At 35.9% G+C, this 72089-nt stretch overlaps 3 protein-coding genes across 5 annotated transcripts; 2 read left to right on the top strand and 1 right to left on the bottom strand.

The window, feature by feature from the left end:
* Nucleotides 1–15000: 15000 nt before the first annotated feature.
* On the top strand, nt 15001–23052 carry LOC149241599 (ran-binding protein 1 homolog c-like). 3 transcript variants are annotated; one of them, XM_089374008.1, is made up of 3 exons: nt 15001–15349; nt 21202–21361; nt 21474–23052. In XM_089374008.1, the coding sequence occupies exons 1-3, from the start codon at nt 15217–15219 to the stop codon at nt 21505–21507; spliced, it is 327 nt and encodes a 108-aa protein (XP_089230134.1). In that variant the 5' UTR covers nt 15001–15216; the 3' UTR covers nt 21508–23052. The 3 variants fall into 3 exon arrangements, with proteins under 3 accessions (XP_089230134.1, XP_089230135.1, XP_089230133.1); XM_089374009.1 differs by having other exon boundaries at nt 21202–23052; XM_089374007.1 differs by lacking the exons at nt 21202–21361; nt 21474–23052 and adding an exon at nt 20830–21151 and having other exon boundaries at nt 15002–15349.
* On the bottom strand, nt 16557–19094 carry LOC149241600 (uncharacterized). Its single transcript, XM_089374006.1, has 2 exons — nt 18772–19094; nt 16557–17249 (listed from the first exon to the last, which is right to left on the bottom strand). Exons 1-2 carry the CDS (start codon nt 19043–19045, stop codon nt 17020–17022), a joined length of 504 nt encoding a protein of 167 aa, XP_089230132.1. The 5' UTR covers nt 19046–19094; the 3' UTR covers nt 16557–17019.
* A 1734-nt stretch (nt 23053–24786) lies between the features above and the next one.
* Nucleotides 24787–26350, top strand: LOC149241601 (uncharacterized). The gene is made up of 3 exons (XM_089374010.1): nt 24787–25680; nt 25774–25866; nt 26038–26350. The coding sequence occupies exons 1-3, from the start codon at nt 25552–25554 to the stop codon at nt 26233–26235; spliced, it is 420 nt and encodes a 139-aa protein (XP_089230136.1). The 5' UTR covers nt 24787–25551; the 3' UTR covers nt 26236–26350.
* Nucleotides 26351–72089: the final 45739 nt, after the last annotated feature.

The raw sequence follows: 72089 nt of genomic DNA on the forward strand, positions 1-72089 counted from the left end.
TCCAGTTGCACTAAATTTCCTACCAATTACTACTCCCCATTGGGACTTAGACCATCTCCCTTTGGCAGACAAATACTTTCAAATCAAAGACACCTCTGTCCATGAATCCCCACTGAAGTTATACTATAGGTACAAAGACCAGTACTTAAACCATGCAGACAAAATAGGTCTTTGGGAATCAGGTTTTCCCAAGTACCAATTCCCTAGAGTTCATATCTTCCCTGAAATTGTCCACTATTTCCATATGAACTACAGTCCCAGCCAAAGAGCAGTGATGACTCCTGACCATACTGTATTATTCACCATCACTGATGAATCCATCAATGAAATACTGCAGTTGCAACGAGGGAAAAACCTACCCCCCTACAATCACCTCCATCAAACTTGCTCAGTTATTCCAGACCTTCATTAGGGAAGAGCAATATATTCCAAAGGACCCTCCCACCTACATGTGGACCATATTCTCTAAACTTGGCCGAGACATCATAGAAATGATATATAGTGTGTTAGGCCAAACTACTAGTGAGTTTGTTGATGAAATTATTTTAACCTTCATGTCCATTTACACTCCTGGACAACCCCCTGCTATCATGTTTGATTATCCCAAGTTCATTCCAGATAAAATGCATGATCAATTCATGAGAATGGATAATGAAAGACTATTCAAATACTCATCGGTTTTATATCATCTTTTCCTATACTATCAAGCTGATAAAATCCCATTTACACTTCAAAAGCTTGATTCCAGAGGCAACCCTAGATCAGTAGTCTTCTAGACCCCATTAATCCACCAGTATGACTCTCCATATACTTATACAAATTTCATAGATCTTTTTATGCACCCATTGGAAACTATGTTGTTAGGAAGTACTAGAAACATAGAAGGAATAGGGAGAGCTTATGGACTTAGTCCTTAAGATGAATGATCAATTAAAGGAAATAGAGAAAGAGCTAGACAAATTGATTAAGACTAAATAGAGTGAGTTGGCCACCACTCCATAGACTGTCATTCCTACAGTCTCTACAGTAGTGCCCTCCACGTTTGCTACTTCCTTAGCACCAACAGTTCCACCAACTATAACTATGCCAGTCACAGATATATCTACAAGCACAGGTACATCTACACAGAAGACAATTGAATTAGTAAAAGCCATGGAGGAAATGACCATCTAGGCTACAGAGCTTAAAAAGCTTAGAGAAAATGTGTAAAGTTTGGAAACTGATTGCAATCTTGCACAAATACAACATAAAGAAGAAGCTCAAAAGAGTCAAAGAATAGGTGAAATGATAAAAATCCTTAAAAAGGACTTGACATTTCAACAACCACTAGGAGATATAAAGGAAATGCTCTAGGCCAACATCATTGACTCTGCCAATGATGTTTGGCCATCATTTCAAGTAATTTTTTAGCAAAGTGAATTGGTGAAAGTGGCCACCGAAGCAATTCACAAGACAAGACAAGAGCTGGGAGACAAGCCTGAAGAGGCCAACCAACTAATAACACTCTTGAACAGCAAGAACTGGTCTCAGCTGGATGAACTGGGCATAGAATATAGGATAGGGACCATCATAGAAATCAATAAAATTCTTACTAAAAGGAACCTTATGCTCGATCTTGTGAAGAAATGCCAAAGCATCCAAGCTGATATTGATAGATTCATGTCAAAGTTTAGTATTTTGACAAAAAAAAGTCCTCTCCAATCCTATGGTAATCCATGAAAATCTTATGACCCAAGAGGACTACATTGAAAGACTAAACAAGTTGGCCTGCAACCAAGCTAGTACTTCAGGGGTAAAAGCTCTGCCCACAGGAAAGGTATTGTATGATAATCTGGAAAATCTATTTTTCCTAGAGCATGAGGTAAAGCACCTGTTTGTCAACAAGCCAAATTTTTCCAAGTACACCAAAGCTGATGAGATATATAGAAAGATGCTAAAGATGAAATTACCTGAAGGTGAATGGTGGATAAAATTAACAGATTTACTATAAAGTTACTGTAGTAAATCCATATGGCAGCTAGGTAAAACAGGTGAAATAGGGTCAAAGTGTAGCAGGTAAAGAGTATCAGTAGGTTGAAGACATAAAGTGATTCCAGCACATAGATATCAAGCAACTGAAAGAGCCAAATTTGAATTACAACAACTAGCACAATCACAATAAAAGGGGCAGCAAGAAGCAGTTTTCCATCTGTCTCTATCTTCATGCTTGAAGATATTTTTGATTTCCTAGAATAATTCTCATACTATTATAAGATATTTTGTAACATTTTTGTATAAATACTTCACATTTCGAAGTAATTAGGGTGGATTAAAAGACATTTCATATCAAGTTAAGGAGCTATTGTAATCAAGACTGGAATGGCTTGATGCGTCATGAAATAAACCTAAAGACATTTCAGAGGATTCTTTTGCACAGTGGAAACCAAATAAGTATTATCTCTTCATGTTTATTACTATTTTCTCTTCATGTTATAAATATTCACATGTTTTCTCTATGAAATTTGAATAATAAACAAGGAATGATATTTCAGAATTAGCTTTAATGCTCTCTATCTTGACTGTTTACTTTCTCACTGTTTTCTACTAAACTATATTAGTCTGGGAATTCTTAATTGCTCCCTTACTTTTGTAGTTTCCCCCCTTTGGTCCATAGTAAAGGATTCTTAGTTTTCCTTTGCTACTGATCTCCTTCTGTTCTTCATCTTAATCCTAGCTTAAGGATTCCTCATTGCCCTTTTACCCTAGTTATGACTACCTCATCCATTTGAACCTGCAAATTTGCTTTTTGTTGTGCTCGCCTACCCTGTGAACTCCTCCTTTAGTAATTGATCTACTCCAGTTAAGCCACTCTTTGATTGACTCCATAGCCCAATGGCCTTAATACTTTCCCTGCCCATCTGTTCCCTTAAGTCCACCACCCAGTCAAAATGAAAACATCATGAGCACTAGGAACTAGCCTGAAATCCCACCCAAAACAAAGTTAAATTATAAAGAGAGAGCCCTCTCTGGACTTAGGTTGACTATAACCCGAGTCTAAAAGATTAGGTTTGTGGTTGCCTCAGATTATTCCTTCTTCTTATAACTCCTAGGGAAGACTTTTGAGTGATAATATAATGGCGGCCATACTAGCGAATCAAACCCTCAGCCTTAATAAACCTTTGAGAAATTCAAATTTTTATTTTCAAGCCTCTTAAAGGGTTTATTAGAAGTTATTTCAAAAATTTCATAAAAAATAAAATAATTAGAAAAATCTCGAAATCTGGCTTCAATGAGAACTCACTATACAAGGGGCAACCCTGATCCAAATCCTCCCCCTGTGTTTGACAATCCCAACCTTATTTTTGAATAATCAAAATACAAGAATTTCAGTAAGCCCAGGACCTTTAATCAAATCCAATTCCTGCCCTAATGAGTTGTTGTTTGTAGATTACCTCCCTTTTGACGAGTAGTTTAACCTTTCCCTATTTAGAACATGTCTGAGAGTGCACTTGATGGCACAGTTATAGATCCATAATTTACAGTGGAACTTAAAGTCCAAAGGGAAAACTTGTTAATTGATCAATACCTTCTTCCCCTCAATCATCCCTTACTACTGATAGGATCCCTGAAATTTCTGAAACAACTTCAACTTCTTTTAGTTCACCATCATTTGCTCACATTTCTGAAGTTCATTCATCCTCTCCATTCATACCTTCGCTTCCCCATCAGCCTATCACTACCCATCAAACATCCTTTGTTACCCCAAATCCCCCTGTTACCCCAACTCTTGTTCTCAGTCTTTCCCAACTCAAAGCTACGGAAAACAAACATGCCCCTCTTGTGATGCTTGCCCCTCAAGGTGTCATGCCACTAGACTACTAGAGTAAAATCATCCTATTTGATGGCATTGGATCTTACAAAGAACATCAACACACAATAAAAATGACAGATTATTTTGAACTACATGAAATTGACATAGGAGATGTCCAAATGAGAATTTTTTCCCAAACTTTAGCTGGAGAAGTAAGAAAATGGTTTATATCTCTGCCTAATAATAGTATAGAGAGTTTAGAAGTTTTTTACCAGCAATTTTTCAATAGGTGGGAGAAGAAAAAGAAACCACTTCAAATTATTCTGAATATGAAAACCTCAAGTGGGGACCAAACAAAACTATTCAGGACTGCTGTACTAGATTTAGCAATGTATATAACACAATACCACTTGACCTTAGACCTCCACCTATTTTAGCTGCGATAAAGTTTCCAAATGGATTTCCAACTGAGAGAAAGGAATCCCAAAACCCTAGAAGATATTCAAAGTGTAGCAGTTAGTGTAGAAGCTAATTTACTATCCAAAAGAGCTAGGGTTAGAGAAGAAAGAAGAACACCCTTGAAAGATGAAACTACACCCTTTAATAAAAAAAAGGATGCTTTAGCCAAAGCAATAGAAAAATTGATGGATAGGATAGAAATTATTTAAAGGAAACCTCACTGGGATAACTAGCAGACACCTCCAGTGGGGAATCCAAACTTTAGGAAGAACTAGAACCAAAATACTAGTAAAAATGGGCCTGATAAGAACATTAGACCTCCTTTCCAAGAGAATTATGTTGAAACTTCCATCTAGGAGACCCTGAGCAAGACACCCAAATTAACTTAATGGGGTTAGATGATGAGGAAACTGTCTTTCTGACTAAAGATGACCAAGAATTATACATGCTTCAACAGTTACAGACCTAAACTGGAGAATCATTCGACTATAAGCTATAGGTTTTAACCCCGTACAGAAATTACCTGCATACGAATTCTAAAACGCATAAAATAAATAATGCGAGAGCATAACACATAAAACACATATACACAGAGATTTTCCCTTGGATCCCAAAACCAGGACTACCAACTTGATTTTTCATTATATTCCTTTCAATGTTACAATACATATTTATACATGCCGAAGCATCCAATACCATGGACTGAAAACCATCGCGTCCAAAACCATGGACCAAAAACCATAGGTAGGTTCGCCCAAGCTAATATAGGGTCCAAAAATATAACACAACCCAACATTCTCCCACTTGTTGTTTTCTTTCCATAGGGGGTCATAAGAGAGCTTGGTTATTTTTTCAGCCCTGAAATGCCCATTACTTCTCTACACCAGGAGAACTTCTCAGAGCTCATAGATTTTGTCAATGCATCTGCAGTATTCTTCAAAGCGTCCACCTTTACCAGCAACACCTTTTTTTCCTCTATCATATCCCTCATAATGTGATACTGAACATCAATGTGCTTTGTCTTTGAATGATAATGTTATATACCTAGGGGGGATAACATGGGGTACAAAGGGAGGTATCCAAGGGAACAATGTAATAATGAGATGGGCCATAGTAATAAATAAGGTGGTTAACCCATATCATGTAAGGGACCACAAGTAGTTAGTAATAATGTAATGGGCCCATGGTATTAGATAGATGGTATTGAGGGAACCATGGTAATGACCCATGGTATTGTATGTATGAGGCCTATAAAGAGGCTAGAGACTCCACATTGAGGGATGTGAAGGATTATTGTATGAACAGGCATATGGCCTGTGGAGTGTTCTCCTTCCTTAAGGAGTGAATATATGGTGTTTTCCTACCTTAAGGGTTTGATCAATAAAGTGAATCATTTCTATCTATATTCAGATCTTGTTATTTCTTGGGTTTATTTTCATTGTCTTATATTTTCATATCAGATCTATAACTAGTGGTATCAGAGCACTTTCCTGGGCAAAAAAAGTGGAGAATTTTTCTTATGTTTTGCAAGAAATTTTTGGGGCGGAGTGTTTGCAGATTAGATCTGTATGTTTTGGTGCAAGATCTGCAAAATCTAATTGCAGATCTGGATTCTATGTGAAAAAATACCCTATTTCAAAAAAAAATCGGTTGAATCAGAGTCTAGATGAAGGAGATATCGCTGATTTAAAAATCAGTGGGGTTGCAGACAATTTTTCGGGGTAGCAAGTTTGCGGCACAGATCTAGACGTTCTAGTGCAAGATCTGCAAAATATAATTGTAGATCTGAATTCTTTGTGAAAAGATACTCGATTTAAAAAAAAAAAAATCGGTCGAATCGGAGTCCGGATGAAGGAGATATCGGTGATCTAAAAATCAGTGGTGTTGCAGACAATTTTTCAGAGTAGTGAGTTTGAGGCATAGATATGGACGTCCTCGTGAAAGATCTACAAAATCCAATTGTAGATCTGAATTTTTTGGGAAAAATTACCCAATTTCAAAAAAAAATCAGTTGAATCGGAGTCCGGATGAGGGAGATATCGCCGATTTAAAATCAGCTCTTTTTTGCAAAAAAATTGGTGACGACGGGAGAGTTGTAGTGCAGATCTGAAATTCCAGTGCCTAGATCAGGATTTCTATCACATGGGTAGATGCAGAATGGTTGTTCCATTCCCAAAAACAGATCATAATAAGGATTCTGAGAAATATTGACGAAATTGTGGCCATTTCAAATTTTCGCCAAGTAAGTGAATTTTTCTCAAACCCTCTTCATGGAAAATTTTACTGGAAAAGATGATAGCCCCACTATTGAAGAATACATAAAAAAAACTAAGTCAGTATGGGCAAAAAATTGGAAGGATTCAGTGTGGCTTAATTTCAGAGATGAGGCTTACAAATGGTATTTCTCACTTGATGACAAGTAGTTGTCCAAACTTTCAGATGCAGAATTTGAAAGTGTCCTTTTAAACAAATGGTCTTGGACTAGAAAAAAGGAGAATGAGACATGTAAAGGGTTATTTTCTACGGGTGTCTCCTTATTGTAGGTTCATGGATTGATTCAGAAGGAGAAAATCGTTGTATCTATAAATCCTAGTTGCAAGCACAATTTTATGAATGTTAATTTGGTAAAAAAATTGCAAGCTCCAGCAAAACACATTGGAAACACACAAGTGGATGATGAGAATGTTCAAGTGTATAAGGATTTAAAGATTTCTATGGATAAGTATCTGTGGCATGGTGATTTTTATACTTCAGAGATGGATAATATCACTACAACAAAACCAGCAATTAGCGTCCCTTTTTACTTCTTTTTTTGCATCTAGAGCCCATTTTTGGTGCTATTTGCATCCATTTATCAAATATGGTGCAAAACTTGACACAAAATTTGCATCAAGTTTTGCACCAAATCTTACACCAAGTTTAGCACCAGGTATTGCAATAGGTTTTGCAACACGTTTTGCACCAAATTTTATGCCAAGTTTTGTGTCATCCTTTACACCAGGTTTTGTTCCAGGTTTTGCATCAAGTTTGGCACCTAATTTTGTTTGAAATACTTTTGCATCCTCATTTGCATCCACTTTTTTCACCTACACTTGCATCAACTTTTGCATCGACTTTCGCATCCTTTTTTGCATCCTTTTTTAAATCATTTTTTGCATCCATTTTTTCATCCATTTGTGCATCCCTTTTGCACCAAGTTTTACATCGTGTTTTGTGTCTAGTTTTGCATAAAATTTTGCATCTACTTTTGTTGCATCCACTTTGCCCTCTTGTTTGGCATCCATATTTACATCCTCTTTTGCATCTATTATTGTACCCACTATTGCATCTAATATTTTTGTGCCACAATTAGCGCCTAGTTTGGCACCTCCTTTTGCACCCACTTTTGATTATAATTTTGCATCCACGTTTGCATCCTCATTTGCGTCTAGGTTTTCATCAACTACTACATCTATTTTTGCATCCCTTTTTGTATCCAATTTTGGACCGGGATTTGCATCGGGTTTTGTGTCTCGTTTTGCATCTACTTTTGCATCGACTTCTATTGCATCCACTTTTGCACACAATTTTGCATCCACTTTTGCACCCATTTTAAATTTCACTTTTTGCATCCCTTTTTACATCTTCATTTGCATCATACTTTGATTCTTTTTTTGCATCTATCATTACATCCACTTTTGTTATGCGACAATTTGCACCATGTTTTGCACTCACTGTTGTATCCACGTTTGCTTCCAATTTTGCATCCATGTTCACATCCTCTTTTGCATCAAATATTGCATCTATTTTTGCATCCACTTTTATGTCAGGTTTATGCATTGGGTTTTGCATCTCGTTTTGTATCTACTTTTGCATCTACTTACATTATATCCATTTTTTGCATCCAATTTTGTTTTGCCTGTTGCATCAATGTTTGCTTCCACTTTTACATCCATTTTTGCATCTTATTTTGCATATTTTTTGTCTATTGTTACATCCACTTTTGTTGCACCATATCTTGCGCCTACCATTGCAACCACATTTGCTTCCACGTTTGCATCCCCTATTGCATCCACTTTTGTTTCATCCATTTTTGCATATACTTTTGTTTCTGTTGTTGCATCCACATTTGTTTCACCACAATTTGTGCCAAGTTTTACACCTACCATTGGACCCATGTTTGCTTCTAATTTTGCCTTCATGTTTGCATCCAAGTTTGCATTGACAACTGCATCTACTTTTGCATCCACTTTTGTGTCAGGTTTTTCATGTTGTTGTGCATCTACTTATGTTGTATCCACTTTTCATCCAATTTTATTTCTATTGTTGCCCCCATTTCTATGTTCGCTTTTGCATCCCTTTTCCAACACTCATCATATTTTCTGCATTGATGATATTCCTTATGGCATTGACAATTATGAACAATTGATAACAATGTCAATAATATTGACAATGATGAGAATGAAGATGATGGCGATGACATGAATTGTGATTATGATGATAAAGACGATAGTGGTTACAATGACAATGATGATGATGGCAATGATTATGATGATGACGATGCTAATGACATTGGCGGATCTTCCCAATTTTAGATGTTGTCATTGTCATAATCATAAGCATTATCTTTGGTGTCATGATCATCATTTTCATCTAGGTCATCATCAAAAACAATAATGGCATGAATGATGATGATGCATGATTACAACAATGTCGATAGAAATTACATTAATGATGATGACGGGGATGATAAAAATGACAATGACGATGATAATGGTGGTGATGATGATGATCATCGATCATCTGTCAAAAATAGAGTTGTTATTTCTCTTACGTATATCAATGTGTCCTAAACAACCCTTTTCTAGCACTGATCACATTTTTTGGGTTGATGACATTTCTTACAACATCTACAATTATGAACAATTGCAAACAATGTCCATAATGATGATGATGATGGCATGAATGGTGATTATGATGATAATGTAATGATGGCAATAACAATGACAAGGATGATGGTGATGATGATGACAATGATTATGATAATGAGAATGACCTTACAATCTTATGGATTCGTGAACAATTACTAGTTTCAATACCATCTTCTGGATACGTATTACTATCATACTTTTTAAATTTTCTATCTCTCTTGAGGTATCTTACTATAATGGTGTTGTCAACACTAGAAAGATATCTTGTTGTAATGGTGGTTCTAATGTTAGCACTAGCAAATTTTAGTAGGGAGGATGCTACTACAAGAGGAATTCCTTCTAAGTGACTATGGCATTCAAAATGAGGCTTTATGGGCTGCTTGTTAACACATGTTCTCATGCTCATATAAAATTAATGTGAAAAGTTGCTTTAATTGGTTCCCATGCATAATTGATATTGATAATGGGGTGGTATAAAATTGTAATGGGCATATCCGTTAGTTAGTTATGATGGGTCAACAACATTGAAACCATCCAAGTGACATTTCACCTTGGAACAATCGTCGCTCGTGCGAAAACACGAAGTTTATGTAAATGAAAGTTGTGATTGTAGTGGAATTAAAACCATCGAGAAATATCAAAGAAGACATTGCCTACCAGTTTTGAAAGACAACCAAGGCATTCAACAACTATTTGCGTTAGGATGTAGTGAGGGAATCGAAGGAAATTTGGCAGCCCTAAGTTGCCATTACTATTGCCAATCACACATTCAATAGTAACCATAAAAGGTAGCCACATATAAACAGAACCTCGAGGTGTTGACAGTCAGAATCTATTGTAATAGCTTTGACGTATATATAGTTTTGTGTTTAGATGAGAATGAAGTGGGCTTCATCCAGGGTTCGGCTCAATCCTCGTCCATTCCATGCAGTGGTGTTTAATTCGCCAAGCAAGAGAATATTACGTGAGTGTTCAGAGTTAAATCAACAGAAATCAAGGACGTGTGATTGTCAAATTATTGCTCCTCCCTTATGATTGAGCGCTTGATGCGATGGTCATTATCCTTGGGTGATACTTTTATTCCCCATTTTCTATTGAAAAAGTAGCGTTTTTCTGTTCGATTATGATAGGATTGGATGAACACCGGTTTGGGTGGATGTAGACCCATGTTTTTTTGTGGTGATCTTCAAATGTCTTGAGGATAAGAAAAAAATCCTTGACCAAGGTCCATGGTTTTGGGGATGAGTTGGTCTTCTAGTGAAGCCATGGTTTCCCAACTTCAATCCTCTCACTATGTTGCCGATGACTACTCTAGTATGGGTAAGATTCCAAGTTTTCCCATTCACTTTACCCATCTAGATCTCTTAGAAAAAGTGGGCAATTTTATTGGAAGATTCGTCAAAGTAGACAGGGAAAGACTTTTGAAAGGCATTTTCACCTATGTTTGCATATGTGTTTAGGTAGATCCCAATGAAGTTTTGCGAGATAAAATTGAGCTCAAGTGGATGGGAATTGTGTATTCCCAACCCCTGGACTATGAAAATACAACTTTTCGATATAGGAATTACCAACAAGATAGACACCTTCAAACTGTCTGTCCCTTTCCAATAGGGGCTTCCTCCTTACAGTCATCTAAGAACTCTAGCTGCAGTTGGAGGGATCTTAAGGAAAGAGAGGGATCCAAAATGTAACACCCCTCCCTTGTGTGTCAAACTTTGCAAACCTAAGCTGAGAAAAGTTAGGTATGATGCGTAATATAAAAAGTAAATACATTATTAATAAATTAATCACTTGGAAAAGCGAGACACCAAGAGATGAGATTCTTGCCAAATCACATTGGTGAATGGGAAAGGATAATTCTTTCATGGTAAAGCTTCTCGATTTAATTCTAGATAAGTTGGATGGATTGGAGATAAATATCCATTGAGAAAAACATAAAAGTTGTGCGGGAGAGAAAGGCAATCTTCTATGAGGAAAATCCTCATGGGAGAGAAAGGTGAGCTTTTATGAGATAAGCCTACGCAAATGGATAAAAAGATCCATAAAAGCGAGACACCGCTAATGGAAACCATATCCTTCCATATGCTAAGGTCAATGGTGAAGTGGGTCTAATCTCTTGCTATGGAACTTCATGCATGGGCAAGGAATCAATATCTACCTACTATGCCAAGGGGACTATTAGAAGGGTACTAAATAGGACTAAAGACTATTGGCTATTGGAATGGCTAAGTTATACTAGATCTAGATCTTTATCTCGGTAGAGAAGAGAGTAAAGAAGTGAAACGTAGAGATGCGAGTATCATATGTCTAGACGAGTATAATATGTATAGAGCTCGAAGAGAATGAAATTCTCTGAGAGCTAGCCATGGCTCAAAGAGCCTCTTTTTAGTTGTTGAATTTAATGTCGATTGCTTTCTCCTTTCCCTTATTTCCTCTCTCTTATTCTTTTTTCTTTTCTCCTTTCTCTTATTCCCCTGTCCTTTCCCCCCTCTCCCTACCCGTACCCCACCCTCGCGCGGACGGCCCTCAAGCGTGCCTTCCCCTATCCTCGCCCTATGATCGCTTACCGCTTATATTTTTTCTTGAACTCGTACCTTTGATGGCTCCTCCGGAGAGCATTTCGTTCTCCTGCGGTGCCACCCCTTACCTCTTTCAGAGTAAGATAGACTTCTTTCTTCAAACAAGTAACAGTTGTTCGAAAAAAAAGAACAACCAACAACACCCAAAGTACTCATACTGACTTTCTCTCCTACCGAACCGAAGCAAAGCGTAGGTAACCGACTTTCTTTCTCTCGATACGGCAACCGAAGCGAAGCGTAGGTAACCGACTTTCTTTCTCTCCTACCGAAGGTAACTACCAAAGGTAGGCATTCATCTACGGAAGGGAGGACGACAGGTAACTGACTTTCTTTCTCTCGATATGACAACACAACTACCAAAGGTAGGCATTCTTTCTGGCATCTTTCCAACTCTTGCTCTTACCTCTCTTTCCAAAGGAAGGAAGGGGGGTGTGGGGGGAAGGAAGGATCAGCTTCCTTCCCACCGCCGATGAAGGAAGGGGGTTGTAAGGAAAATATTATTAGTGCCAAATGAAAATTTATGTTAGGGATGCTTTCACATAGTTAGTTTTGTAATTATTATAAACATCACATACATAACAACCACAAATAAAAAAAGTATGTAATATATAAGAACAAAACTAATGAAGTTGTTAGTACTAAAATGAGGCATATACTATCACATGTAATCTTAGATATACTTAGTGTGAAACACCATGACATCAATGTCTGAGCAATTTGTAAATGTGCAACAAGGGCTCAATAGGGGGCTAATATTTATTTGATAGTCACGTTCTTGGCTTTGTTGCTTCATTTGAAGGAAGGAGGACACTATTGAATTATTTCAATTACATGGTTCACACCTTCCAAGTATTAGTTAACTTGCCTAAAAAGGTTCCTAACACAAGTGATCAATGCAAATATCACCCATAGGCTACTTTTGTTCACAAAACTTAACTCTCCCACTTTATTTTTGTAAAGACCCACTAATTCAAGTGTAGCCATGGTAGTTGATGCACAACCTCATGTGCACCAAAAAACATCCCATAACCAACCTCCTCGAACCAAGCTTACCCTTCCACTCCTAACACCAAAATGTGCAACACTTATCATAGGGTCCAAGGGGTATTGTCCTTGGTGGCCTCTCATCACTATTGATAACTAGGGTTGAAATGTCACACCCCATGCTTGTGAAACATCTACATCATTTGGCACATTGAATTCCATCCATGCGCACCAAGTTCTAATATGCATGCATGCTTATCCTATATCTGCTTATATTTAGGAATGCCAACCATGACATAACCATTACAATATCTTTCTTCTTATTCTTCTTCTTCTTATTACTATAGAAAAAAAGGACCCTTTTGTTATTCACGAGGAAGAAAAAAAGCACAAACATTGACAAAAAGATTGTAACTTCTGTCATTACAATGGGTTGCCAGAAGACAAGGCATCACGACCCAGAAGAAGAGAAAAAGAAGTTGTTGTAAAACCAGGGTTTTACAATTTTTTTTTCTTCTGCAAATTATAAGACTGACTAGAAATGACAATAGCATGCAACCAAAAATTGTAGAAAGTGTATTATACAACCACGAAGAGGGCCCTACTATGAGAAAAATGAAGACAGTGACTAGAAATGACATTAGCCTGTAACAAAAAATTCCCGAAAGTGTATTATACAACCATGAAGAGGCCCCTGTCAAGAGAAAAAGAAAGACATTGTATTTGAGGCTAATTGAAAGTTGAATGTAGACTCACTTGAAATTTATAGTAAGCTAGTTGATAACTAATTGAAAATTTGACTTAAAGCTGATCCATATTAGTATATGGGCATCGAATGAGAACTTTGAACTGGGTTGCCAACTAATTCATCATAATATATGTAACCTGTCTCCAGACAAATAATTCTTTTTTAGAGAGAATCTACAGTTGTATTTAGCTCCCTATGGATGTGATGGAAATTGATTTCCTAGAAGTGGTTCTTTAACTCCACAATTTTGCTTTTCCAGGAGGATAAACTTATAACTTCCAACTATGCTTTACTGTCATTTTCTTTTGGCTCCATTACAATATTTGTATGTCAACAACATGGCACACTACAACCAAGAAGATGAACAATTACATCATTAAGAGTTACAAAACCATCTTGCCATCGAATAACCAACATTAATTAAACAACCATTTAACAACATAATAGCAATTACACTATATATATATATATATATATATATATATATATATATATATATATATAACTTCTATTGAAATGTGGTATTTATACGTGTAATGTGATCTATCTATCTATATATATATATATATATATATATATATATATATATATATATATATATATAGATAGATAGATCACATTACACGTATAAATACCACATTTCAATAGAAGTTAGATGAATTGCGCTAGTCCCAAAGTTTTGCTTTGACTTGATTTAAACTCTTCTTCACTTTGTGATTTTTGTGTTATCCACTAGCATAGACCCATCTTAAATATAGATATAATATGAGCGGAGAGGGATCCAATTTCTTCATTGGCAATTATTTTTTATGAGCAAACATTATTTAAATGTTTTGTATTTTTTTTTTTTTTTTAAATTTATTTTGGCCGACACTAGCAAAATTTCAACTTTGATGATGGACAAACATCGCTGTAACCATACTAGGCTGTAGAGTGAGCTTGGCATATTCATAACATCAAGGATTGTGTAAAGCTCAGTGGAAGATGCCCCTTAGAATAGTTTTGATGCCCCCAAAATGACTTCCATTCTCAACCCCTCCCCATGACATTTGAACTTAAGACCTTGTAACAACTAAACCCCATACAAACCAACTACCCTACAACTTATCATGGATCAACCATAACAATACTTATTATAATAATTTAAAACCAATATTTCTAATTACTTTTCCATATTTATCTCATTTACAAACCCCTCAACCCCATCCCATTATTATTACAATAAACACAATAATATATCACCGAAGAAAGAGTTCAAAATTGCAAAAATAAAAAACACACAACAACCTCTCGTCCCAACATGACCACATGAATGAAGTAGGCCTCTCATGTTGGAGATGATTTAGGGTTATTCCATGGCCTTCTCTCCCTTTGAAACCCCCCAACCATCCCTGTAATAATTTATTATATTATCTTTAACGATGCTACTTTTACTCTCAATCTTTAACAGCTACCGGCCTTCCTTCCTCAAAACCCTTATATAGAGTGTTTTCTCTCCATCGACCTCAAAAACCCTTATATAGAGTGTTTTCTCTCCGTCGACCTCTTTGCCCTTTGCCTTCGAAGAATTTTTGCACAGTTAAATCCTTTGTCCAAAATCCTCGGGGTTTCGCATTCGTGTCTGATATTGGGCGAGTTTCTGGCATATTTTGGATCCATCGATTTCATTCGAGCCCTCCCTCTGTGCACTATATGGTATTGGGATGGCTGGAACTCAGGAGGATCCTGTTCTTACACGGGCAGTAGATGACGATTCAAGAGAGAACGAGGATGATGCCGGAAAGGAAGAGGACACTGGAGCTCAGGTTGCACCCATTGTTAAGCTTGAGGAGGTTACTGTCACCACGGGCGAAGAAGAGGAGGATGTCCTTCTTGACATGTAAATTTCTTAATCCATGGCTATTTCATGATTTTGTTTTCTCAGTTGAAAGTTGTTTTCATGGCCTCTTCGGTGGCCCTTTTCCTGTGCACATAAATGGGACCTTGACTATAAGGAAGATGCATTTGGGCAGTTATTTACTTCTAATTTTTCTCCTTTTTAGTAAGATCTGTTTTTATCGGGTTCTCGATGTTTTGTTCGCCTGTTGATGATGATCGGATTTGTCATTTCAATGGGGTGCTGAAGAAACTCTATGGTAGATGCATTTAGCGGGCTATGGTTTGTTTTATCGGGTAATTAGGGTTTTGCTTTTCTGTGTATTTTGTGAGTTTCTTGTTGTTTTGATGTCCCATTGATATTTTGATCAGCATTTTTTGATCTCATTATGGTCTGTAATAATTGTTTTCCTATGTTGATAGGCTGCCGATGAAGATTTTTTCGGGGATGCATTTGATGGTTTATTTGTTATCATTGGGGGTTTTGTATTTTGACGAGTCTTTTTATATTTTGTTGAACTATAGGCCATCCTTTTTTCAATGTCTTTATAGTTATTTCTTCCACGCCTCTCTTGCCTTCTAACTGCTCGTTCATTTGTTCCCATCGTTCCCTGTTGTAGATTTGCAACAATGGTTACTTCCTGTCCTATTTCTTCATCGCTTGGAACTAAAATATGCCTTATTTGGGTATCTTCTGCTGAAGATTGGAAGGCTCTCCTGAAGTTTGCATAAGATGTGGGCCTTGCCAGTCCAATAGACCGAGTTGAGTGACCTTGCCAACTGACACCATTGTTCCTAGCCCCTCTGTTAGCTTGACTGATATAGGAGTTTGAGTTTTCTTTCTTTTGTCGATGCTTCGAGGCTGCTTCTTTCTCATTCTTTTCCTTAATCTTCCCAGCAACTTCTTTAGGGAAGAGAAGCTGAACTGTGTTCCAAAGTACAGTGTTGATCTGACAATTCTGAAAGTCACCCCTGCAATGACAACCAATATTTTAGACACACTAAAAATACGTCATGATTTGAAAATCTAAACCCTTGTGGGCTTCAATTGGCAGGGGAGTGGTTTGTGGTAAACTTCCCTATATAAATATCAACCAAACTCAAGATTTGCAATTGCTATATAAAAGTCTCAAAGTCTTTATGGCTGACAATATAAAATTTGCTCAAGCTTCAATTTTTCCTGGACTGACCTCAATTGCTGGCGGCATTTAGGGCACCGTGGACCACATTTCTCGATTGCATCTTGCAAGCACATCTTACAGAAACTGCATAGAAGTTTCGGTAGACAAATTTGAGAGCAGCTCTAATATACACAATTCAGTAGAGATAAATTTACACAGTTTAGTAGAAATTTTCTTGCATGGTGGGACTGCTGAAGTTTTTTTAGCAGTAAAAAATTACCTATGGCCACAAGATGTGGAGGAGGGTTCGAAACAAATATCAAGACAAACCTGCAAGAAGATGGATTCTTATCAATGACAGTAAGCATAAAAGAAAGAATTCATACCAGTTCTGAAAACAAATGTACCATTATCCCAGACTAAGGTACACAATCGAGTTATGAAACTCCTTTTTGTTGAATAACAAAACAAGTACAGCACTCCCTTTTCACCTCAACTATAGCTTTCTATCAAAAAAGTTCCATATGTAGTTATTACATAACAATAATCATAGTTAAATTACCGCACAAGAAAGCTCTTCTTTCAATTGCTCCAAACAACTAGGTTTGGAAAGTCCCTTCTCACTTCCATATGGACTAGATTCGGCAGGTCTAGGAGATCTTTCCTTGCTTTTAGCTGGCCTAGGTTTAATTTTGGGACTGTCGCCTTGTAGCTTTAAAGGACTATTCTTTTTCTCATTATGTGCTGTAGCATCTGTAGAAGACTCATCTGGTATCGCATTCCCTGTCAAGGCCAAAGTTCTATATCAGTCAAAGATTAACCAAACATTAAAACAAGTTTCTTCTTATCTTCAATGCTTATGGCCTTGCAGTACATGCTTGTGTTGTACATAAATATTTGAACTCAATTTTGGACAAAAAATTGCAAAGCTCCCTTGTGATAGACTCTAAAGTGGCAGAACTGTGCATTTTGTGGAGGTATTGAGCAAGTAAAAATACCTATACCATCGTATATCAGTTTTCCAGTGACAGTACTCTGCATCGTATGGAGGTATTGGGCAAGTCCTAGGTTTTAGCAGCCCAATATCTATGCAGCCCAATAGCTTAAGTTGTTATTTTCTCCTTAGAGTGTTGGATTCAAACTCTCCAAAAGCCAAAGATTGCTCGTAACGCAAAGAATGGACTTAAAACCTATAAACAGTCGAACTTTTGGTGCAAGTCATTTGTCCCTGGATTGATATGGGAAGATCAAGCCTATAAACAGTTAAGCCTTTGGTGGAAGTCTCCTCAGTCCCTGGCTTGATGTGTCAATGTATTGGTCATAAGATGTGGGGAAATATGCTACATCAAAACTACTTGGTTGCTGGAATACTGACAAGGCTTGATGTATAAATATCTTGATAAAAAGACATAGGGCAATTCGCCACTCCATCAAAAAACGAGGAAAACAGGTCACTTGAGCAGTCTCAAAATAACTGGAATCCTTATCTTCCTTCAAGATCAGAGTGCTGGATTGTTTGGTGCTATATAACAGCCAATTGTTGAAATGTTGATTACATAACTAAGGCCTAATGAATGACTATTGTGTAATTTTGTCATAGCATAGGAGGCAATTAAATCTCTGTGTTGGGCATGCAAAGTTGCCTGAGCCTTTTGGGATTGGATCGTTGCTCAGTTCACAAAACTTTTTGTTGATCTCTTTCATTGGAAAGGGGATATTCTTGGCAAGGGTGGATGGTCTGACAGTATAGAAGAAGAATCTGGAATGCCATAAGATTGAAAAGCCTTTTCCTTTATGTGGAAAGGGCGATGTTGTACCACATTTGATGAGGATGCCAATTCCTTTCACTTCGATGAGATGGCAGTTTTTAAATCAGATTTGACCACACTGTTTTCTGCCAGAATGAGGATTTTCAGAAGTATATATATTCTGCCAAAATGAGAATTTTGGGAAAATACGCACATTCTCTTAAGATCGAGGTTAACTTTGCTATTTACCATGGGGTAGAATCTATAGACCTAAGCTTTAGGAATGATGCGTGATTCTGGTGTATTTCCCACTGTTTAGTAATGAATATAAGATGCAATTAAAAATGAAAAAAGAAAACAACTACTTGATTTCATTTTGTATTGTTATGAAAAGTTTGGCTTGGAGTAATGAAATGCAGAATCTATAAACAGTGGTGACCGGAAACTCATAAGATATTGGTGCAAATCTCCCAAACCCCAGTGAGAACATGAATACTTACTAAGCATGACTTAATGTTAGAGCCCTCAACTTAGAGAGTTCAAAATCAAATGTTTACCTTGCACAAGTTGTGCCTGAAGAATAGGATTAGGTTCATTTGTTTGAGAGACTGGATTAGGTTCATTGCTTTGAGAGAATGGATCATCCTCCAGGCTGAGAGCTCCAACACGATGCAGGTCGATGGGATCAATATCTTTACTTTGCCTCCTTGCCCTTTGGTGCCTGAAAAAAAGAACCAAAGCTGAATTTATCAGCACCAACATCAATTTCATACTGCAAAATAAAATGATCACCAGGACTGCTCTGAAGGAAATTTGGAGACATTCAACCATGACAAATGATTTTTTTAGCAGCAAAAGGATATGTAGTGGGAGTCATTGAAGTGGTTTTCACTGTAAACCCCTGCTGGCAACTACAACTTATAATCTAGCATAAGTTAAGAAATTTAAGGCTTAGCAAAGACCAAGATATCCAAAGACATACCCATGATGATACATGGGACACCTACCCTTTTAGACTCATCTCAATGAGGCCTTTTAGACTCATCTCAATGAGGCCTTCTAGCCTCATCTCAATGAGGCACAGGCGCAGAACTCTCAAGACATAGTGTGAAGTTTTGTACTCAAATGCACACCTTAACCTAGGAGAGGGTGGACCACCCAAGCAACCGTGTGCATTTATCTACACAAATACATGCCTTCATCCAAGGGTAGGGTGTCAGGTGAAGGTGTGCAAACCATTTTTTTTAAAAACATGATGTTTAATAAGCAACAGAACTACTTTTTAAGCCCTGGGATTAACTCTTTCAAAATTAAAATCAATAGAGAGCTGCTCATCATTACCTTCTTCCAGCGCTTGCTGGTGTTTTAGCCAGAGCAGGGGTTCGGGCCTCTCGCTTCCTTTGCCGTGATTCCCTAACAGGCGAATCCTCGACAACCAGAGATTCCAAGTTCAAATTTCCCAGAGAGGAGGACCCTTCTTTGAAACTCGCCAATAAGAGTGCCTCATCGTCCCATCCGGCCATTGCAGCCACCGACCTGAAGCCAGGGCTAAGAATATTCTCTCGAGACTCATTCAAAAGCACAGCGCGGGCACTCATAAATCCTCTTGCTGCTCCTCCTCCTCTGATATTCTCATTGCCCCTTGTTTGAAGATCGATCACTTCTGAAACCTCTGTTTTCTCAACAACCTCGTCCTCGCCCTCTGTAACTTCCACAATCTCAGGACTCTTCCCCACGGTTTCTTCTTCAATTCTCTCTGTAACGTCCGAGCTCTGCTCTTGTTGGCCCATGGCAGACTTCTTTGGTAGACAAACGCATTGCTGTGAGGTGTCTTTCTGGTTTAAGGTTTTGCAATCTGCGAGCTCGGACTGTTGGGTGGAAGCATCTTGTTGTAATTTCATTTCTGTCACAAGTGTTAGAGGAATACAAGTCATTTACCCTGAGAATGGAATTTTTAATTAAAAAGGAGAAAAAAAACAGAGCCCAGGAAAAAGAGGTGGAAATGTAGATTGAGATTTGAATATGAACTCTAACGGTCCTTTGCAACGGCTAGTATTTATCGTTTGACCTTTTGATTAAGACATAGGACTCAAAAATCACGACCTTAGCCTTATTGGGTAAAGTTCAAATTAATATTGCACAACTCAGATCCCTCCAAAACCGCTCAAAAAATTATATAATAACATTTCTAGATTTTTTATCCCGATTTTTGTTTTTTGATCTCATTATGGTCTGTAATAATTGTTTTCCTATGTTGATAGGCTGCCGATGAAGATTTTTTCGGGGATGCATTTGATGGTTTATTTGTTATCATTGGGGGTTTTGTATTTTGACGAGTCTTTTTATATTTTGTTGAACTATAGGCCATCCTTTTTTCAATGTCTTTGAAGAAGTGATAGGCTTAGAGCAATTGAATTGTAGGCCATGCTTCTTGACAAATTGATGAACAGATGTAGTTCCTCGTGTAAAGTATCACCTTAAATCATACAGTTAAAAAATAATAAATCTATGGTTAGTGTGTCATTTTTAAAACTATTTCCAGATCCCATGGAAGTTTGTAAAGTTTCACCTTCAATCATAGAACGTAATAAAACTATGCTTACTGTGGGTCACAGTGAACCATGCCCAAGTCCCAATGGAAGCTTGTGGGTCAGTTTCATTCAGATGGGGATATCATACCTGATATTCACAGCAATGTGGGTCTCTCCAAACATCTTACGCTATAGCATATACCCTGTCTTCCTCACAGACAGCATGAAATGCAGTTTGCACATTGACATTGTGGCATACAGAGCATATGAAGATGTTTTATTACAATGCAAGAACACTGGTATCATTCACATGGATAATCTGGGCATCCAGCTTTGGTGTGTTGGGTGACATTGGTGTGAATTGGGGAATTCTGTCATCACAAAGACTGGCTCCCTCTATTGTTGTGAAGCTGCTACAAGCCAATCACATTATGAAAGTGAAGCTCTTTGATGCAGATCCCAAGGTCTTGGAGGCTCTGATCGGCTCTGATATTCAAGTCATGGTCGGCATTACTAATGACTTGCTGGAAACTCTCAGTTCGTCTTCTGAAGCTGCTGACATGTGGGTTCGTGACAATGTCGTACGCTATGCTTTCAATGGAGGAGTCAATATCAGGTACATCCTTATATTTTGGCTTTCCATGTGTCTGTACCAGCTCTATTTTATTAGTAGTTTTGGAAATCTGATAGTCCACTACACTATAACTAAGAACAGCTCTCTCCAGCAGGTACTTACATCTGAGAAGCTCAACGAGTTACTGAAGCTAATAAAATAGTTCATAGAATCTCAAGACCTCAATACAAAGGTCAAAGTTTAAACTAGGTTATTTTCATGCTGTATAAGTTCTTGATTTGAGTGGAAATTTGGGGAACAGAAGTTATTTGGTGATCTGGCTTCTCTGTCATTATATTCCTTAGTTCTTTGAGGTAAACTGTATATATATCCAGCATTCAGATCATGTTGGTCTATTGGCATACAGTACAATGTTTTAACTTTTCACTGAGTTGCAAAACTCTTTGATTTATCCTGGGTTTTCCGAGTTTATGATTTCCCAGTTTTTGCTAATTTTCTCCTGAGCTTTCCGAGTTGATGACCCCTACCGATTTTTGCACCAAACTAATAACTTCCTCTATGATGTAGTTAGAATCCATAGTTTAAGGAGATTATATATCTGCGTCACCCATTGAGACCATGTTGGGCTGTTGGGTGGTGTTACAATTTCAATGATGCTGCTCTATGGCCTAATATCTTCCTTATTTGATGACGTTAATTTGTTACAAGTAGTTGCTGCAGTATATGGCTTTTAACATTTATAGACACAATTTTATTCGGTGCATCTACTGCTGCTGGATCATTTTGCCAACCAACAATTAGAAGGTCATCCTTCGCTTATCCCTGTGTTTAGGGGGAGATGTCATGCTAATCTTGAGCTTGCCAAGGCCATGCAGCCCTAGGTTCTCTGATTGTCAGGAACACCCATATTTGTTACATGAGTCCAATCGAAACTTGAATAACGTCATGGGATATGAAATTGGTATCATTGGTTTTTCATCGGTACCATCCGAGCCGCAGTTTGCCAATTTTTGCCAATTTTTTTTGCCGATGTTTCCGAGAAGATATTTTCTGTACCCTCTGCCGATTTTTTGCCGATGCCAATTTTTTCAACACTGTGCTCGATATAGAAGGCATCCTAATTGGTTGATCAAAATATAGGGTGAATGTCATAATCAGACAGATGCTATGGTCAGCCATTTTGAGGTGTTTGTTTTATAGACTTCATTGGTTGAGCACATTGGGTACAATGACTGACAACATATAACGTGTTGATCCAACATTCTGGATCATGTGACTATGAAGGGTTACGACCCAACAGTCTGGACTGACGTACACCAACTAAAGTCTTAGTCACTAGTTGTCGCTTTCTTCTATAACGTATTGAGCTCTCACACACATACACATACAACTTTCTAATGATTCTCACATAGACAAACTCTAATGCACTCTCAAAACCAGATCACAATGGGCTCATGAAAACTTCGCTTTCATAACAGAACCAAATTCACTTAACTAGGTCTGGCAGCCCAACTGGCACACAGACCTAAATCTTAGCTCTCATAAGCAGCTTTGGTGCCAAGTTCCAACTTAATAATTGCGTGAACAGTAATGCAATTCTAGACTAGTAACCGTGAAAGAATATAAGAAGCGTAAATCAACTATTACATTCCAGTTATAACATCTCAAATGATTAAGCACATTGATATAGTTCATCTCTAACCATAATATAAATTACATAGCAGCATGCAAAATGGGCTCCGGACCGCAATACCTATCATTTAAAAGACAAGGGCTGTCAAACAAGTTGCCAAAGGATGGATTCACCTCCCAGCCGTAGACATTCCTACATGACTGTTACACCCAAGCAGGGCTAATGATATGATAAGGGAGCACAGTTACGGGAGCATACCTCTCTCAGTGTCACAAATTACAAACAGTTTTACAACAGAAATCACCTAGCTGTACCTAACCAGGTTTAGGTCTTCTTGTTGGCCTCAACTAACTCATGTGAAAATCAGTATGCTAGCCCAAAACTACCTTGCTGATCCCAACAAAATAAAGGTAAGAGATATGCTAGATCAGGCTTTTGTAGGAGAGCACTTCTACTGGCTCGCAACATCACTTATGATTATGCACTCTACAATTTTGTGACCAGCTGAATGTCAAGCAATTGAACCGCGATTTAAATCCTATTTTGTCAGCAATAAGTACTATACTCTGTCTTTATTTAGTGTAGAGAACCAAGCACTTATTCTGCTCATCTATAGAAGGGACAATGGTTGTTTGCCTATGAGGTATAAGGAAATCCTATCAGATGTTTTGTATTTTCGTATGGAATTGAATCATACTCATGCACACTGTAACATTCATATATATCAACCTGTAGAGGCTTTAATAACACCTGGTATTCTGGTTAGTGATTTTATTGGACCTCATGTGCATATCCTACATGCACAGGATGGACTATTCATATGTTACAGGGTATTATTCTTATTATTTAGGGTGCACATCTTCAGGTGCTCAAGAACGATTACTAGAACAGTCAGTTAATTCTGCAATTTAAAGGATGAAAAAGGAGGTTATAGGAGTCTAGTTTTGGTTCTCATCCACAATGTCACACTAGTCTGCCTGGGCATGGTTCTCATGGTTTAATAGTGACTTGAGGAGTCATAATACCACAGATCACTAAACACGAACAGCTAAGGTAGCCCAAGGACAATAGCCATCTTTACACATTAATTAACAGGTCTTACATTAATTATCCTAGGGGGTTTTAATACTTCCAAATGCTTAAAAAACAGTTAGCAGAGCATTCACATTACACATTCCAGCAATCTTTTCTATAAACCAACCAAATGCAGTCAGGAGAGCCCTCCTTTTAAACTATACAACCTTATTGTTAGTATGATCAACCTTATTTTAATATATAGTGTGACAAACCGTATGTGACAGGCAGGTGGAAAACTTTTCTCGCAATTGACTAAGCGACGTCCTGCGAGCCAGACTTGAGACGGAAACCCTCGTCAGAAGTATATGCTTGGCTCTTTTCCAAACAAATGAAGAGTCAATCAGGTTTTGTGTAATCACTTCTGGTATCGTATTGGGTTATTGTTAGAAGCGATAATTGGATTCGGATTCTCATCGAGTGAGTTGTTCTGCTTTCTCAATTTGAGAGGGTTTGTTTGGAGGGAAAAACGAAAGAGGACATACAAGAATAGGGAGGGGAAAGATGTAGAGGAAGAGAATTGAGAACATTGTCAGCAGGCAGGCTACATTTTCGAAACGTAGGTGGATTGTTGAAGAAAGCTTACGAGCTCTCGGTGCTCTGCACTGCAGAAGTTGAACTTGTGATTTTCTCCCCAGCAGGAAAGCTCTATGAACTGTTTTTTAGTGCAAATCCTACTATTTTGATTCTAATAATCATGGCTATGCAAATCTCATGAGATTCTTACTAATAACCCCGGTGGTGCAAGCCCTAGTAAGCTCGATGTTGAAAAACTTAGTGTAAAACCTCCAAATCGCTGGTTTTGTTGTAGTGCTTATTGGAGAGTATATAAAAAATTTCACACCTTTTTATGAGATATGGGAGGAAAACATGTTAAAGATTTTTAATAAATATAAAATTTCCAAAATGATGCTAGTTATGTGTGATTCTTTTTTCATTGTTTGTGATTATGAAAAATGAAACTCAATGTTTTTTCATTAGTGCACACATATTTCATTCCAGAGCTGATAACAATAAAAGTGAAGAATTTATGGTCCAACGTTATAATTAAGGGAGATGTTTAAGGATGACGTTTGAATTTTGTTTTTCATTTTAAGACATTTGGAGCAAATATTAGGAAGGACTTTGAGAAAGGATTGTCCTTGATTTTTGAAAATGGAGTTGTTCCTTTCCAGCCATATGCCCCAAGTGACCATCAAAGGGAGAGCTCATATGTTTTTTGGATGTTTTCTTTATAGCCATTTTTTTACACATATCCATAGAGTCCCCATGCCATTGATGTGAATTACTTGTTTGGTTTTTTTTAACCAAAATTTTTAACCAAACAAGAAAAATTTAAAAAATGCCTCAAGATCAAAGACTGAAACAAAGACCTATTGACATACCTTTTAAAGTATGGAAAGAACTTGTAAAATCATATGAGAAGTTGGATGCACAAAGAAAAGCCGACAATGAGAGCATTCAGGTATTGAATTTTTCATTAAACATTATTTAGAATGTATTAATACTTATAAGTATCTTAGACATGTATTTGTGTGAAAATAAATTGAATTGGTTTATGTTTAAGGACAAGGCATCCAAGGCGAGGTTAACCAAGACAAAAGTCACTCATCGTAGTGGCCAGAAAGGTTTAAAAGCACTGATAACAACCTTTGTAAGTATATTAAACATGTGATATTTTTTTAATAAATTTTGTACTAGAAGAAAGTCATTGTTATCTAATTTCTCCCTATTTACTGATTGATAGGAACTAAAATATGGAAGACCTCCAAATCATTTGGAAAAGGAGGTGCTGCAGCAAAAGAGATGGGTTGAATTTGTTGTTTGGATGGACTCTATGGTATGTAATCTTAGTTGGATTTCCAATATACTTTTAAACCATATTTTCATTTTATTTTTTAGTACTATTAGATATTATATCTTACCTCATTTTATGGTTAACATTGTATAACAAAACATGCGTTGTGTTATGTAATTAATACTAACATGTAATATTGATTTTTTTTGTCAGAATGCTATAGGTAATGATTGCCAAGACGATGATCCAAATTATGTTCAACATATATCAGGAGATGATGAGGATGAGGATGGGGATGATGGTGGTGAAGGAGGAGATGATGATGATAGTTGCGGTGTTGGTGATGATGTGGATCAGAGTAATGAGGATGGTCAAGATGATCATGAGGATGATCTTGGTGGTGGTAGCTAGGCATGCACATGCATTGTTTTTTATGAAGAAATTATTGTGTAGAATGACATTGCTATGTTTAGATGGGTGTTGTGAATTTACCCTATATCAATGAGACATTTTGATTTTGTAATCATACTATGAGTTTGATTTATGTATGTTGTTAATTTATCGTAGAATAATGATATTCATGAAATATTTTGATTTGTTAATCATATTTGAATTTTACTTGTTTTGATAAAAAATAATACTGATTTTATTAGTATTATGTTGCTATTTTATACATGTTTTGAAAATTGTTAATGACACATTGTTATTTTTTTGGATGGATGTTGTCAATTTCTCTTAAATTTCTTTACAAATGATTTTGAATTGTGATATCTGCTTTAATGATATTTAGAAACTATCATATATTTCACTATGAATCTATAAAGGGGGTCATATATGTAAATAAAAATATACTCTATATAAGAAGTCAAATGCGGATGTAACCATGGATGCAAAATTGAAAGTAAAATTGGATGTTAAACTAGGAATTAATACAAAATGCAAACAATTGACATACAAAGTGTTTTAAATTAGAAGTGAAAAATTGTGCAATAGTTGACACAAAGAAGGGAACAAAACATGGCATACAAAAGGATATCAAATTGGGCAAAAACAATGACACATAAATGGGCACCAAATTAGATGCAAAAACAGACAACAACTAGATGTAAAATAAGATGCAAAGTTGAGCGTTAAAAAGAAGCAAAAAACGTTACAAATTAATATGCCAAATGATGATGCAAATAATGGTGTAAATTTGGGATGCAAACTTGGGTGCAAAAAAGGAAAAAAAAAAAGATGTAAGAAAAGACATAAAACAAGATGCAAAATGGGGCTGAAAAAGGTGAAACCAAGGATGTCATATTGGATGTAAAAAATGATTCCTAATCACATGCAAATTTAGGCTCGAACTCAGACACAAAATTATATGCAAATGTGGACACAAAATGATGCAAAAAAAGATGCAAATTTGGATGGTGAAAACGATGTAAAACTAGACACCAAAAAAATGCAAAATTGGATGAAAAAGTTGGTGTAAATAATGGTGCAACATTCGACACAAGTAGACACAAAAAAATGGTGCAAAAAGGGGCATAAAATAGCTTAAAATTGGATGCAAAACTTGGTGCAAAAACAAATACAAAAGTAGACGTAAAAAATGGCTCTAAATTGAATGTACCATTAGACACAAAATAAGATGCAAAGGTGGACACAACACATGACTCAACATAAGATGCAAATATAAATGCGAATTTGGATGCTCAAAATGATGTAACATTAGATGCAAGAGATGGTGTTAAAAATGATGCAAAATTGGATGAAACAAATGACGCAAAATATGGTGCAAAATGAGATGGGAAAAATGGAGACAAATCAAACGTAAATGTGGATGTAAAAAATGGTCCAAAAAAAGATGCAAAAATGGGCACAAAAATGGATGCAAAATTTGGTGCTAAATCAAATTCAACACATGGTGCAAAGATAGGCACCAAAGCTGGTGCAAAAATAGAAGCAAAAACTAGTGTAAGACTAGATACAAAACCTGGCGTAAGACTAGATGCAAAAACTGACACAAAATAGATGCATAAAAAGACGTTAAATTGGATTCAAAATACAGTGTAAACTTGATGCAAATGATGGTGCAAAAATGGAAGCAAAGAATGACACAAAATAGGAAGCAAAAGAGAATGAAAAATAGATGCAAAAAATGACACAAAACTAGAAGCAAAACCTGTCATAAAATAAGATGCAAATCTTGGTTCAAAATTTGACGCAAAAAATGATGCATAGTTTGGTGTAAAAAATGATGCAAAATTTAGCGTGAAAAAGGATGCAAAATCAGGTGCAAAAAAGGACGCTTTAAAAATTGTACAATAGAGCCAGATTTAGCGCCAGGTTGCTCATCACGATTACAAAAAAAATGCACTAAAATCTGGCGCTAAATCTGGCGCAAATCGCTGGTTTTGTTGTAGTGTATGGATGTTGTTTTAGGATATCCTTGGATGGAATCCAAGGGTACTATCAATAATAATGTGCAGAAGAAATTCCTGAAGCTATGGTATGAAAAGAAGAAAATTACATTACAGGATATTTCCATCAATAAACAAGTAGATTCCATGAAGGTTGATGCAGAATATTTTCCAAGGGCTGACATATCAGATGACGAGCCATTGATGATCGACAATCAAACACAAACAGAGGTTGAAGCAGAAAAGGATACAGGTGCTGATACATCAGATGAGGGCTCAGTGGTTGAGGTAATATTGGAGGATAAGACACCACAGCAGGCACCACAGCAGGGTGAATTAAATAAAAAGACACCGTGGGTTAAAACTTCAACATATCATCACCCACATCACCCCGCAAGAAAACAACCAACAAAATGGCAACCAATTAGCCACAAGGACAACAACCCCTGCATGACAGATAGAGAGGAGCGAAGATCCACCTATTACACATCAACACAGAAGAGCTACCACGGTCAACTTCCATCTCAAGCGAGCGAGGAACCTGCAAGATCGAGGGTTCACCTTTCTCTTGGATGGCTAGATGCACGTGCATGGTACCAGTGGACTACTCTTTTGAGTAGATCTTATTAGTTGTGTTCTTCACATGTTTCGGGGACGAAACATGTTAAGGGGGGTGGAATGTTATATACCTAGGGGGGATAACATGGGGTACAAAGGGAAGTATCCAAGGGTTCTTTCTTTGCCAAGAAAATTTCACTTTTGCTATCACAGTCTATCCTTATAGCTCCCTGTACTAACCCCATACTTGAACACAATCTTTGCAACCAAATTGCTTCCTTGCTTGCATGACTGGCTGCCATGTATTCTACCTCTGTAGTTGATAGTGCCACTACAGATTGTTTCTTACTTCCTTGCTTTCATGACTGGCTGCCATGTATTCTACCTCTGTAGTTGGTAGTGCCACTACAGATTTTTTCTTACTCATCCAACTGACTACACCTCCAAATAGGTTAAACACATACCCACTTGTAGATTTTCTCTGATCCAAATCTCCAGCCCAGTCTGCATCAACAAAGCCATGAAAATCCAACACTCTGTCCAATCTTGGTCTTCCTTGGTAGCACAAACCACAATCACTAGTGCCATGCAAATACCTGAAAACCCGCTCCACTGTTGTCTAGTGCTCCTTCCCTGGTTTTGACATGAAACTGCTCAATACTCCCACTGCATGTGCAATGTCTAGTCTAGTACAGACCATTACATACATCAGGCTACCGACTGCACTTGCATATGGAACACGGGATATATCCTTTTCCTCTTCTTGTGTCTTGGGACACTGTTCAGTAGATAACTTCACACCTACAGGCATAGGAACCTTCACTAGTTTACCATCCTGCATATTAAATATTTGTAGTATTGTCTCGACATACTTCCTCCAGTTTAACCAGAGCTTCCTCTTTGTCTAATCTCTTTTAATTTCCGTGCCCAAAATATATTTTGTAGCACCAAGATCTTTCATGTCAAATTTGGAGGATAATTGGGTCTTCAAATCCTGGATAATTTCTTTGTCATTTGCAACTAGCAACATATCATCCACATACAAGACCAGATAAATAACATGGTCACCAATTAGTTTAAAATACACATAGTGATCTGCTTTGCTTCTAGTGAAGCCAAGTCCTCATATAAATGTATCAAATTTCTGATAACACATCCTTGGTGACTATTTTAATCCATACAGAGACTTCTTTAACTTGCATACTAGTTCTTTCTTACCCTTCAACGCAAAGCCTTCAGGTTGCTTCATGTAGATCTCCTCTTCCAGATCCCCATGAAGAAATGGTGTCTTCAAATCCATCTATTCTACCTCAAAATCAAAAGCAGTAGCAACAGATAAAAGTAACCTAATAGAAGTTACCTTGGCAACAGGAGAAAAATATCACCAAAATAAATTCCCGGCACTTAGGAATAACCTTTTGCTACCAACCGAGCTTTGTATTTCTCCACCTTCTACATTTGTCTTCTTCTTTAACACCCATTTGCTGCCAATGGGTTTCCTTCCAGCCAGAAAATCCACCAGATCCCAAGCCTTCTTTTTGTGCAAAGATGTCATTTCATCAACCATGGCCTCTTTCCAGAGTTTTCCATCCTCTGAATCTACTGCTTCCTTCATAGTTCTAGGATCATCATCAGTAATAGATAAAGCAAAATTTGAACAAAAAGCAAATGGACTATACCATTCTAGTTGCCTTCTTTCTTGAATTGATCTTCTTACACCCGAAGTTTGTGGCTCTTCATCTTCTGGTTCCTCCTCTGCTGTAGAGTCTGATTCTTCCTCCTTTAACTCAAACTCTATCTTCTTAGGTTCCTTTGGTTGGACTTCATGTTTAATAACATCTTTCACCTCTCTGAACACCACATCTCGGTTGTACACAACCTTCCTTGTTACTAGGTTCCAAAGCTTATAACCATTTAAACCATCCTTATACCCAATAAAAATGAACTTTCCAGATTTACTATCTAACTTGGTTCATTTCTCCTTTGGAACATGTACATATGCATCACATCCAAATACCCTCAAATGTGAAAGAGGTGGTTTCTTACCATTCCATACCTCTTGTGGAGTCTTATCCTCTAGTGCTGATGAAGGTGATCTATTGACCAGGTAACACACTATCTCCACTACCTCTGCCCAGAATTCCTGTCCTAACCTGGCACCACTGAGCATGATTCTTACCCTTTCCATCAACATCTTGTTGATTCTTTCTACAACTCCATTTTGTTGAGGTGTATATGGAGTAGTCTTCTGCCGTGCTATACCACACTTCTTACAAAATTCTTCAAATTCCTTACTACAAAACTCTCCACCGTTATCTGTCCTCAACATCTTTATCTTCTTCTCTGTCTGTTTTTCCACCAGAGCCTCAAATTCTTTAAACCTATCAAAGACTTCAGATTTCTTCTTAAGGAAATATATCCATGTATTCCTTGAGAAGTCATCTATAAATGATACATAGTACATAGACTTACCCAGTGATGGAACCTTCACAGGTCCAAACACATCATTGCGCACAAGCTCTAATATTTGTTTCTCCCTCTTACCACCAAAGGGGAAACTCACCCGATTCTACTTCCCATACACAATTTTCACAGAAATCAAAATCCAGAGAGCTATTACTCATACCTTCTACCATACCTTTTCCATGAAGTATTTAAAGGCCCTTATCTCCTATATGTCCAAGCCTTTGATGCCACAGCATGGTCTTCTCTCCAGAGACCGCTAGATTTTCTGCTCCACTTTCAAGAACCACAGAATCGTTGCACCCATCAACAACAGTGCTACCTTACAGCTTGTATAGAGTTCCAGTCCAAACTCCCTACATCAACACCAGTGCTCCCGAACCATCTTGCAGGTATCCTTCTCGAACACTGTTTTTACACCTGCATCATCCAGCCTGCTTATAGAAATCAAATTTCTGGCTAACGCAGAAATATGCAGAACACCTAGAAGTGTTCTAACCCTTCCACCTTGCAACTTCAACTTTACTTTTCCACGACCAATGATTCTAGCCTTCCTATCATCCCCTAAGAAGACATCACCACCATCGTATTTCTCATACTCGCAAAACCACTCTCTATGGGGAGTGAAGTGAAAGGATGCACCTGAGTCAATCAACCATGCCTCATGATCTACATGTGTACTTGAAGAAGCCAAGTACACATCCCCACCTTCATCTGAGGTGGTTTTCACCTTCGCAAAAGAAACATCATCAGATCCCTTTCCTTTGTCAAGAGCTTTAGATTTACAGTCCCTTTTGTAGTGCCCTTCCTTTCCGCATTTCCAGCACACCACCTTTACAGGTTTTTCTGGAGATTTAGATCTCCCACTCGATGACTTATTTTTGTTTTTGTTCTGGGACCATCCTCGTACAGACAAGGCATCACCATTCTAGCTCTCCATATTTTTCCATCTCATCTCCTCCATCAGCAAGGATGAGACTATTTCATGAAACTGCAAGGAAGTTGCATTGCTACCTATTGCAATAACCAGACTATCCCATGAATCTGGTAGAGAACACAACAAACTAATTCACTTATCTTCATCTAAAATTTTAATATCAACAGACGCTAACTGACTTACCATAGTATTAAATACGTTCAGATGCTCTGTCACCGAGTCTCCATCTTTCATCCTCAGGTTATACAGCTTTTTCGAAAGGAATAGTTTATTAACTAGAGACTTAAATTGGTACAAAGTCCCTAACTTGCAGGGAAAATTTTAAGAACCCCCCTAAATTTACATGTATAATAAATGGGCGAATCTCCATGGTATATAGGAAAAATGGAAGGCGATTTTATCAACAATATGATATGTATATATAATTTTTTGGCGAATCTCTCACGAGGCATGGGGAATATTTTACTCAATTATAAAATCTTGTGTTTATTGAATACACAAATGAAATCATTGCATTTCTTTAAAATATCTTTTGAAATCAAAATTACCGAAATTACATATCGATAACCTAGTGGGTGTAGGATAAAATTCACCCGTGCCATTCATAGAAAGCATGAGAAAAAACCTAATACTATATATAAAACCAAGAAAAATTCAAATTCATCACTTCTAGGGACCTCGTAACCACCCTACCAATACACAAGTATGTTTCTGTTTGCAATTAGAAAAATTACCCAAATTACAATCTGTTTACTCCATCATATGTTGGAAAGTTATAGAAGGATGACTAGTGCAATCAATCCATTCCTTTTAGCCCTCGATTTGTTTCAGTTTAAAATAGAAGTATACAAATATACTTGTCTAATGTCTATGCTTTAACCATTCACCTTAAGATTTTTTTACAATATAATTTCCTAAGTCTATTTAATATCTTCATTATCATAAAAACCAACCTATATACATCTTAACTCCACATCTACCACTCTTAGGGGGATGAAATCTATTTATCCCTCTGAACACTTGGTAGGCCCATAATTAAGATGGATCTAAGATATAGAATTTCCCCTTTAAATAGTCTATGCTCACATGAATACCATGGTATTGCCATGGGTTATCCTAACCCTGGAGCTTAAAAATTACTATTAGTAATTTATAAAATAAATTAATAAAACTAATAGTTGATTTTTATTTTATTTTTTATTTTAACCAAGCTAAAATGTTTAACATACATTAAATTACAACATCCATTTTTACTCTTGATCAGATCAAATATTTTTCACTCTATGCTAGTTTGCATATCATGATATTTGATACCTCTCGGGGGTTAGTAGATCCAGAGTAAAGATGGATCTATGCTGGTTTAATTCCCCCATTTAAATAGGCTACATTCCAGGTGAATACCATGGGTCAATACCATGTGCCATTTTGGTGAATACCATGGGTCAATACCATGTGCCATTTTTATTTTTATTAATACTAATATGAGGGTTAATAATGTTTTTTTGCATGGTATTAATAACAATCTAGTCCATGGTATTTGTCCCATAGTATTTTGCCCATAGGTTTCACCTAGATATAACGCATTTTTTGAGTGCTCGTAAATATAAGGGTCCCATAGTATTTTGCCCATAGGTTTCACCTAAATATAACGCATTTTTTTAGTGTTCGTAAATATAAGGTGACTTATGGAGTAAATATAAAAAAATGTTTTATTTGTTTACCATTTATATTTTTATTAATTTACCATACCTCTTTTAAAAATATGGTATTTGGCCCATAGGATTCACTTAAATAAAACCTCTTTCTTGAACCTTCATAAATAGAACGAGGGTTATGGACTAAATATAAAAAGAGGTTTTATTTATTTACCATGCGTCTAGTTTATTTATATTTTTATTTATTTACCATGCCTCCACTTTACTTATATTTTTATTTGTTTACACCCTTGCATGTATATAAGGTGACTTATGGAGTAAATATAAAAAAAAAATTATTTATTTACCATACCTCTCATTTATTTATATTTTTATTAATTTACCATACCTCTTTTATAAATATGATATTTGGGCCTTTGGCCCATAGGATTCACTTAAATAAAACCTATACTTGAAAATGGGCGAATGGAAGGTTGTAACTCCTAATTTCAAGGGCTAAATTTACCTTTTCTACCCTCTCCCTTAAAATAAGGTGGGCTATTTTAGGTGATTTGTTGTACTATGATACAAAATATTCGCCCACTAAAAATTTAAAACCCCTTAATTTTGCCAAAGGGTTAACATTCGCCCCTAAAATTTTCTATGCTAACGTGTCCCATAAATCCTTCATCGTAGCTTCCCCTGATACATTCAAAAATACTGATTCTGAGACACACAATCATATTGTGTTGTTTGCCTTTAGATCCAACTTCCTCCATTCTTCATCAGACACTCTCGTTAGTTTAGTACTCGGATCTACCATGATCCACTGATCTTTATCCACCAACAGATCCTCCATCTTGAGTTTCCACAACTCAAAACTCTGACCATTAAATTTCTCATTCGCTATCTTTCCAATGCTTGCCATCTTCTTTCACCACCAGAATCAATCTTGTAGATCTCCCACTGAACAAGGTTTACTACAGGCCCGAGCAAAACCCCTCAGCAACAAAGGTGTCCCCTTGAAGCCAAAACAACTCTAATACCAAATGTAGATTTTAACCCCGTACAGAAATTACCTACATACGAATTCTAAAACACATAAAATAAACAATGCGAGAGCATAACACATAAAACACATGTACACAGAGATTTTCCCCTGGATCCCAAAACTAGGACTACCAACTTTATTTTTCATTATATTCCTTTCAATGTTACAATACATATTTATACATGCCGAAGCATCCAATATCATGGACCGAAAACCATAGGTAGGTTCGCCCAACCTAATATAGGGTCCAAAAAAAAAATTCTCGGGGCATTGCCCCGGACCCCATAAAGGGGGGCTACCCACCCCCTCTGTGACCCCCCCGCTGCGAAATCGGCGCAATGAAGGGGGGGCTCCGCAACCCCCCCCCGCTTCTAACCCCCTGGTTCACTACGTAGGTTAGTCATGGAAAGAATATAACATAACCCAACACAAGAAAGGGTATGACTCTTCTATCTTCGAAGTGCATAAATAGTACAATTTGAGGAGAAAAAAGAACACTGATGTTCCAGACCAAAACAAGAAAGCAGTACCTAATCACCCTAAGAAAGTTAAAGGATCTCCAGTCACAAAAGCTCTACAATTCCTATCTAGATCAAATCAGAACCCTCCCAGTCCCACTGTTGAAGATGTAACCAATGACCAAACTTCTAATGAGCAACCTTCCACTTCAGTTCCCTCTGAGGAAATAGTGGAACAATCTCCGGAAATTATATTAGAAAATCCAATAAAAAAGACTCCAAACATTGAAAAAGAAGAACAAACTACTACAAATCCTATTGCTAAGATTTCAAATGTTCAAACAGATAAATCCCCCTTTCCTTTCAATTTGGGAGCAGAGGTGGCCAAACTTAAGATCTCAGTTCCTTTAACAGAACTAATTAAACATGAAACTTACAAATCTCAAATAAAAAAAAACTTTAAACTTCGTTGAGAATGAAGACTCTGTTAGCTTATTTGATGATCAGCCTGAGTTGATTTTCGGTCCTAATGTTAATGAAAACCATTCTAATATTGATTCTTTCATTCTTTACAATATTGAATCAAACTAAGAAGACACTTCAAACAACATTATATCAAAACCAAAAGAAATTGCAGTAGAAAAGGAAAATCAAAGTGTCCAAATTCAAGAGATTTCAGACAACAAAGATGACCAAGATACCTTAGTCAAAGAAGATTTTTTCCCCCCTGACAATAAGAATTATGAACATGAAATTCTATGGCATCTTCAATTTGATGGGTTAGTAAACAAACTAGGTGCAGGAGCAGGAGTATGGATTTACAACTTAGAAAATGATCATTCAGAGGGTCATGCCTACATATTGAACTTTAAATGCATAAATAACATGGCCATGTAAGAAGCACTTCTTTTGGGACTCAAATTGGTCAAAAGGTTAGGAGCCATAAGAGTCTCCATTATGGGAGATTATGAGTTGGTAATAAAACAAATCAACATTGTTTATATGACTAGGGATCCTAGGTTAGGATTTTATAGAGGAACAACTGTAGAAATACTAAATACCCTTTTAGAAACCAAGCTTGTTGTTATTCTGAGAAAACACAATATGCAAGCTCACAGTTTAGCTATGTTTGCTAGTACTTGCAAGTTTCCATTTCAGCATAACCATCAGTACACTTCTGAGGTTAGGTACAGACCTGATATTCCTCACAACTTAAAGAACTGGAAAGTGTTCAATAACGATCAACAAATTAACAATTTTCTAACTTTAGATGAAGAATTTGTGAATAACAGCATAGATATTGACACACCATTAGATTAGACTGATAAAATAGAAATTAACAAAGTAGAAGATGAAAGGATAGATAGATTCCAACCCACAAAGTTTACAAAATCAAATTTTCAAAACGTAAAACAAATTGAAATTGATGAGGCAATCGACGAAGAATCTGAAGTCATCAATCTTAAAAACAATTTTTTTCCCAAAGTATTAACTCCTTTGGAGGACTTGTTTGATTCAAGCGATGTCCCTAGAAAGCCGAATATGGAACACTTAAAATTGGACATAGAGGAGTGTAACATAGACTCTCAAGAAGATCCCAAACTAATAAAACTTTCAAATTCTTTACCTCCTAATGAAAAAGTGAAATACATAGAAATGTTAAAGGGATTCCAAGATTTTTTTGCTTGGAGTTATGAGGACCTTAAGTCCTATCATAACAGCATAATATAACACACCATTCCCTTAAAAGAAAACCAAAAGCCTTTTAGGCAGAAGCTTAGAAGGATTAACCCCATTCTATTGCCTTCTATTGAAAAGGAAATCAAAAGAATGTACGAAGACAAGATTATTGCACCAATTAGATTCTCAGATCGGGTTTCTAATTTGGTACCTACAAGAAAGAAAATTGGCGAAATTAGTTTGTGTTGACCTTAGGAATCTAAATAAAGTTTCACTCAAGGATAACTACCCTCTTCCTAAAATGGATCACATATTACAGAGGGTAGTAGGTTCAACCATAATCTCATTGCTAGATGGGTTTTCTAGTTATAACCAGATTTTAGTCCACCCAGATGATCAGGCAAAAACTGCATTCACTACTTCATGGGGCACTTTCATGTATGTGAAAATGCATTTTGGGTTAAAAAATGTAGGGGCCACCTTTCAAAGAGCAATGGAAATAGCCTTTGCTAAAGAAATCAATGACTTCCTAGTAATATACCTAGATGATATCACGATATTCTCTAAATCAGATTAACAACACCTAGATCACTTGAGGCAGGTCTTCACCAAGTTTAGGAAGTATGGAATTTCTCTAGATCCTAAAAAATCTTTGTTTGGATTGGAAGAGGGAAAGTTACTATGCCACATAATCTCCAAAGATGGTATTTGGATTGACCCAACAAGAATTGAAGCCATTTTACAGATACCACATCCTAGGAAATCAGAGGACTACAAGCCTTTTTAGGTAAAATAAACTTTCTGAGAAGATTTATCTCTAACTTAGCTGAACTAATTAGACTACTAAATAACATGTTAAAGAAAGATTCAACTATTAAATGGACACTTTAGGCTAAAAGTTCTTTCGAAGATATAAAGCTAGCCTTAAAACAAACTCTAGTTATGATCAGTCCAATGTTCGATAGGGATTTCATCATATTTTCTTTTCGCCACAGAACATACCATTGCTGTAGTCCTACTACAGAAAAATTATCAGGGTTTTGAGCAACCAATAGCCTTCTTTAGCAAAGCCCTGAGAGATGCACCTTTAAAGTATAATATAATGGAAAAGCAAGCTTTTTCTCTAGTCAAAGCCATTAAAGATTTCAGAGTTTATATCCTATATTCTCGTATAGTAGCTTATGTTCCCAATGTTGTAGTCAAAGACATCCTAACACAAGATGGACCAGATGGAAAGAGAGGGAAGTGGATAGCTACCATATTAGAATATGACCTAGAAATTAAACCTACAAAATTGATCAAAGGCCAAGGCTTAGCCAAGTTCATGGCTGAATCAAATTGTCAGGCCCTAGACATAAATTTCATTGCAGAATTGGATAATGAAGAGGAGATGGAGACTCCACAAATTAGCCAGACCTTTATTGACTCACCATGGTATTCTAACATTATATACATTCTACAAAATATTCAAGCTCCTCCTGAGTTATCGAAGACTAAAAGTAGGTTCTTCAAAATGAAATCTTTGAAGTTTTGCATAATTGACAATGCTTTATATTGGAAAAATCATGAAGGCATCCTCCTTAATTGTTTGGTAAAGGAAGAATCTGACAAAATATTACAAGAATTTCATGCAGGTGACTTTGGGGGACATTTTTACTAGAAGACCATAGCTGACAAGATCTTAAGAGTTGGTTTTTACTAGCCCACTCTATTTTTTGATGTAAAGAAATTTGTGACCTCATGTCTCAAATGTCAAATTTTTGAAGGGAAAAGAAAATTGTTACCCCTACCTTTGAAACCAATATCTACTGAAACACCATTTCAACAGTGGGGTCTTGACTTCGTTGGTGAAAGTCATCCCCCCTCCTATGCCCAACATAGATGGATCTTTGACTGCCAAAGATTATTTTAGAAAGTGGATAGAAGCCATACCCTCAAGATAGGCTACTCACATTGTTATAATAAGTTTTCTTGAGGCAAACATTCTTTCCAGAATTAGTTGCCCAACCAAAATCATTACAAACAATGCAGCAGCCTTTAAATCAAAGAGGATGATTGATTTCTACAACAAATATCATATAACCCCGGGTCACTCCACAACCTACTATCCCCAAGGAAATGGACTAGCAGGGTCTTCCAAAAAGAGCTTAGTGAATATCATCAAAAAATTGTTGGAAGATAACAAGAAAACCTGGAACAAGAGGCTAGTAAATGCCTTGTCGGTAGATAGGCTGACCTCAAAGAAATCGAATGGCACCAATCCTTTTCAGCTAGTGTATGGAATGGAGGCCATTTTCCCATCATCTTTGGGAACACCGGTGATGAAGTTGCTCCAAGAAACACAGGTTGTGACAAATGATATTCAAAGGAGGATCAACCAGATAATTCAGGAGAGAATCAAGAAAGATTTTGACAAAAGGACTAAGGCCGAAGATTTCTATCTTGGAGATAAAATTTTGAAATGCGACTCAAGAAGGGAGGATAAAGGTAAACATGGGAAGTTCGACTTCCTATGGAAAGGTCATTACATCATTTATGCTTTCAAGGTTAATAATGCTTTTTTACTCAAAGAATTGGATGGTGTAGAAGTAGAAGGAGGACCAGTTAATTGTCGAATGCTTAAGCACTACATAGATCCCAGACATTGATTTCACAAATTACTTGTACATATTTTATTCTTCAAAATTTGTGTTGATTGGATGGTAATTTTGGAGTTGAAGCCCGAAGAGAAGGCCTTAAGCTTCAAAAGTTTCACTGTCATAAATATCAATAAGACAACAAAGTAAAATGGAAAAGTTGCAGAGTAAAATCACAGTAATTCAAAAGGCCATTGATGTACTAGTTCTTGACATTTGGCCAGGAAATTCCATCCCCAAGTGGAGCCATTGTTACGTTCCTATACCAATAGGAGTCATAATTTTTGAATGGCTGAGGTCAAATCTGTAATATGTACATACCTTTGCTTTCTGCAAATGTTTTTCATATTCAACAAATAAAAAAAGTTAAAAAATGTAAAGAGGGTATGTCCTAAAATAAAAATCAAAGGACAAAAAGAATAAAAAAGGTCAAAAGAGATAAAAAAATGAACCCCAAGAAAGAAAAAAAGACCATCAAAGTGTGCAAGTCAAAATGCCACTACTATTTACTTTTGATGCAAAATAAAAGATTTTGTGCAGCTTGTTACCTTGGCCACAATCCATGGATGGTCAAAATGTTTAAACTTGGCTATTTCATGTTTTCAATTTTTATGATTAGAGATAGAGAATAAAATCTGACCAAACTGTTTAATCTTGGAAGATAAGTAGATCGGTAGAGTAAATAAAAGGAGCTCAACTATTTAATCTGAGCCCTTGGATGTAATAAGGTTAAAATTAGATAGATTACTTTTGTAAAAGAAAAGAAAAGTTTTGATAAAGGGTTTGCTAGCTTAAGTGCATCCTAATGAAGAGAAGTAAAAATGGTAGGATTAGTAGATGGGTAAGTAGAAGAATGGTTGTAGAACTGCAATGATTGATTAGATAAGATCATATTATTCACCTTCATCATCAAATTTATAAGTATGGATGAAAATTGAGCATTTACAAAAGTACACAAATTCAATTGATTAACGGCCCTCGGTCATTACATTTTCCAGTTAACTAATTTCCAAGAAAAATCTTAAAGTACCCAAAATCTTAAGTCAAAGGGGCTCAGAGCATTTCTCTGACTTTTGGAGGGACCGGACCCTTCACCTAAAGACTTATAGATCCTAAGTACTAAAATACCCCTCATAAACATTACCCTTCTTCACTTCAGCTCATTTTCCCTAAGGTTTAAACATTATTTTTCCCAAGGAAAAGCCATTACCCCCATAAAAACCCCTTTTTCACAAAAACCCACAAATATACATTTAGCCTAAGTTTTTATGTTTTCTATGTGAAAAGAAAAAACAAATTGCAAAGAATTCATTTTACACTTAGCACTAAAACATTCTCTACCTTCGTTCATATTAACTTTTAACTTTATTTATATATTAACTCCCGAGAAAATAACCCTTTTCCCCTATGTATTTATTAAAACCCCTTAATATTAATATCCCGTCCCAAAGTTTGAAACATAAACTTTATAATAAACCCCTACCCTGATAAAATGAATTAATTAACCGATCTGTGGTTAATTAATAATCGACCTCCGCCAATGAAATCACCCCCGATGCCCTTAATCTGCCATAATCCATTGATTAACTTAATCCTACCACTCTTAAACCTCTGTCAGGCCCCTCCATTAAACCTCATGTCAAAACTCCGCCCCAATCACTGTACGATCAGGCCCCATTTGATCCGATGGTTGACGATCATATCGGGTAGCCTCCGAAGGTCAAACTTTACCCGCCCGATGTGAGTGGTTTCAATTTGGACCCCGATGCTACGTGTCGCCCAATAAATGGCATCGAGCGACCTCCCCCCGAAACCGCCCCAACCCAAAAGCGGAGCGATCCAAACCCGCTTACCGCCTTCCACTAGATGACAAAAACGTCTCATCCCCCACTTAAGTCCAAATGTACCATTCCCTGTGTACCCACCAAATTGGTTGACTTTACAAATAAAACTAAAAAAACTCATTGTTTTTAGTCTTATCATGAAAAAGACGCTCAAACCTCCATGCAAGCACCAGAGTACGTGCAACCATCAACCCATGTCCAACTACTAACTTGCTGAAGCTGCTGAACTTCCAAACCACTCTTCAGTCACATATGCCTCCTACAAACTGTGCACGCTCACCCATCAACCCATTCAGGGCTAAAACTAGGTATTTACCTAAAACCACTGAGAAACATTGTTTAATTCCCAAACCCGTTACTCAATTGCTTTAAGTTATTAAGTAATTAAGTAAAACAATTTCCCAGCAATCCTAAACTACTCTGTATTGAACCAATTTTCCCCCAATTTGACCGAAAACCTTTCGCCCCCATCCTTGAAACCACAAGAACCAAGGATGGATTTTCCAGTTGCACTGAATGTCCTACCAATTACTACTCCCCACTGGGACTTAGACCATCTCCCTTTAGCAGACAAATACTTTCAAATCAAAGACACCTCTATGGTGAGCACCAGTATAGCAGCAATAATGTTGCAACTCCTAGGCTACCTTCTTTACTCTTATCAACCCAGTAGTTCGTAACAAACTTGGAAGCGACAGTGTTGTATGCACAAGTACTCATTCTTACTACAGGTTGTCACTTGGTCAGCCGACGCAAGATCACTAGGAGCTCAAGCCAACTTCTATGGATTCCAGAAGAAGCTCTAGATGTGATGAAAGGAAAGAAAGATAGATGTTATTCCAAGTGCAGAAAGGAGAAACACTGAAATGTAAAGCAAATCAAGCAAATCCAACTTAACCAACTAATCCTACTTTTGCAGAAAGCACTATGAAAACCATGAAAATAATTCCATTTATCTATTCAAAGAAGTAAACAACATCTAACTAATCTATTTCTAGAAGTAAATGAGCAAAAAACATCTTTTTGGATTTTTATGTATTTTCATGTGAATTTGACATGTAGGTGATTTATTGTTTGTGAATGTGGCAGCGAATAGGTGGTGTTGAAAGGTGTTTTTGGGGCTTGAGAGGATGTAGGATGGTGTGGTTGGATCCTAAGAGGTCTTAGGTGGCCTTTTGGAGGCTTTTCCCAAACTCGTCCTTCAAAACAAAGCCTACAGGAAAATCTACAGGAGGACATAGCAAATCTACAGGAGGAAAACAACATTCTACAAGAGGCCTACAGGAGGAGGCCGAGAATAGTTTTGGCTATTTTGAAGGTGTGAGAGTGGTGGAAAAGGTGGATGAAGGTTGGAATGAAGTGTTGGGTCACCTAGGGTCTACCAAGAATAATTAGGAGAGAGAATGATGATTGGATTTTCTCAAGGAGAGAGGAAGAAATTCTATGGAAAATGCAGGAAACTAGGGCAGAATTGAGGGTAGACTTGGGCGACCTGTAGGGCATGGATTAGATGGACGATGGGATGGTTGATAAGCTGACCTACTATTAGAAGATATCTGCTACATAGAAAATTGATAGTCAACCAATGAGATAAATCAAGCGATGAAATAAGTGCATCTAGAAAAATAGAGTTTTGCATCAAACTAATCTAAGTTGTGATCTATGAAAGAAAATGTTGAGAAATGCTGCAAGAAAGGAAAGAATGAAAGGGGACTATTTTAAATGAAGAAGTGAGCATGATGAAGAAGTTCCAAAGCAAAGAAAAACTAGACTATTAACCAACTAGAAAGTTGTAAACACTAGAAGTCCTATCAATGAGGAAAATCTGTGTATTTGGGGCAGCAAGAGGCTCTTTTCCTCAAATCATGGTCCCAAAGGGAGGAAGAGAGTCCAAGGCATTGTTGCTAGCCTTTTGAATCTTTTGTTTACCACTGCTTAACCTGCTATAGAAATCACAAATGGAAGCAAACTACTGGATCATCAAAAGCAACCTATTCTTAACCATGAAAGAAATTCATCTACAAACAATCTAATCTATAACTAAAATAAAACCTACAAATACAAGTAAAGAGGAGCTTGGCTACTTGGATTGGGCCCTAACCCAAGAGCTTCAACCCTCTGAGGTAACTCAGTGCTAACTCAAAAAGGATTCCATCTTTATTTCCAAAATAATAACAAGATTACATGAAACTATCAAAATAATAAGCTCGAAGTTTAGCAAAGTTGACATAAGAAAAAAGTACAACAAAAATCCAACAAAAATCTGACCCTAGTGAGGCCTTAGGCCTCTCTAATTATACAAATGAAGCTACCAACACCTTCCTTAAAATTAGGGAGGCTTGGCTCCCAAAACTCGAGATAGTCATTAGCCATCCTCCACTTGATCGGCTGCCTTCTAGTGAATGATTGGGCTGCCTGTACTCTGAGCTGAAGGAAGGGGAATTCGAAGTGAGGAGTAATAAATGAGGGGGATTCCCTCCTATAAGTCCTCCCCTTTGTCCACTTCGAGTTATTGCTACCATTTGTCCACTGGATCCTTGACTTTGACCACAAATTTCATCAATAATCTGCATTAAACACATATTAGACCTCATGGCATCATAACTAACTCAACTCACTCTATAAGCATAAATATAATTAGAAAATCATACAATGAGCTAAGAGAATCATTGATTTTACTAGGTTAGGAGGTAAATGAGCCCATATAATTATCCATTTATGAGGCTCATCACTCTGTTCATGAATCCCCACTAAAGTTATACTGCAGGTATAGAGACCAATACTTAAACCATGCAGACAAAATAGATCTTTTGGAACCAAGTTTTCCCAAGTACCAATTCCCTAGAATTCATATCTTCCCTGAAATTGTCCACTATTTCCATATGAACTATAGTCCCAGCCAAAGAGCAGTGATGACTCCTGACCATATTGTATTATTCACCATCATTGTTGAATCCATCAATGAAATGCTGCAGTTGCAACCAGGGCAAAACCTGGACCCCATTTTTGTTGGAGACTTGCTTGACAAATTCCCTACAATCACCTCCATCAAACTTGCTCAGTTATTCTATACCTTCATTAGGGAAGAGCAATACATTCCAAAGGACCATCCCCCATACATGTGGACCATATTCTCTGAACTTGGTCGAGACATCATAGCAATGATATCTAGTGTGTTAGGCCAGACTACCAGTGAGTTCGTTGATGAGATTATTATAGCCTTCATGTCAATTTACACTCTTGGACGATCCCCTTCTATCATGTTTGATTATGCCAATTTCATTGTAGATAAAATGCATGATCAATTCATGAGAATGGACAATGAAAGAGTATTCAAATACTCTTCAACTTTATATCATATTTTCCTATACTATCAAGCTAATAAATTCCCATTTACACTTCAAAAGCTTGATACAAGAGGCAACCCTAGATCAATAGTCTTCTAGACCCCATTAATCCACCAATATGACTCTCCATATACTTATAAGGATTTCATAGATATTTTTGTGCACCTAGTGGCAACTATGTTGTTAGGAAGTCCTCCCCCCAGAATCAATGCAAATATCAGGAGGGTCCTACAGCTGTCCAAACAATATAAAGTGGGAGATTGGTACTTGTACCAAAATCACATTGAAATCAGAATATATGGCTGTGAGTTAGCACCCTACAAATGACCAAGATACCTCCCCATGAGATTATTTTCTCTGGAGTACTATAGAAAAATGATTAATTCAGATGAGGTACATTTTGTAAAGGCCAAGAAGAAAGCTCAACTTAGAATAAAAGACCAGCTTGGCCCCTTTATACGTAATAGTAGGGAAGTTGGAAAGGAAGCAGAAGAAATCCTTCAAAGGTTCAAACTAAAACAAAGCTTCATATGGGGATATGACCCTTTTGATTTCATCTGCAATAGAAGACAAAAGAACAAATTGTCTCCCTATATCCACCACAAAATTCTTGAGATAGAACAATATGCAAATCAACTAGGATGGGTGGAGAACACTCTAGTAGACAGAGATAACATAAAATTTGTTGTCAATAATGTGTTGATTGATCTAGAAATAATACTTAATGAATATTCCTTTGTACAGGTGCCAGGAGAATCCCAATCCCAAAGGGAAACACAAGAACACAATGAGCAACAAGCAGAAGAAGGACCTCAAGAGCAAGAAGAATCAGAGCAACCAGACATATCAGAAGAGCTGGCTCAGCCAAAACACATCATGAGTACTCCTCCTATTGTACAAACTCCTCTAAATGAGGAGAAGAATCCCAAAAGAGACAGGGAGGAGGCCACTCCTTCTAGCAGACCTATTTCACAGACTTATGTCAAAAGGCAAAGGTTAAATCCTTTTTCAGAGCAAGAGTTCACAGAGGAAACAGTTGGAACCACAGGTACAGAAAGAGTAGAGAGCAGGTAGGCCACTCCCTCTGGAGGTACACAAGAACCTTCCACTACACAGGCTCAAATGCTGGAAAGACAACAGAGCATGCAAGTATCCTCATTCAGGGCTCCAACTGGCTAGGACTAGGACATTAGAGAGAAATACAAAGAGATAAATGCTAGAAATGAAAGGTTGAAGGCCCAGAGCTATGCAAAATACCTTAAAATGGCTCCCACTAATAAAACAAGGCTAATGTCATCCTTTGATGTAAAAGAAGGTAAGATGGAAATGACTTTCATGAAGCCTACCACACAATAGCCCAGGTCTATAACAGATTACTTGAAGACAGATTTTGAGGTGCTAGTGAAGGATATACATCCTATCGACCAAATAGAGTTGCACAAACAAACCGGGGAAATGGTCTATTCCACATTGAATAGTAAGGCCATTGAACCACATCAACTACAAAATTCGTTGAATAATATATCAGCGCAATTCCAACTAGAAAAGGCCTCCTCATAGGCCAAGGATACCAGGATAAATTCCTTATAAGACTTAATCATAGAGTTGGGGCATGACCCCAAGGATGTAAATGCTGTAGAAAAGCTAATAAAAAATAAAAATGATGACATAGTTAGCTTGAAAAAGCAGCCCAAAATCTCTCATCTACATCATCCACAAGAAGGTGAAGTACTAGAAACACAAAAGGAACAGGGAGATGTTATGTACTTAGTCCTTAAGCTGAATGATCAATTAAAGTAAACCGAGAAAGAGCTAGACAAATTGATTCAGTCTAAACAGAGTGAGTTGGCCACCACTCCATAGACTGTCATTCCTACAGTCTCTACAGTAGTGCCCTCTACATTGCCTTCTTCCTTAGCACCAACAGATCCACAAACTACAGCTATGCCAATCAGAGATACATCTACAAGCACAGGCACATCTACAGAGAAGACAACTAAATTAGTAAAAGCCATGGAGGAAATGACCATCCAGGCTACAGAGCTTAAACAACTTAGAGAAAAAGTGTCAAGTTTGGAAACTGATTGCAAACTTGCACAAATACAACAGAAAGAAGAAGCTCAAAATATTCAAAGAATGGGTGAAAGGATAAAAATCCTTGAAATGGACTTGACATTGCAACAGCCAGTAGGATATATAAATGAAATGCTCTGGGCCAACATCATTGACTCTGTCAATGATGTTTGGCCATTAATTCAAATAATTTTTCAGCAGACTGAACTGCTAAAATTGGCCACCGAAGCAATTTACAAGACAAGAGAAGAGATGGGAGACAAGCCTGAAGAGACCAACCAACTAATAACACTCTTGAAGAGCAAGAAAATGTCTCATCTGGATGAAATGGGCATACAAGATAGGACAAGGACCATCATAGAAATCAAGAAGATTCTTACTAAAAGGAACCTTATGCTCAATCTTGAGAAGAAATGCCAAAGCATCCAAGTTGATATTGATAGATTCATGATAAAATTTGGTATTTTGAGAGAAAAAGACCTCCCCAGTCCTATGGTCATCCATGACAAGATTATGACCCAAGAGGACTACGTTGAAAGACTAAACAAGTTGGCCAACAACCAAGCTAGTACTTCAGGGGTAAAATCTCTGCCCACAGGAAAGGTATTGTATGATAATCTGGAAAATATGTTTTTCCTAGAGCATGAGGTAAAGCACCTATTTGTCAACAAGCCAAATTTTTCCAAGTACACCGAAGCTGATGAGATATATAGAAAGATGCTAAAGATGAAATTACCTAAAGGTGAATGGTGGATAAAATTAACAGATTTACTATAAAGTTACTGTAGTAAATCCATATGACAGCCAGGTAAAACAGGTGAAAGGGTCAAAGTGTAGCAGGTAAAGAGTATCAGTAGTTTGAAGACATAATTGATTCCATCACATAGATATCAAGCAACTGAAAGAGCCAAATTCAAATTACAACAGCCAGCATAATCAAAATAAAAGGGAAACAAGAAGTAGTTTTCATCTGTCTCTATCTTCATGTTTGAAGATATTTTTGATTTCCTAGAATAATTCTCATATTGTTATGACATATTTTGTAACATTTTTTGTATAAATAATTCACATTTCGAAGTAATTAGGGTGGATTAAAAGACATTTCATATAAAGTTAAGGAGCTATTGTAATCAAGACTGGACTGGCTTGCTAGGTCATGAAATAAAGCTAAAGACATTTCACAGGATTCTTGTGCATAGTGGAAACCAAAAAAGTATTATCTCTTCATGTTATAACTATTCACATGTTTCTCTATGAAATCTGAATAGTAAACAAGGAATGATATTTCAGAATTAGCTTTAATTCTCTTTGTCTTGACTATTTACTTTCTCATTGTTTTCTACTAAACTATCTTAGTCTGGGAATTCTTAATTGCTCCCTTACTTCCGTAGTTTCCCTCCTTTGGTCCATAGTAAAGGATTCTTAGTTTCCCTTTGCTATTGATCTCCTTTTGTTCTTCATCTTGATCCTGGTTTAAGGATTCTTCATTGCCCTTTTACCCTGGTGAGGATTACCTCATCCATTTGAACTTGCAGATTTGCTTTTTGTTGTTCTAGCTTGCCCTATGAACTCCTCCTTTAGTAATTGATCTGCTCCAGTTAAGCCACTGTTTGATTGACTCCATAGCGCAATGGCTTGAATACTTGCTCTGCCCATCTATTCCCTTAATTCCACCACCCAATCAAAACCAAAACATCATGAACACTAAGAACTAGCTTGAAATCCCACCCAAAACAAAGTTAAATTATAAAGAGAGAGCCCTATCTTGACTTAGGTTGGCTAGAACCCATGTATAAAAGATTAAGTTTGTGGTTACCTTGGATTATTCCTTTATCTTATAACTTCTAGGGAGGACTTCTAAGTGATAACACACTCATCATCTGTCTCTTCTCTCAGACAAGGGCGTATGTGAATTATGTATCCCATGATGATGATTGGTCAATCCCCCCTATACTTCAAACCCAAGAATCGGAATGACATACACCTTGTGGCCATTACAGTTCCACTCAATGTTTAGGTAACTAGGTATCCACTTTTTAGATCCTAGGAGAGGTAATTCTCCCCGACCCTCCTAGTACATCTAATAGTTTTGACTCTAGTGCCACTATTCGTCCCCACCTTAGAGAACTTCTACAATCTCAAATCACTCCAGATCACCCCAAGGATGATCAAATTAATCATTCCTCCACCTTACATCAACAACGCAATCCCTTATACATTTTTTTGTTCAACCATAATGTTGCCTAAGTGAGCATCAATTCAATGTATTCAAAGCCACTCCTTGGTATGGTGACCCCATGTATGCGAACCTATAATTTATTGTATTTGACTCATATATGTAGTATCACTCCACCATTTCCTTTCTCCTACTGCACTCATCCATTCTTCCCATAAGAAGACACCTATAAGCAATAAATGGTGACACCACAAAATCATGCATAATCTCATTATGTATCAAAATATCCATCATAAGTGTTTATATTCAACGATTTTAAATACATATGGAATTTTGATAGCATGCAATAACCATACATGCAAAAATTGGGGGCGCAAATGCCCCTTTATCTACTCATAATCCTCTAGGGGATCTCGTGCCAGTAGGGTTGAATGCTCTTATCCCTTATTTGAGAACTTGGAACACAATTGTACTCCAAAAACTCATCTGACTAGGGGAATCATTCCCACCTTTGCATACCTAATCAGTCCTCCCCATCATTATATGCTGAGCATTGAAGGATGTAACTAGGTTTGGTCTTCATATTTACATTTGAGTCAAAGAATGAAAAATAAATTATTATTATTATTATGACTTATTAAAGCATGGGTTTCATGCTTGGTTCATGATATTTTAGGTAAAAGCCCCCATTGAGAACTTCTAGGATTTATTCTGAGTCATTAGAGTCATTGTCCATTTAAGGAGACCCTTCCTAGGCCTTTGAATCATGTAAAAGGGTTTATTATGAAGTAAATTAAGGTATTTGTCACCTCCACACCAAGTCAACCTCAATAAGATCAAGTCAACCTCAAACTGGGTAATTTGACCTCACCTAATGCCTATATATACAAGAAGTTCGATTTCATTTAGAGACATCAACTCAAGAAGTTTGATCTACATTAAAGAGGTGTAGAAAGGTGTGGAATTCAAGGCTAAGAAGGAAGAAATATAAGTTGAATGTTTTGGGTTATCTCTCTCTTATGCGAAGTTACTAGGCTAGTCGCTAGATTAAAGTTTTACTACAAGAAGGATTTAAGTTCTCAAAGTGTTTGATCATATTTTTACTGCTAGAAGGGTCGAAGTTTTGAAAGTATGGGGTCAAATATTCTACTACTCAAAGGTCAATATTCTAGATTTTCTGGGTTGAATTGCTACTGCTACAAGGTTGAATATCTAGGTTGAAGTTACTGGAAGGAGAGGTTGTCTTGTTGGTTGGAGTAGGTCTGTGTCTAGGTTGAAGAGTCTTAGATTATCTCATCTTAACTACTAAAGGAAGAATTTTGATTGGTTTTTCCCCTAGATAGTTGTTTTTCACTGATAGAGTTCCTACATCTTATGTCTCTTGTTCTTGTGATCTTCATACATATATAATTTGGTAATTTATTGATGAAATATAATATAAAAAATATATAAAAGAAGCTAATATAATTCACAAGTAATTATCAAGAAAGAGAAATCTAGCCCTAACTCTACTAGCTTTGATTTCTCAACATGGTTTCAGAGATAAAGTCGGGAAAAATTGGAGATCACTCTATTCACTTGAAATAGAGGGCTACTCCCTCTATGATAAGAAACTTGAAAATGGGGTTCAACATCACAGGAAACTAGATAAAAAGGGTAATCTACAACTTATTCATGAAGTCAAAGGCAAAGGGTTTTTGGTTATACTCACATGTTCACTCAATGATGACAATGCATGTATTATTGATAGTTGAGCATCAAGGCACATGACAGGAGATAAAAAAACAACTTGATGCTCTATCAAAAGAACAATATTATCATGTAGGGGAATTGGGAAACAAAAGAAGCTATGTTGTTAAAGGCCTGGGATCAAATTCTTTAAAGCTGGACAATGGAGAAAAGCTACATCTCAACAATATACTATATGTTCCAGTCTTGAAAAAGAATTTACTTTCAATTTCTTTCTTAGAAGATGAAGGCGATAGAGTTTATTTTTTACATGGAAAGGTTTTAACTTGGGGTAAATATTCGAGCATCGATAAAGCTAGAGTCATTGGAATTCATGAAGGAAGTTTATATAGAGTTTTGCAACCATCTTCCCGAGCCCTACTTCACATGGAAATCAATCACATTGAACTATTGCATAGAAGATAAGGTCATTTACATTACAATGTTATTCTCTCTCTCAAAAAATTTGTAAATGGAATTCCCAATATTAAATAAGATCGTGAAGGAATATACAAGGGATGTGCCTTAGGAAAGAATATAAGAAAACCATTTACAAGAAGTGACACAAAGTCTAAAGAAATATTGGACCTCATCCAATCAGATGTATGTGAGTCTGTGTCCAAAACATCACTTGGAGGTCATCTCTATTATGTAACCTTCATTGACGATCACTCTATAAAGAAATTGCTCTATCCACTCAAAAAAAGGATGAAGTATTTTAAAAGTTGAAGGAATTCACGTTTAAAGTAGAGACTTTAAACAAAATAAGAATAAAGACTTTAATATTCGATAATGGTAAATAATACACTTGAAAAGAAATAATTTCATATTGCAAAGAAGTAGGAATTAAGAGGGAGCTCATTATTCTTTACAATCCTGAACAAAATGTAGTTGTAGAAAGGAAGAATAGTATACTTGAAGAATGTATTCAAAAAATGATCTTTGATGAAGAAATTCCAAAATTTCTATGGGGAGAAGTTGCAATGGCTGATGTATATATTAAAAATACAAGTCCTCATAGAATGCTGAATAATATGAAACCCAAAGAAGCACTCACGTGAAGGAATCTTGGACAATCTATGAATCTTTGGATGTCCTCCTTATATCCATGTTCCAAAAGAAAAATGAAAGAATATGCCATATGCAAGCATTAAAGGGATATTTTTTGGAAATATTATTTCTTTAAAAACATATAGAATGTACATCAAAGAAGGAAGACACATTAAAGTAAGTAGAGACATTATATTTATTGAAAATCGTTCCTACAAAATATCCAAAGATATTCCTATTGATTCTGATTATGAATACATATCTCTATTCCAAGGAGAAGAGCACCACAAAAATCCTACTACAAATCAAGAAGAAGAAGAAGTGGTACCAAGTGAGAATATGCAACTTGTGATCATACCTGACACAAGGAAAAGGAAAAATTGGTTAAAAATTGCTCTTGAAGATGCCGAGGGACATGGAGCTATGAAAGGAACCTCTAGAGAAAGTAAAATACCAAAGATATGTTCTTGATATGTTGCATACATGACAAATCTAGTAGAAGGTTAACCAACTACTTTTGAGGAAGATGCTCATCAAGAAGTATGGAAGAAAGCTATGAAGGAAGAATATTGATCCATCATGAAGAATGGGGTTTGGGAAATTGTTCCCAGACCTATTGACACATCAGTTGTCACTTCCAAATGGATCTACAAGATCAAAAATGATATTGATGGAAGCATAGATAAGTAAAAAGTTAGATTCATTTCTAGGGTTTTCTCTCAAAATGGAGGCATAGACTATGAAGAAACCTTTGCACCTACCGTAAGGTATAGTACAATAAGATATTTGGTTTCATTGGCTACAAAAATGGTGGAATATCCATCAAATGGATGTGAAAGCAACATTTCTGAATGGATGCATAGATGAAGAAGTATATATTGAACAACCTAAAGGATTTGAAATAAATGGCAAAGACACTCATGTGTGTAGACTTAGGAAGGCCCTGTATGGTTTGAAGCAATCTCCTAGGGCATGGTATGCAAGAATATACCTTCTAAGAATCGGGTTCATAGAATGTTTAGCTCATCCAAATATTTATGTCAAGGTTGTGGATAATGAGACAATCATTATTCTACTATATGTAGATGAACTATTTATTGCTGGTGTAGAGCGAAGGATACAAGAATACAAGAAGATGCTAAAAATCTAATTTGGGATGAAGGATCTAGGTCTAATGCATTATTACCTAAGATTGGAAGTATGGTAGAAACCTAGTGAAAACTCTTTGGAGCAAGGAAGGTATATAATCAAGTTGTTACAAAAATTTAGTATGATGGATTCTAAGCCCATGACTACTCCCATAATCACCAATCTCATGAAGCTAAGAAGCTCTGACTCAAGTCTCATAGATCCTACTTCCTATCAAAAATTGGTGGGTTGTCTAATGTATCTAGTAAATAGACGAGATATATGTTTTGTCGTGAACATTCTTATTCAATTTTATTTGGATCCTCTTCATGATCATTTGACAGCTTCCAAGCATATATTGATATATCTATGAGGTATTATTCATCACTTCCTAAAGTATGATAGCAAGGAAGTCAAGCTGATAGGTTTTACAGATTCTAATTGGGGTGGTAGTGAGACCGGTCAAAGAAGCACTATTGGTGGATGTTTTAGTTTGGGGTTTGTGATGATTTCATGGATGAGTAGAAAAAAAGATCTTGTTGCTTTAAGTAGTTCTGAAACTAAGTATGTATATGCATGTGAAGTGGAAAAGGAGATTGTATGGTTAAGGATGATTTTGTCAAATTTATTTGAAAAAACTCTAAGTCCTACAATGATAAATTGAAATAATCAAAGAAGCATTAAGATGTCTAAAGGTCTCGTGTTCCATGCAAGGATGAAGCATATCAACAATAAGTACCACTTATTAGAATTTTGGTACACGTAGTTGATATGTTGACAATGTCTCTTACTAATAAGAAGTTTGAGTATTTGAAAAGCATGCTTTATTTGGTTGATATAACTGATTTGATTATTGAAATATGTTTTCAAGAGACTTGAGGAGGCATCCTATGTGATACAAATTTCCTAGGAGGACATCTGGCTGGCATATGTATTAATGTCTAGATTTTGAAGAGGGAGGGTAGTCTTGGTCACGGATCAATGACCTTAGATACACACCTAGAGTCCTGGGTTGATGTTTAGCAAGTGATCCCGATCGTACCTAGACTGGATGAAAGATTTAGTCCATATTAGTCCCACCCGGATTGATTTCCCTAGTTAGGAATCTAGTCTATGGCATCTTGTGAGGAAAAGTTCTTCGTAGCTCTTGTGTTTTGATACCTTCCTTGTACTTGTATATACACGTATGATTTATGAATACCTCCCTAGTTAAGAGGAAATGTTGAATAATGTAACTAGGTTTCATCTTCATATTTATATTTGCATCAAAGAATAAAAAATATATTATTATTATTATTATTATTATTATTATTATTATTATGACTTAATAAAGCATGGGTTTCATGCTTGGGTCATAATGTTTTAGGTCAAAGTCCCCATTGAAGACTTCTAGATTTATTCTGAGTCATTGGAGTCATTTTCCATTTAAATAGACCCTTCTTGGGTTTTTGAATAATGTAAAAAGGTTTATTATTGAGTCAAATAAGGTATTTGACACCTCCACACCAAGTCAACCTCAAGAAGATCAAGTCAGCCTCAAAATATGTAAGTAGACCTCACCTAATGCCTATATATACAATCAGTTCGATTTCATTTGGAGACATCAACGCAAGAAGTTTGATCTACATTAAAGAGGTGCATAAAAGTGAAAAGTTCAAGGTGAAGAAGGAAGAAATATAAGTTGAAGGTTTTGGGCTATCTCTTTCTCTCTCTTATGTGAAGTTACTAGGCCATTTATTGGATCAAATTTTTACTATTGGAACGGTCAAAGTTTTGAACGTGGTGGATCAAAGTTTTACTATTGTAAGGGTTGAAGCTCTGAAGGAGTTGGGACAAATATTCTGCTGCTATAAGGTGGAAATTATGGATTGGCTAGGTCGAAGTGCTACTGCCGCAAGGTCAAAGAGTCTCAGATTATCTCATCTTAACTAGTGATGGAAGAAGTTTGATTGGATTTTCCCCTAGATAGGGGTTTTCCTTTGGCAGAGTGCCTATGTCTTATGTCTCTTATTCTTTTGATATTCATACACATATAATTTTGTGATTTCTTTATGAAAGATAATATAAAAAATATATAAAAGAAGGCAATATAATTCACAAGTAATTATCAAGAAAGAGAAATCTAACCCTAACTCTACTAGCCTTGATTTCTCAACATTGGGGAGTAGTATCTCATGCTTGGGGGAATTATGGTGCCCTCTAACCATCTTCTCACATGGATTAACATCACTCTAACCTTAGAACTCAATGATCTAGGTATGGGAAATCATCCTTTCATTCCTTAGATAGTTTCTCCTACCGATCTCTCTGGCGAGCCATATAAAAAGAAAATATCGTAGATGATTCATATCATACATTGGAACATTATATTATATGTGATGCCACACAATGACTTGGAATGAAAGGATGACTCTATATCCCCTCTAGCACCTTATTATCTCCTTATTTATTTACTTAATTATTCATCAGGAAACATATTCCCACAAAATATTAAGGCAATTTTTAGAAATGTAAGGCCACCAACCTGGAAGTCGCTGATCCAAAATCTATCGATCAATTTTTCTTCTATAATCTTGCCAAGTTTTAGGGCATCCTTCTCCTCTCTAAATTCACGAACAACTTAATGTGCCAATGAATTGGATATGGGGGCAAGAAGCCCTTTCATAGGAAAACCCCTAATTTTTCCCTTGGAAATTATGAGAAAACCATAGCTTGGTTTGACAAACTGTTAGTAGCATTGGAAAGCTCTCATTGTGCTATATAATGGGTCTCTTTTTTTTTTAGTAATTTAGAACTTCACCAACAAGCCATTTTTTCCAAGAGGTCTCACCTTGTTTCCCATTCAAAACGAATATCTCCATATAGGTCACTTGTACTTTGGAACCACTTTGTCTTTGCACTTTTCAACTTATGTGTTGAGTTTCATCATGAGTAACCATTATTTTCTCATGTTTTATATCCCCCTTTGGGCCTATTCCAAGTGGCAAAATTATTGAGTCACCCTTATGTTCCATGGAGTCTATTCAATTTCCCATTGAGTTCTATTACAATATATTATTCCCTCCACGTGTCAAAATCATTTCCCCTTTCTCCCATTTGGCCTCTAGCTATCTTGACCTACCTTTGAAAAGCCTCTATCTGTGTAATTAACCATCACATGGAATCATGTTTGTCGCTACTAGGTCAACCTTGAATATTATGCTATGAAAAGGGAAGTAATAAGTCCACCAGTCCTCTTATTTCCCCATTATCATCCCTGATATCAGTCTTTGTCCATTACAACACTATGATCTCTGTGCCTTAGTTGAGGACTCCTTATTCCCTTAACTTTGGCAGGTCGTCTTCTATTAACTTCAACACATATATTCTTGAAGAGTGGTCTAGAGGGAAGTGTAACTTGGTTCCATATTTCATCCCCTTTTGGTGCCTCAGATCTAATAAAGGGAATCATCATCTCCTTTTAACTTGGTAGTTTCTGATGTTCTCGACTCCAACTCATTATCACATGATCGAGAATCATACACTTGATGGTTCATTGATCTAGCAGATTGCCCCAACATTCCCCCGATGTGTATGAGATGTTCCAAACCTCATGGAGGGGTGGCCCTTCAGGTATCAACCCACATGCTTGGATGTTAGCATATTATGATCCATCCTCTGATGCAATTTTTTAGATTTGACTGGTTTGGTTCTCACTGATCACAAAGCCCACAACTTGCACTTCTCTTTTAGATGGTCCATTTAGATCTTCAGAGTCATTTTCTGTTCAATAGGGCTTCTTTGGTTATGATCTCCCCAACCACATCAGTTTAGAGGCATTACGTCTCATGTACTATGTTCAACAAATTTCATTGTATCATTCCTAGCCTCTGTCTTCCACAAAATTATGTAGATGGGACTCATTATATCAATATATCACTTTTTATCCCATTGATGTCAGCATATCATGTATCATGTAATTTGTTTCTCAGACCCACATTGATGGGCACATCATTATCATTTGTACTTAGTTATCATGGAGACTCGAGAGTATGGGTATGCCTCCCTCCCTTCATTGAGATCTTGTGCTCATCATAAAAGGAGACTTCTATCTGACAAGTAGGTCTTGCCCCCTTTAGTTTCAATCCTTCCCTTCATTTCTTCAGAGCTCCCTCTCTCTAACTCCCATTTGGTGTCTCGTGAAAGTGAACCTACAATTTATTTCAATCATATGATGTTCTCCTAACACTGTTATGCTCAGGGGAAATATGTTTTCACCCAAAAAATGATCACCTAGCCATTTATTACTAGGCTGATTGAAATACACCATGTAGGATGGCTTTTTACTCATTAAAAACTACTTTCACCTTAGGATATAATTCAACAAAACATTTTCCTAAATTATTTCTCATTAAAATCCAAAAAAACCCATGAGAATAATTAAATAAAACATCATTTATTTATTATTCTCTTATTTTACTCATGATATAATTACTAAACCATTATTTAACAATATTTTTTATTCATATTTAACTTTATACCCATAAAATAACTAATAAATAATCTTTTATTTGTTAATAACTTTAATAAATTTATAAATAAACATATTTGATCATTTCAAATAATATTTCCCTCTCTAAAATATAATAAAATATTCTGAACGGCTAGATTTTGATTTAATCTAACATTTTATTATTATTATCCTAAATCTAGATATATTTGAATATTTTGTTATAAATAGAGGGGTTTTCTCCTCATTCTTCAACATCACCATTCTCATCACCTTAATTATCATCGATTTGAGCTCCTATTTTGAGTTCAAGCCATCACCACTTACTTTTTTCCCATTACATACATTCTAAAATGGAGAATTAGAGCTATAGTTGAAGCGCATGGTATCAAAGGACCCATCCCACGAAGGGAAATTTATAGATCCAAGTCTTCACATTCTCCTCACAAGGTGTAAACATTATATTTTTATTTAATAAAATAAAGTTTATTATATTTCCATTGGGATTTTGTTATTTCCCTATTGTCATTTCTTCTTTTATTTGGATGTTATTGTCGTAGGTTTCTAACTTTTATTTTGCAGATGTAAAGAACAATGAAAACCACTCAATTTTGTTCTGAGGGTTATATTTGACCAGTAAATTAAGGGAATAATTTTTGGTACACTTACTAGAAAAATTCATACTAACAAATGGGAAAGAAGAAATTGGATTAAAACCACAAAGAGTGACACCTTGGCTATGGAAGTTGAAATATAAGATAAATTGTTGACGTGAAGGACATGGTCTTCCATGAGGAATGAAAATTTATCCAACTCAATTAATGAGGTTTCCCTAGTATAAGCATCAAATACTATGCCATTTATTTAGTATAATTCATATTAGGAAGAATATGACATAAACTCTATAGTGGATCATAGACGGTAGGAGGGATAAAGAAAAAATCAAGAAAATTTGTAACGACATTGTGGAAACCAATCAAGAAATGAAGAGTGGGATATGATCAAATAGCGATGGAGATCAAAACAACCTTCCATGTTATTAATAGATATAAAAAGTGATGATCTAAATAGGTCATTCAAAGAATTAAATTTCCAATAGGATTTTCTTCAAACACAAATAATATCTTAACAAAGAAAGGTGAAATTGCTGGTGTGAAAAAACACGATTGGAATACCGTCATTCAGGTAATTATTTTGGTATATATATTTATATATTGGTATATACATATTTGTGTTTTTTTATATCTAATTTGGATTAAATAAACAACAATTCATTTTTATTGTTACAGTATGTTCTACCTCTATCTCTCCCAAATGACTTTGACAACAACGTCACACAAGTTATATATGATCTTTACAAATACATGAGGTAAGTAGTGATTTATATTCCGAGTACTTTTTCAATTAGTTTTTGATAAACTTAATGACATGCATTTTACTTGTAATGTAATATATTATGTTTTGTTTAAACATATTGTACTTATTAGCTTGCATCATCTCTAGATGGTTGTCATTGAAATAAATACATAAAGACTATAAAAAGCATGGGAAGAGATATATTGCTCCACTAATGTGTGAAATGAAAAGGTATCTACCTCCAACATTTTTCAATGCACAAGAACACTACCTCATACACCAAGCAGAGGATATTGAATTGTGGGGACTTATACACACAAGATCAATGTGGATGTGGAAAGGCACTTAAAATCATTGAAGGCTTTGATTAGAAATAACACGTCCCGAGGGTTCTATGGTGGAGGGATATATGGTATATGAATCCATGGTGGACATTACTCAGTATCTTCCTATATTAGTAGAAATATGTGTGTGGATTGCATTTGGAATGTGAACTCCATCACAAAAATATGAAGGGGAGCACCTGTTGGGGAAAGGTAGAACAACAAAAGTGAAAGGCAATTGAATATTTAATGTGGCAATTTATAAGTCACACACACATAGATTATATATATATATATATATATATATATATATATATATATATATATATATATATATATATATATATATATATATATATATATATATTCAATTTTGTTTATATATATCATATATATGTACTCTTTGTTCTTTCATCAATTATTAATATTATCGATAACCAATATTTATTGGTGAATTGATTTTCTGATACAGTTGGTTGACAGTGGGATGCACTACATTTATACATTCCAAACAATCTTCATTGGATGAAGCCATGGATTGAAATATGTGAACAATCTCATGGTATGTTATCATGGAAAGGGGTGTCTGCATTTGTTAAAGAAGCTCGTTGTGCCTGAGGTTCCAATCTTATGCAAAGAGAAATTGATTTTAGCAAATGCTTTGAAAGATAAACATGGAAGCATCCATTTCCACTAGCCTACAAAATTTTATTAATTTATTTTATAAATATATTTTTGATGTGAATGTTGGTGTGTTTTTTCCAAATACTTTCCAAGTTATATATTTGAATATGTTTATTAATTGACAATGCCTTTTTTATGTGTTTGGAATATTGTAGTTGAAACACAACAATGCTATGTGTTAAAGAGGCCTTAAGTTTCACACCAAAAGGTTGGATGAAAAGAGGAAAAATTCTAATTGTGAGATAAATACAACATTTCAGGTCACTAACGTTTCTTCTCTAATTTACACACGTCCATAAGTCTCTGAAAGTCGATACTATGTGTATTTAGATGGCATACTTAATTGTGACATTGATTCCTTCAAATTGGTTGTATTTGACATGAAATGGTATAGGTAATGAATGAATGAACATGATCCTGATAGAACTATTATTCAGCATGCTAATGGATTTACCATGGTTAAAATAAGGTCATTTAAGAGAAGATTAGATACCTACGTTCTTCCAATCAAATGCGAAAAATTCTTTTACTCAAAGGTTCCAGATAGAGTGGGTTAGTCGTATGTTGTTAGATATGATCCAAGAGGAAGGCTATTAAAGTATAACGTACTAGAAGAAAATGATAATGTTGAAAAGGATGATGGTGTAGAGGAACAATTATTTGATGATCATGTGTCAGATTAAGAAGATGTTGAAGAAGTTCAAGGAGATGTTCAAGACAATGTTGTTGATGAAGATGATATTGATGATGCATTGTCAGATGAAGAACTTGATGTAGTTAAACCAAATGTAGGATATTATGTTTGTCATGATGATATGGATGATGATATGATTATTGGAAATGATGACATTGATGATGATGTTGAAATTGTAACAACCCTCCCTTGTGTACTACATTATTGTAAACCTAAGCTAAGTTAAAGCTAGGTGTGATATCCTCCCTTGTGTGTTGAATGTTTGTAACTCTAAGATGATGAAATTAAGGTTTGATACCCTCCTTTCTAGGTTAAACTATTCTACTCCTAAGCTAAGGAAAGCTAGGTGATATGTAATATGAAAAGCAAATGTGTTATTAAATAAATTAATAAAATAAATCACTTGGAGGGTGGAGCACCAAGAGAGAGGAGATGCTTACCAAATCCCATAAGGAATGGGATAGAAATGAATCTTTCATGATAAGCTTCTAGATGTGATTCTAGATAAGTTTAGATGGATTGGATATCCATTGAATGGATGGGAGATAAAGATCCATCATACATAAAAGCTTTGCGGGAGATAAACGCAATATTTTATGTGGAAAGGCATCATTGGAGATAAAGACAAGCTTTTCCGGATAAGACCTAGGCAAATGGAAAAATCCATGAAGCATGATGTCGCTAATGGTAACTAAATCATGAAAGAGGTATTAAATACTGAGTTCATCTATCAATTAAGGACAATTGATCCTTGGCAATATCTTCGGCTCAAGGGGAACCAAAGGTGATTCATGGCTGGGTGGTGGTGCTCCTCCCTCCAAGTGATATTTAGTTGATGTCATTTGCATGAAATGGTTGTATGTTGACTCTTACTCTCTCTCTCGATTATGGTTTCCAGTTTGTTTATGAGAATATTTTCACCAGTTTCTATTATTGTTCCAATTTTTCTATGAGATGATTTCCCAAGTTTCCTCGCCATGAGAAGGTCATGTGAATTACATAGGTTTATGTAATAGTAGACTTAATGGTGTTTTCCTCTACTCTGATGAGATTCTCTTTCATGGTATGGATTCTATATTAATCCTTACTCATTATGAAAATAAAACAGTTAGTCCAGATATGTTGATGGTTGATTTCTTATCCCTACATTGATTTCCTATCATTGAAATGGTTAACCCATGAAGCTCAGTTGTATAGATAAGGTATTATCTGTGTCTTATGTATGTGAACTTTAATGTGTATGAGAAATGGTGGTTTCATGTTAATTAGATGTTGATACTGCTGTCACCGCTTTAGATTTCTCATGATCGACTTGCATGTGGCTTCTAGTGTGAATTTATCAGTAGAAGTACATTAAATGAATTGACAGTTTTAGTACCCATGCAGGGTAGCATATTGAACATAATTAGATTACCTGTGCTAATGGGTTACTATGAATGTGATGGCAGTATTATACATATGACCTATTTTACATATAAAAATAAAGTTAATAGTGGAAGAAATATGGGTTATGCTGAGATGATATACAAATATGTGAGATGGTTGTGGATTCTGTGGATTCCCTAATTGATCATATTACATCCACTACAAAGATATGGTATGCTCATAATATTCTAAAGTAATTTCGGTTTATGCGAACTCACCAATTGAGGAATATGTATCTTATTTTATGACTAATGGGTTAAGTATCTGTGTTGCATGTATAACTAGTATGCATGGGAATGAAAGTCTGGTCAATAACACTACAATGATCATGAAATTAATGTCCACTAGTGTTGGTGAAGATTTACCGAGATATGTTGATAGGATTCCTACCATCATAAGTTCAATGGTTGATCACGTGCATCCGAGATGTTAACGAATCTAAGGTTCCATATAAGAGAACCAGTAAAACAATTAATGAGAAAATTGTACTATGGCCTAATAGTAATATGGTTGAGGTAATTTTAGAAGACAAGATTTGCAAGGAGGGGTAAAGCTTTAACTATGAATGAACCCAAAATTTTAAATTTATGTGTCTTGGAGGCTAAATTATCAGGTAGGCTAGCGGGGTTCGTTACAAATGGTATCAGAGCATAGGTTCAAAGGTTAAGACCTATGGACTCATCCACCTCCTAGGACTAGATGCCTAAAGGTAAAAAAATAAATTGAAACTTGGAACATAGAATATGTTACGGTCATATTGGTTTCTAGTCATTAAAGGAAATTATGATTCCTTAAGATTAAATCCAAATATTAACATAGATTATGGAGGAATCATTAACATATATATAATTGGATCAAGCAATAATATTTAATGGGGAGTTCCATACATTATGAGAAGAGGTTGAATTTTTAGATTGTGTATGGAGACATGATTCTTGAAAGACCGTAAGGGTCAAAAAATTATTATTGGGTCAATTTGACCAATCTTTTTTTTTCCACAAAATAAATAAACATGGATTTCTTAAAAAAAAAAACAAAAGGGCTTTCGTGCTCTCGAGCTTCTATCCCGGGTTATCGGATTATCATTCTATTTTATAAACCAATGATATTATTGAAGTCCACAACTCTCAAGTCAGCCTAGTCTATAGTCCAGCCAAAAGCCAATAGAAAAGCTCTTAATACATAAGCACCAAGCTGCGTAAATGATTCCACAAAGGAGATTATTTGTGCAATACACTTAAAGGTGTTCATGGTCTTGACTTAAGTTCTAATTCTACGTATAACAATGGCAACAGACCAATTGGATCCGTTGCTTAATCGATTGGTAGAACCCATTCTTGGGCATGTCGCTTTACACCTCGCTCTATTCCTGTGGGGATTAACTCGGTACCAAGCCATTCTATAGTATTCGACTACGGTCTTATATGATGGGAACTTGGTTGTTTCCCTCACATAGCACCATATATCCCTAAGTAGTGAAAATCGTTGCCTCTACTCCCACGAAGATGGTGAGGATGTGAAACCATAGGATACCAATCAAAATGATCAATGGAAGATTCTCTTACGGTTGCCAAATCTAACAGTAGTTTTTCTGTAGGATTGGAACATGATTTGTAAATAAACAACAATAAACTAAATAATTTCAATCACATCTACGATGGCGGGTTTTATTCCCATGCACGGTCAAAAAACAACAGTGGTTTCTCAATATGTTTGGATAAAAGAAGCTTGGGGTGACTATGGTGCATGTTTTATAAACAACAATACATGCTGAAAGTTTGGAAAAAAGGGCCACAGCACTGCAAGTGCTTGCTTTATCACTAATTTGGAGGTAGGCAGTTGGCCACGGGCCAACGATGCTGTTTCCATGGAAGATTGGGGAAAAGTGGGAAACCTCAGTTGTTTCCTGCTGTTTACAGTAAGATGAAGATGTGAGGATAAGGGATATCCACCCCCCTTAGTCGAATTAAGTTATCCATAGATGATCCAGAAGATTTAGGATGGATAGAGTGATCGACAGTTAGCCTTATCCATACAATGAAAATAGAAAAAATTCTGTAGATAAGGATTATCCCAACTTCGTGCTCTATGCATGAATACAAAAAAGTGAGCGCGCTTGGGTCCCTATCCTATTCGGATAGCTATGGGAAAGTACCATTTCTATTGGTGTTGTTTTTCCTAAACAAGATCAATATATATGTGGCGAGATCCTATTTAAAAAGAGAAACAAAAAAAAACAAAAACAAAGAAGTCATTGATGCATGCAATGGAGGAGACGCACCAGGGGTCTGCGTTCTCAAGTTTCAGGTATAGAGTTATGTTTTCCGACCATAGAAAGAATGAATGACTAATGTATATTAAATTATGCAACTATTGGATTTGAAATTATCATAGCAGTTAAGCTCGCAGGCTTTCAAAGTGATGGAAAAAAATCCAAGTGGCATGTCCTCAATGGATCAATTTCAGCCGATGGATGGCTACCAAAGTGGCTTTGCAATTTTGTAGCGCGATTTTGCAGTCAGAATACTATGGTAGTCTAAGTCTGTTAAAGAAAAATACAATGATTGAATATACATATACATTGTATGTACCAATGATAAATTAGTGAGTATTTTATCTTCGAAAGGCTACTCAAAATATGGCAGCCTTATTATCATATAATAGAAAATTTAGATCCATCTGTTATTTTGGGTCCCCTACAGAATCCTTAATAAATGCAGAGCAAAAAAAATTAAAAAGTCCACATAAAGAACTTCTGAATTTACCGTCATCTGGGCTCTGTACTTACGAATTTAGGGGTCCCTCTGCCAATATCAGGTAAGGTGAACATGCTCAGTGTTTTCAGTGTAATATTTTGGGTCGTTATTCCATTCATATAGCTAATTTTGGAAGTTGGGCGGTTCAGATAGCTAATTTCGAAGGTGGATTGATGGGTTTGAAAATTTACGCCTCTCTGTAGATTGAATATTATAGCTTTATATGGCCCTGGTACGCACTTCATATTTTATGGTTTATGTCTACTTTGCATTGATGTATGTATTGGTGTTTTCAATTGCTTTATGGATGGATTGATGGTTTCAACTGTTTTTATGTACCCATTGATGTTTTGGTTGTCTTTTAAGGCCTGGTGGAGTTGGATATTTTTTTTCATTGCAAAGGATAATTTGTTTTAATTCAATGAATCTATAAAATGTTGTAAACAAAACCCTCTCTTTAACTCACACAAACCATCTACTTAAAAATGCACACTTACGCAGATCTTAAAAAAAAATACGAGTGGGAAATGGGTGACTGATAAGCCAGGCTCTCATTTGGTCTACACCCTCAAACATTCCATCATTGCGACATTACAACATTGTTGTCGATTACACTTGTTATCGTTTTCTTAACCATGGATTATTTCTTGAATATCAACAGTAAAACTATTTTTTTGTTATCATGTACACATTAGACGTATAAAGACTTAACTTAAATTATAAAATCTGCTTTATAAGGAAGGAATGATGCTTAACATGAGATTATACCGATTTTAATAAGTTTCGGTTATATATGAAAAAAAAAAATATTCCTCATTCTCTCTGTTATTTTTAGTAAATAAAAATGAGAAAATGTTTTCTTGTGGGTAGGGGCAAATTATGCCTAAGGCACGATGAATGAATATTGCAAACTGTTGAGATACGTGCAACATAGATTTGAAAACTCTTTTGGAAAAATTTAGAAATTCTACTGTGGAAAAATTAGTTTGCATGGAGTTGAAAATTATTTGGAATTGTGTAGAAATGTTAAATCCATATGGATAATGATTTCTAAGGAAATTTACTACTCGCAAAATTTGATTATTTTTGTATATTTGTTTATGTTTTATTTATAGTTATGAAATTGAGGGAGTAGCAATATGTATGATGACTCTCATTACTTAAAGGGTAGTTGCATAGTAGGTAGTTGTTGTGGCCTGGGGCTATGGATCCATCTTACTTATTATGAAAACTCCATGGGACCAATATATTGAAGTGGAACAAATTACAATAACTTTGTTGTGGGATGTACATATATGGCTGTATGAGACATCTAGTAAATCTAAATGTAATCATCATTACGAAACAAATGATACCTATGGTTAACTGGAAAAACATTCATGCTTAAGACCAGGGTACATGAGAAATTAGTATGGTATAATCTACAGTTTAAGTTATCTATGCTATACATTGATACTAGTTAACTAATCATGCATGTTGCTTAAAAGAAGGGACCTCGAAGAAATTTATGGGGTGCATACCATGATGCATGCCTTTCTCCAAGTTGGGAGTTTGTGCTCAAGTAAAGAGTCATTGTACTTACATGCTTGTGATAACCACAAAGAAATCTTAATATTTAAGAAGCCTTGGAGCTAGTATGCTAGTTGCCTCCAGAATGGATAAGAATATAATATTATATCATCCATTAAAGGTCGGATAATATGGCAATTAAAAAGAAATATGAACATAGGGCATTGTTCAATTCCTCATTAGGAAATGCTCGCTCTTCTTAAATTTTCATTAATGATATGGTTGTGCTTATGTGCATGTTTGTGTTTATTAATATTCACAATTATGGTTAGGAATACATGCAAATCCATTATAACCTTATTGAAGTCACCTGAAATATCCTTGTCCTTGTGGAGAATTAAAGCCATGATTGAGATAAATTATTCTAAGAGGTGGATAGCATGGATGAATTCACAACTATAATGCAAGAAAATTGATACCTCTACAAGTGCTATAAAGGAAATAACTAAAATGATAATTGTATAAAAGAAGAAGTGTCAAACCCTAGTAAGCTTTTATGCAATGAAATATGTTTTCATGAACAATGTTAAGAATATAAACAGAATGTGTCTCTAATGAATCAAATAGTAGAGTTAGTGATAAGTGAAATAGTGGGTAATTGTTATCACACTCATTAGAGCTATCCTACTTACGATAGCATCTGCATGGACGATGATGTCTAAACAAATACTTATATTTTGAACGTATACAGATGGGTGACACCTCTTTTTAATTGGAACATGATCATTGCTATGTTTAGTATGGAACATAGTATGCTTCTAATGGATAACTAGATAAATATTATGAATTAAATCCTTGTGTAATGATAATCAAAGCCAATTCTATCTTATCTTAATAGGATGATTTTTCATGTAAATCTCAAAATTAGTCATATTTGCACACGTGGAGATTGCAGTTTCTGAAGTAGAGGTTAAATACATATATGCATGATAGAAACTAGAGGGAGACTTGGGCAAAATTGGTATCATGAATGATGAAGAAGAATTAGAAAATTTTTAACCTCTAACACAAACCATAACATGTACCGATTAAGGAACTATGTGGAAAACTATATTAGGTAAGAGATTTAAATAAGGATTGGTGAATCTCACCTAATACATGAAAGGAGGATTAAATAACAGAGGAAGTCCATGGTTGTATATAAACTTAATTGTTATATATTATACCTATACCTTGTCATGGATAGTTTTACATGTTGTTACCATAGTGTGGAGGAACATGCTTAATATCCATGCATATTAACGAGTTATATGAATTTACCATGCAAGCACATGTGTGTGTAGTATTATAGACTTGTAAGAATAATGTATTTATGAAATGGTTAATGGTGGGATGGTCTTGATGTTATGCATCCATATAAGGAAGAGTCTTGAGTCTAAATCAAGCTATATATGCATATGTTGTTATGTGCCAATAGTAAATAGGCAAAGTATGCATGACTATGTTAAAAGTTAGGTTGGACTATAAAAACAACTTATAAATGGTAAAATTTCTATAAAAGTATTTTACCAAAGTAAAGGATGGTGAGAGCATGTTATATTATAAGGACTATATAACTATACAAGTTGTGGTCAAATTAAACCTTTGATTAATGCATCTGCTTACTATGTGACTCGTTCTTCAATTGGAAGAAAGTATGGTTAAAGGGGAAATTTAACTTAAACCAATTTCCAGGACATGTGCATCTTTTGAAGGATATGTATAATAGAACCTATAAGTATCCTCGAGTGCAAACGATAGTAGTATCTCTTATCAGATTGCATTAATAAGGTGTCTCGACAACATAAGGAAATTTTGCATGAATCAAACAAGAATTCATAAACAGATAACTCAACTTTTGGTAAAGGGTGAATTAATGTTGAGAATGAGCTAACATGCAAATACCGTGAGATCATAAACACTCACAACTATAAGGAGTGTAGGATTGTAAGTAGTAAAAACTTTCATGTATAACTACACGGAATTATGAATGGTCAACAGGTTGTTGAAGCATAATTAATGATCTCATGAATATTAAACTTCAACAGCTATGAGTTAATAATTTGCTTTAGAACATTAAGCAGAAGGTATGATTAAGAGGAAAATATGCATGAATCCAATAATATGCGATTGAAATTGTAACCACATGACATCTGGAATTGATTTACACATGACATAAAAACTTTCTTAATTACATAGATGAACCATGAAAAATGAATGTTGGTATAATACTAACATGGTGGAAAAATATGTAGATAAAGTTTATGTCATGCAGTTCATACCATGAGGATGGTATTATAGGCTGTAACACAACTAGACTATGTACAACAGTAAATATGAGACCATATGTCCACGTATGCTATAATGTTGAAAAAAATGAAATGTGTATTCGTGTGCATAACATACCTTATGTGTAGGGTATGCATTAGTCATTGGATGGATTTCTGGCCACGTAAACAAACCTAGTGGTTATCAATAAGAAGGAAATTAAGTTTGATATAAGTAACTATGGTTAATCACAGTTTGATTACGATGAATATATGTATATGAATATATATTGTGACATGGAATAATCTATTATGACCTTGCAGGCATACTAAAATGGAAAATATGGTAACTGATGTATTCTATGCAGATAGATTTTAGGAAGCAGGTGTTCGACAAGAACACAAAGGCTTGAAAGAATGGAAGTACATAACATGCTTTCTTCAGATAAAATAAATAAGCAATAGTTTCTTTAATAATATTAAGTAACAAATTATGATATTTATCATAGTTAAATTTTGCATCAATAAATTCTCACAAACGGTTTGAAAAAAATGTGCAATAGGTAGCTATGGAAGGGAAGATGCTAGGAGCACTCCTTGAGAACAATGTAGCAATGGAAGGAGAGATTCTGGGAGAACTCTTTGTGACTGATGTACATCCGAGGAAAAAGAATTGCATTAGATGGCAGATCCATGAGAGCTATGCATTCAGAAACCAACTACCAGTGAACGAGAACATGATGTAGTGATACACCAAGGATGGTGTAAAATTTAAGGGGGGGGGGAGTATGTAGCAACCTCCCTTGTGTACTACATTATTGTAAACCTAAGCTAAGTTAAATTTAGGTGTGATATCCTTCCTTGTTTGTTAAATTTTTGCAAACCTAAGCTGAGGAAAGCTAGGTTTGATACCCTCCTTTCTGGGTTAAACTATTTTATACCTAAGCTAAGGAAAGCTAGGTGATATGTAATATGAAAAGAAAATGTATTATTAAATAAATTAATAAAATAAATCACTTGGAGGGTTGAGCACCAAGAGGGAGGAGATTCTTTCCAAATCCCATGAGGAATGGGATAGAGATGAATCTTTCATGATAAGCTTCTAGATGTGATTCTAGATAAACTTGGATGGATTGCATATCCATCAGATGGATGGGAGATAAACATCCATCAGACATAAAAGCTTTGCGGGAGATAAAGAAAATCTTTTATGTGGAAACACATCGTGGAAGATAAGACGAGATTTTCCAGATAAGACCTAGGCAAATGGAAAAATGCATAAAGCGGGATGCCGCTAATGGTAACTAAATTATGAAAGATGGTATTAAATACCTAGTGCATCGATCAATTGAGGACAATTGATCCTTGGCAAGATCTTCGGCTCGAGGGGAACCAAAGGTGATTCATGGCTGGGTGGTGGTGCTCCTTTCTCCAAGTGAGATTTAGTTGGTGTTATTTGCATGAAATGGTTGTATGTTGACTCTTACTCTATCTCTCTTATGGTTTCCAGTTTGTTTATGAGAATATTTTCACCAGTTTCTGTTATTGTTCCAGTTTTCTGTCAGATGATTTCCCAAGTTCCCTCACCATGAGAAGGTCATGTGAATTGCATAGGTTTATGTAATAATATACTTAATGGTGTTTTCCTCTACTCTAATGAGATTATCTTGCATGGTATAGATTCTATATTAATCCTTACTCATTATGAAAATAAAATAGTTAGTCGAGATATGTCGATGGTTGATTTCTTATCCCTACATTGATTTCCTATCATTGAAATGGTTAACCGATGAAGCTTAGTTGTATAGATAAGGTATTATCTGTGTCTTATGTATGTGAACTTTAATGTGTATGAGAAATGGTGGTATCATGGTAATTAGATGTTGATACTAGTGTCACCACTGCAGATTTCTCATGATCGACTTACATGTGGATTCTAGTGTGAATTTATCAGTAGAAGTACATTAAATTAATTGATAGCCTTAGTACCCATGCAGGGTATCATATTGAATATAATTAGATTACCTATGCTAGTGGGTTTCTATGAATGTGATGGTAGTATTATAGATATGACCTATTTTACATCTAAGAATAGAGTTAATAGTCGAAGCAATATGGGTTATGCTAAGATTATGTATGAATATGCGAGATGAATGTGGATTCCGTGGATTCCTAACTGATCGTAATACATCCACTATAGAGATATGGTATGCTCATAATTCTCAAAAGTAATATTGGTTTATGCAAACTCACCAATTGAGGAATATGTATCCTATTTTATGACTAATGGGTTAAGTATTTGTGTTGCATGTATAACTAGTATGCATGGGAATGAAAGACTGGTCAATAACACTACAATGATCATGAAATTAATGTCCATTAGTGTTGGTGAATATTTACCCAGATATTTTGATAGGATGCCTACCATCATAAGTTCAATAGTCAATCACGTGCATCTGAGATCTTAACGAATCCAAGGTTACATATAAGAGAACCAGTGAAACAATTAATGAGAAAATTGTATTATGGCCTAATTAATATGGCTGAGGTAATTTTAGAAAAAAAAATCTGCAAGGAGGGGTAAAGCTTTAACTGTGAATGAACCCAAAATATTAAATTTATGGGTCTTGGAGGCTAAATTCTCAAGTAGGCTAAGGAGGTTCGTTACAGAAATTAATGATCATTTCAATGCCATTTTTTAAGCAGATGACATAAATGTTGATATGATGGATGAAGAAGAATATTAATTATATTGAAATGTTTTAATGTACTAGGTGTGTGTTTATATGTTTTCAGTTGTATATTTGTTCTCCTTAATTTAAATTAAATATTTTTTTCTTATTAATTTCTACATATGATTGATTCTTACTATGTTGATTTCAATAGTTTATAGTATATTAATTGGGTGTTGGGAATATTGAGTGATGTGAGGCATGGGGGGGAAGGGCCACACGAGCTTCCACCTTCAGGTGGTTGGCCTTGTTGAGTAGAGAATATTATATTATCCCTAAAACCAACAGAATATCATAGATGTAATGACATATAAAGATGTTTATTTCTATGGGTATAATATGTAAATAGTTGCAAGATATTACACAACAAAGATGTGCCTCATGACCTTGATGATGACTTTCGAAACAAAGGAAATGTTCACGGCTGTAAATGATTCTTCTATAATATATGGGTGATCGATAGGGCCTTGGAAAACCAAATATATCACACAAAAAGAATTATATATGGGTCACCTTGTTAAGGACCTATACGGATTGATTATGCAAGATAATTGGTATTTGTATATGAATTAGTTATCATGCCTTCAAATACGTGCTAATATTTTGAAAAGGATGAGGGTGATTATCATTGCATCATTTCTTAATATATCATGATTATTTATGTTTTTGTAGTTGTGTAGTGCAGGGGTGTATTTCATAATCCACACCTTTTTAAAAATTCATTATTTTGGATTATAATAATATTAAATATGTACATGTTAACCAACACATCTACTTTAAATTTTGGTGTGTCTTGACATCCTTGATAGATCATACTACA

The sequence above is a fragment of the Pinus tabuliformis genome, chromosome 8 (genome assembly GCF_031772625.1).
Source record: "Pinus tabuliformis cultivar Carrire ecotype Pingquan chromosome 8, CPIR1, whole genome shotgun sequence".
NCBI lineage: Eukaryota > Viridiplantae > Streptophyta > Pinopsida > Pinales > Pinaceae > Pinus > Pinus tabuliformis.

Bases quoted from the DNA above. Each gene is read 5' to 3' on its own strand.
- LOC149241599 (XM_089374007.1), top strand. From the start codon at position 15,174: ATGGCTGGAACTCAGGAGGATCCTGTTCTTACACGGGCAGTAGATGAC. The intron at 15,350-20,829 runs GTAAATTTCTTA...TGTGGGTCACAG, and splicing joins GAGGATGTCCTTCTTGACAT to TGAACCATGCCCAAGTCCCA.
- LOC149241600 (XM_089374006.1), bottom strand. From the start codon at position 19,045: ATGGTTGAATGTCTCCAAATTTCCTTCAGAGCAGTCCTGGTGATCATT. The intron at 17,250-18,771 runs GTAAACATTTGA...TGGCCTTGACAG, and splicing joins TCAGGCACAACTTGTGCAAG to GGAATGCGATACCAGATGAG.
- LOC149241601 (XM_089374010.1), top strand. From the start codon at position 25,552: ATGTATTTGTGTGAAAATAAATTGAATTGGTTTATGTTTAAGGACAAG. The intron at 25,681-25,773 runs GTAAGTATATTA...ACTGATTGATAG, and splicing joins AAGCACTGATAACAACCTTT to GAACTAAAATATGGAAGACC. The intron at 25,867-26,037 runs GTATGTAATCTT...TTTTTTTGTCAG, and splicing joins TTGTTTGGATGGACTCTATG to AATGCTATAGGTAATGATTG.